General features: G+C 48.3%; 1 protein-coding gene and 2 pseudogenes across 1 annotated transcript in view; 2 read left to right on the forward strand and 1 right to left on the reverse strand.

Moving 5' to 3' along the window:
• Positions 1 to 6,517: 6,517 nt before the first annotated feature.
• LOC149326903 (uncharacterized) lies at positions 6,518 to 10,061 on the reverse strand (annotated as a pseudogene).
• Positions 10,062 to 15,067: 5,006 nt separating this feature from the next.
• Positions 15,068 to 37,904, forward strand: LOC149326904 (histone-lysine N-methyltransferase SETMAR-like; annotated as a pseudogene).
• A 7,457-nt stretch (positions 37,905 to 45,361) lies between these two features.
• The window catches only part of LOC149326905 (uncharacterized), a 209,541-nt gene continuing 182,813 nt past the window's right edge, over positions 45,362 to 72,089 (forward strand). The window contains exon 1 of the mRNA XM_089564722.1: positions 45,362 to 45,510. Within this exon, the coding sequence (XP_089420848.1) occupies positions 45,445 to 45,510 (66 nt within the window). The 5' untranslated portion in view covers positions 45,362 to 45,444. The remainder of the gene's footprint in view (positions 45,511 to 72,089) is intronic.

The following is a 72,089-nucleotide window of genomic DNA, read 5'->3' on the forward strand; positions in this document are numbered from 1 at the left end:
GATGAAAAAGCTTATCTTCAGAAAGATGGCATCTGTATAGCTTCCTGCATTGCACCCATCCTCAGCGATTTGTTTTTAGCCCGTTTGGACAGGTCTTTTGCGGATATTGTAAAAGATACCAATGTAATCAAGATTTTTAGGTACGTTGACGACTTTCTGATTGTTCTTAACAGTAATGACAGTTCCTTTAAGGATGACGTTCTTTATGTTCTCAGCCTTTTTTGTAACCATTTTAGTCCTCTTGAACTAACGTTTGAACTACCTGAAAACAGGGTTATCCAATTTCTTGACATCAGCATTACAATGCATCATGACCGGACGTGCTGGATGTTCAAACCTCGCGGCGAAAAACCATTGTTACCTTTTCATTCAGCCCATTCTAAGCTCGTAAAAAGATCTATTGCTAGCCTTTCATTTTTTAATTCTCTGAAGAAGTCTTGTCCGCACCTCATGCATGAAAGTTTTTTTCTCAGCAGTGCAAGGGGCTTGAGAATGCTGGATACCCTTCCCATGTCCTAGTGTCTGTGGCGGAAGGTGTTTTGAAAAAAGTCTGCAATAAAAAAGGCCAGGATAACCAGGAAGCCATGAGTAAGAAAGAAAAAGTTGCCGTCATTCCTTATTTTCATAAGTTTTCCCATAATCTCAAAAAAATAGCGCAACGTTCGGGAGCTAGAGTGGTTTTTTCGGCGCCTAAGAAGTTGAGTCATCTGTGTACGAAACATTTCAAAAAATCTAAAAAGGGTGTTGGTTGTACGAAAAAACATAGGAAAAAGTTTGTCAATTGTATTGAAAATGTCATTTATCAAATTCCTCTTTCCTGTGGCAAGCAGTATGTAGGGCAAACTGGTAGATGCCTGAATGATAGGCTTCGAGAGCATGGGCGTGACGTAGATGATATGCGTGGAAAAGGATTGTCAGCCCACTGCCGGTCGTGTCACTGCATACCGCTTCTTGAACAATGCTTGGTTTTAAAAGTGCACAATAACCGGTTGACACGAGAAATCATAGAAGCGGAATGGATATCACTTTTGAAAGATGATTGTGTTAGTACCCCCTCTGTATCATTGATGGCGAAAGAGCTCGCATATCTGGCTGATACGCTTTGCTAGCTCATGGTTTGACGGCGTGTTGGTCGTGATGTCGTTATAAAACCACCTTTCTTTCTGAAATAAACCATTGTTGGAAGTTAGCGCCGTGTGTTGTCCGTCTTTCTGTGTCCTCGTCTCTTTGCGCTACGTTTTTCACCTTGCAGTTATGAACCAACAAGCCCAAGCATATACCCTTCTGAGAAATACAGGTTAACGCCTTTGCGTTTCCAAATTATGCCAAGCGCCTTGAACATCCCAGCAACATTTCCGAGGGATGTTTCACCGTTTCCATTTTCTTTAAACATTTCTCACAGTGCCTGACTATGTGAGGACCATGTGTGAGGCTTCGTGCTAGCCTTATTATTTGTCAAGTTGGTTTCTTTGTACTGCCTTTTCGCTTCATCTTCGCTGGCTGCTCCGGTCAGCAAGTCGTCAACATATACCGAATTCTTCTGCATCTTGGCTGCTACTGGGAGTGCTCTTTCCATTGTTCTGTGAGGGTGCTGCAAGGTAGCCGCCAGTAGAAATGAGCTTGTTGTCATTCCAAACGTCAGCCTTGTCATGCGCCATGTTCCCACCTCTGGCACGGGATTATTAGGCTGTGGACGCCTTTTATACCAGAAAAACTGCAGCGCGTCGCGATCCTCTTCACTGACTCCGCCCTAGAGAAAGGCCTTCACTACATCCGCCACCAACGCTATTGGGTGTGCTCTGAAGTTCAGGAGGACGGGACTAGACCTGGATTCAGGTTAGGCCGCTTTATTGGTTATCGTTCAGTGACTTAGAGATACCTCCTTGAGAGGAAGCGTCGAACACGACTCGGAGTTTGGTGGTTACGCTATACTCTCTAATAACAACTTGATGGAGCATATTGTCACAGATGGGTCCTTAATCAAAAAGGCTAGGCACAGGCCGCAAACAGAGAAGCAGAGTCCCAACTCCGAGAGCGCGCGAGTCCCTCACTTCTTCGTCCTCTAGGCGCTGCCCGGGGACACCTGGCGGCATTATTCCCCCTCCCCCCAAAAAAGAAAGCAAAAACATGGGCGCACTTTGTGCGAACGGGAGGAAGTAAGCAAGTGAACAAACGGTCACGTGCCGCTCAACGGCTGCAGCACAAATAAAAAGAAAACGCGGAAGAGGCGATGCCCGTTACTGCGTAAAGTAAGGCTTCATGCGCAGTACGTGCACGACCTCGGGCTGAGGTCGACGGCGCGAGCATGGCAAAGTACCAACGGGGAGGACCTCATACGTCACATCCGTGATGCGGCGCAGCACTGTGTACGGTCCAAAGTAGCGGCTCAGGAGCTTCTCCGACAGTCCTGGGCGACGTACTGGGGTCCATACCCACACTTTGTGGTCGGGGTGGTACTCTACGTGTCCATGTCTTTGGTTGTAGCGTTGTGCATCCGTGGCCTGCAGCCGTCGGATGTGCATACGGGCCAGTTGCCGGGCTTCCTCTGTGTGCTGGGTAAACTCGTCGGTGTCAGACGTGAGTGCTTGGTGGGCAGGGGTGCACGGAAGCATGGCGTCGAGCATTGTTTGCACGTCACGCCCGTAGAGGAGGCGAAACGGCGTAAACCGAGTCGTTTCCTGAATCGCCGTGTTATAGGAAAACGTCACGTATGGGAGGATCTCGTCCCAGGCCCTGTGCTTTACGTCGACTTACATTGCGAGCATGTCCGCTAAGGTTTTGTTGAGGCGCTCTGTGAGCCCGTTTGACTACGGGTGGTATGCAGTAGTCTTGCGGTGGGTCGTGTGACTCAGCTGGAACACCTCGTGCAGGAGTTGCGCTGTAAACGCAGTGCCCCTATCGGTGATGACGGAGGACGGGGCGCCGTGTCGTAAAACGATGTGGTGCATGAAGAAATGCAAAATTTCAGAGGATGTACTGCGCGGCACCGCTTTGGTTTCCGCATAGCGCGTCAAATAATCAGTCGCCACTATGATCCACTTATTACCAGAAGATGATACAGGGAACGGGCCCAGGAGATCAATGCCGACTTGCTCAAAAGGTGCGCGAGGTGGATCAACTGGATGGTGCAAACCTGCAGGCTTTAGCGGTGGCGACTTACGACGCTGGCGCTCACGGCAACCTATGCCGTGGCGGTGGATGGTCGCTGCAAGTTTAGGCCAATAATAGGCCTGACGAACTCGAGTGAGCGTGAGTGCAAATCCCAAGTGGCCAGAGGTGGGCTCATCATGGCACGCGAAAAGAATGTCGGCGCGGAGGTCTGATGGCACGACTAGGAGATAGGTCCGGTCACCGTTGCTTGAGTTTTTCTGGTAGAGTACGCCTTTGCAAATGCAAAAAGAGGACAAGTGGCGGGAAAAAGGTCGAGGTACGCTGGAAGCATGGCCCTCGAGGTGATCCATGACAGACCGCAGGTCAGCGTCAGCACGCTGCCTTGCCACCAAGTCCGAACAGCTGATTACGCCTAGGAAATGATTGTCATCCTATATGCTGTCATCAGCTTGCTCGACGGGTGCGCGCGAGAGTGTATCTGCATCTTCGTGTTTACGTCCGGACTTATAGACAATTGTATAATCAAATTCCTGAAGGCAAAGGCTCCGACGTGCTAGGCGGCCTGATGGGTCTCGGAGACTGGTCAGCCAGCACAAGGAATGGTGGTCTGTGAGAACTTTGAAATGGCGACCGTAGATATAAGGCCGAAATTTCATCGTGGCCCTGATGACAGCGAGGCACTCCTTTTCTGAGGTGGAGTAGTTGATTTCGTTGCGCGAGAGAGTGCGACTCGCCTACGCAATCACACGTTCCACGCCTTCTTGATGTTGAACGAGGACGGCACCAAGCCCAATATCGCTAGAGTAGGTGTGTATCTCGGTAGCAGCCTCCTGATCAAAGTGAGGAAGCACAGGGGCAGTGTGCAGCCGTCGCCGCAGCTCTGTGAAAGCAGCCTGTTGCGCGGCAGTCCAGACGAACAGTGTATCGTCACGCGTTAAACGTGTCAGTGGTTCAGCGATGTTGGAGAAGTCTGCGATGAAACGGCGGTAGTAGGCGCACAAACCCAAGAAGCGCTTGAGCGCTTTCTTTGTAGTAGGACGGGGAAAGTCGGCTACAGCGGCAGTTTTCTCGGGATCGGGTCTTACACCGTCGGCACTCACAACATGGCCGAGAAACTTGAGCTCTTTTAGCCAAAATGGCACTTCTTGGGTTTAAGGGTCAAGTCGGCGGGTCGCAGGGCATCCAGCAAGGTCCGAAGGCGTTTTTGGGGGGAGGGGGAATAATGCCGCCCGGGGACACCTGGCGGAAATACATTACCCCCTCAGTGGTGCTTCCGTTCCTGTTTCATCGTCGACCTTCTCAGCCATTCGACTGTCCTGTTACAGCCGAATTGCTTGATCGTATTTTCGCATGAGCTCTGGGTTTCTGAGTAGTTTCTTTCGTAGGTTATCTAATCTTCGTCGTGAGACATCTTCGTTTGCAGCTAGCTTCACGCTTAGTTTTCACGGTAGACCAACTTCATACCTGCCATTGCATGTAATTATGCTGGTCTCAAACCTTCGTACTACTTCGTTCTCGCTTGGGGTTTCTGCCGGTATGTCGGTAATTCCTGAGCTCTCCAGCTCCAAGAACTGTCTGAGAACCTCTGTGTTATTTTCCTCTACTGTGCCTCGCAGAACAATCGCCTGGGTGCAACAAAGTATCGGGGAGCACAAACTGCACGAGCATCGTCTCTAACGTGGTCAGGCTGCCGTCAGTTTTGGCCCATCACTGATCTCCAGTAATGGTCCGATCTAATCGAACTATTAATTGAGAGTTGTTCTAGCTTGTTCAGGTCGTCGCCTAAACTGCAGCCCAGATTGTTTAACTCTTCCAAGATACTTTCGTCTGGGTTTGCGAGACCCTTTTCACAGATAGTCGGTATTTCGAGTGCGTCAATCTCGTACCTTCTGTTATATCGCCTCCTTCGCAAAGTCAGTTGAACCTTTCTAAAGGTGCGTTCTTATTCACCGCCGCCAAACACGCCGACTGGTAGGATTTCTGTACCGAGCAGCTTGCAGTTCAGCTGCTTTGAAAGCTGTTTGATAATAAAGAGGCGCTGGCTACCAGTGTCAAACAAAATTCTATCCAGTTTTCTCTTCTTCTGACTCTCAGCCAATGCTGTCACAGTTCGGAGCAGAATCACCGGTGTCGCGCCACACTGCGTTGCTTGCAGGCCGACTGGACCAGCGCTTTCGTTTATGCCCCGGTGTCTATTATGCGATCGAGCGTCTCGCCAGTCGGCAATGAAGCTCGGGTTACATATCGTTGAGGCATGCCTGCCCCGACACTTGCTGCAAGACAGCATGCTCTTGCACATCCTTGTCGTATGTTTCGGCCTCGTACATCGGAAATATCAGCCATGCTCCTGTAACATGCGTTTGTTCACCGACAGCTGCCTTGCAGCGATTGCATGCTGTTTTGACTTGCACATGGAGGAAGCATTCCACGTCCTTTATTGCGCCATGTAAGGCTACCGCCGACGAGTGTCGAGGCTTGCCAGGATATTATACACTCTTCACCAGTTGATGCGCCTGATTACGGGACATGGACTTACCAGTTGCGTCGTTTGGTTGCTCCCTGCCCGCCCTCTCTCGGCTTTCAACTTCAATCTGAAAGAGTTCGAGAAGTGCGCGCAGCTCTTTCTTATCTTTCGAGTCTGTTTCTGTCTCGGAGCTAGTCTCACTGATTGAGGTGCTGCCATTGCTGGAACCCTCTGCGTCCTTCAAAGCCATCATCCTGTTGTGCAGCAAGCTCCAGACGGTCGGGAGCACCCGGAGAACAAGAAGGTAGAGCATTGCACCCACACATAATGCCTTAAGGTCTCGCATGTGAGCCTGACGGCTGTCATACCAGCGCCATACAAAGTAGGCACTGCCTCTCGATGACACCTGTGCGGTAGCCATAAGGCCCTTCATCTGGTCCTGGATGAGAATGGCTTGAACAACGAACGCTGCTTTATGATCTCACACACACAAAAGGTTACTCATCATATCCCCAGCGAACGGGAGGGCGAACTTCTCTTCCCGACCTGGTAACCGTGACTGGAGCCGAAGGCACCTGGCGTTCGGCTTTTGCCTCGTCCGGACAGCTATTTACACTGGCAGGCACGTCCCTGACTGACACACCTGGCGCCTCCTGACCATGTTCATTGGGGAACTCATAACTTCCTTTTGGTTTCCTAACAATTGGCAAGCGGTTTAACATTCGTCGATTACGGCGCAACACAGCGCCCTGTTCTGTACGTACTGCGAAGGACCGCGGGGTAGCTGCAGCACAAAGTACAGTGGCCCTGGTTTTCAAGTCTTGAACCCACACTGGATCACCGACCTTCAACGGAATGAGATCCCTAGCACGATGACGTTTGTTGTAGTAACGCGCTTGCAATTTTCGATTTGAATGATCCTTAGCTGTGACATTAGTCATTCTACTCTGTGATGGGCCCCGCAGCTGAGGTGCCATCGGAACGCGAGTCTTTAGGCGTCGACCCATCAGGATTTCTGCAGGACTGTAGCCCAGCACTCCTGGTGTCGCCCTGTATGCGAGAAGTGCGAGGTAGGGGTCTTTCGATTTAAGTACAAGACGCTTGATTGTTTGTACCATTCTTTCCACTTCAACATTAGCTTGCGGGTGGCTTGGGTTTACAGTCACGTGAGTGAAACCATACTCAACAGCAAAAGTTTCAAACTCAGAGAATGAAAATTGCGGTTCATTATCTGTCACTACCGTTTCCGGAATGCCATGACGAGCAAAAATGCTCTTCATACTTTCTATAACTGTTAGAGCTGTAGTTGAAGGCCGAAACGCAATTACCAGGTAGCGAGGCAGATAATCGACCAGCACTAAATAGTGGCGATGATTGATACCGCACAAGTCAACACCAACTCTTTCCCATGCAAAATTCATAGCAGCCGTGGGCATCAACGGCTCTGCATTCTGAGTAGCACATCGCGCTCAAGTTTCACAATCTTTCACCTGCTGCGCAAGTTGTTCGCTAAGGCCTGGCCACCAAACCAACTCTTTAGCCAATGCTCGGCTTCTAGAAATGCCTTGATGCCCGTCGTGCAACTTTTCTAGCACTTCTTTTCTCAGGGACTGAGGCACTGTGAGTCTGGTCCCTTTTAAAAGCAACCCGTTGCCTTCAACTATAATGGCGCGCTCTTGCCAATAAGGGGCGAGGTGAGAAGGCAGCTTCGGTTTTTCTGGCCAGCCTTCGCGACACAACAATCGGAGGGCTTTGCAAACTGCATCGGTTTCTTGAGCCTTTCTCACTCTATTCAGGAAATTATCTCCGGTTTCCAGTCCCTCGATGCACGATTTTGCATAGGAAGAAACTTCAGACACAGTCAATTCTCCGGCTATTCGCTTGTCTCCAGTTATTGGCGCTCGTGAAAGAGCGTCGGCATTGACTAAGTGTTTTCCCGGAACATAGACTACCTCAAAACGATAGCGCATGAGCCGCAATCTGGACCGTTGAATTCTTGGCGGGACCATACAAACGGGCATTTTTCCTAGTAAGGAAACAAGAGGCTTATGGTCCGTTTCGAAGAGTATGTATAGACCTCTGAGGTATTCATCGAATCTTCCGGCAGCCCAAGTCAAGGCTAACGCCTCCTTCTCTATCTGCGCATAGCGTTCCTCAGTTTTTGTGAGGGAACGCGAGGCGAACGCTACTGGGCGTCGCTCACCGTTCCGTTGCGTTTGAGAAAGGACTGCGCCCAGGCCGAAAGACGAAGCGTCTGCCGTCAGAATCGTGGGAAGGCGAGGGTCGTACAAAGACATGCATTTCGCGGAGCAGATGAGAGATTTCACACTTTCGAACGCAGCGTTCTGCGCTGGGCCCCATATCCAGGCCCTATCTTTACGCAAATGTTCGCGCAAAGGAGCTGTAGTGTGAGCAAGGTGCGGCAAGAAGCGCCCCAAATGGTTTGCCATGCCCAGAACGCTGCGCAATTCCGCTATATTGCTCGGTGGCTTCATTTCTTTCACAGCATTTACCTTAGCTAGATCGGGTTGTACGCCTTCCTGACTTAGAACATGACCTAAAAAAGTGAGCCTTTTAACGCCGAAGACACACTTGGATTTGTTTAACGTAACGTTTGATTCTGCCAACCTGGTCATGACCTTTGCAAGTATAGAATCATGTTGTTGCTTATTGTTTCCAAAGACTAAAATATCGTCCATTACGTTAACGACTCCAGGCATGCCTGCCATGATTTCGGACATTCTTTTCTGGAAATACTCAGGTGCTGAAGTAATTCCGAATGGCAATCTGGTGAAACAATACCGCCCGAACGGAGTAATGAAGGTAGTAAATTCCTCCGAAGCCTTGCTTAGGCGTACTTGATAGAAACCAGAATTTCCGTCAAGTTTAGAAAAAAACTTTTGCAGCGGCTATACAACCTAGAGCTTGATCGACTGTGGGGAGGGTGAACTTCTCTCGCAGAACGCACTTATACAGTTGTGTAAGGTCTACACAGATCCTGACATCCCCACTCGGCTTTACCACTGGTACAATGCCGGCACACCACTCCGTAGGCCCGTCAACCTTAAGAATAACGCCAATTTGCTCCATTTTTTCGAGTTCAAGGCGGACGCGTTCCCTGAGCAGAATTGGAATTCTGCGTGGAGCAGTTATAGGATACGGAACCGCGTCTGGGCGAAGCCGAATCTGATACTCCCCTGGCATTGCGCCCAGGTTACTGCAAATTTCGGGGCCTGGAACGCTACCGGTAGAACTCTTCTGCGCTACTGAAGCGAGAAACGTCACGGCTCCTAGTGCTTCCAGAGCGGGCAAACCGAGCAGAACATGTCGTAGCGGGTTGACGACATAACATGTTTGGCGAGAACGTTTCCCCTTCCAAGCGATTTCTGCCTCGAATTTGCCCAAATCATTGAGGCGTGAACCACTCCCGCCTGACAAAACCTCGTTTGCTCTCGTTAATTTAACAGGGAGACCAGGAAAAGATGACGGAAGCACGGTCACTTCGGCCCCAGTATCAACTTTTGCAAACACTGGAACAGAGTTAACACATACTTGAATGAATCGCGCTTTTACACCTGGCGTTCCAATCTCTTCCACAAAAATTTGTCCCGTGTCCACTTGCACAGAAGAAACTCGTACCTTGCGTTCGTTGCCCGTGGAAGTCTTTTTCATAGCGAGTCTTTTTGATGCACGCTTTAGCAAAGTGACCCTTTCCTCCACAGTAATTGCTCTTCACTGTCCTCGCTGGGCAAAAAGTTCGTGGATGCAGGGAGTTACCGCAGTAGAGGAAGCGTCCGTCATGACGCACTGAAGAGCTGGCGTTCACGCGTTGAGGCTTTTTGTAGCGTCTCACAGCGTCGACTGTTGCTGCGGAGCCAACTGCCACATTTTCACAGGGAAGAGGTACCTTCGAGACTTGGTCTGCCGTGGAGTTGCGAAGGAGTTCCTGCTGCTGCTGAACCGTCTCCTTCAGGCGTGCTTTTGCAAGGGCGGACGCAAGAGACAGCCTAGAGTCCATCTGTAGCGACTCCGAGAGTTTTTCGTCTGTCAGTCCGACGACGAACCGGTCTCTGATGAGTCGTTGCTTAGATTCGCCAAAATCGCAGCGGTATGCTAAGACATGCAACGCCGTCATGAACTGGTCTACTGACTCACCGGGCATTTGATGTCGCTTGTGAAAGCAAGCGCTCTCGTACACGACGTTGCCCTCTTTTATGAAATATGTGTCGAACTTCTTCTTGACGACGTCGAACTTCTTCGAGTCCCCGTCTGAGAGACCGAACGTGGCAAAAATATCCCTAGCTTGCCGTCCCATAGAGTAGAGAAGCGTTCGTACCTGTGCTTCTTCTGAGCGTTCGTCGAGGCTCGATGCAACACGTTAGTCATCGAAATGCTGAATCCATGCCGGCCACTCCGATGTATTGTCGAAGTCCAGCGGTGGTGGCTGTTGAAGGCCCGGAGCTGTGATAATTTTGGCTCCGTCCATCTCTCAACGTTTTTTTTTTTTTGCTTATCTCCCGGGTTCCAGCTTATACTTCTGACACCATGTCGTAGCGGCGTCCGGCCGCTATCTGGGTTTGCGTTCCAACCGAGCGGAGACGCACAGAGAAGAAGCGAGGTCCGTGTCAAAGCCCAGAGCGAAAGACGCCCGTCTTTTTATTGCAGCCAAATATATACAGGCAATGACGTCACGGTTCTCACGTGACTCGAACGCAGACGCATGTCAGCACACCGCCTTCAGAAGCCTGTGAATATAGTCGCTTAAAACACGCGCGCTCAAACTTGATGTTTAGATATCAGGTCTGTAAACTATGGTAGAAATTGTGCCTTTTTGAGAAGACTGGGCTCATTTTATGAATCCCTATCGGTTTGACAACACCCACTTTAATACCCTTTATGCAACGAAGTCGCCGCGCTGCAGTGCAAGAGAGGAGAAACCGCATTTTAGTATCAAACGCTGCAGTCTTGTGCAGATCCTCTCTGGGCTGTCATCCATGAGCGCTCTATGTTTGCTTAATATTATAACGAAGAAGAAGAGCAGTGTTCTGAAGCAGTGAGTAAGAAGAAGAAGAAGAAGTGAGTACTGGCCAATCCCCCCACGTGGGTATGTGCCATTATAAAGAGGTGAAGAAGAAGAAGAAGGCCGTGATAGTCGGGCGAACGAAGTACTTATCTAATGCTGCAACACACCGGCGGGTTGGCCCCTGCTCAATCATTCCAACCTACTGCGACAGTGCTGTGAGTGCAGGGTTAGGTGTACGCTTTTTTCTGGTTAGCGGGGCGGCTTCGAGTTTCTCTGGCTCTTAAGTGGTTTGGCACAAACTGGATTTATATTTCCAGTCATGCTAGTGACAGTGGGAAGTAGCGAAAAAAATGGACTCTAGGCATTCAAGTGCAGAGGACGGCCGCGGTTAGCTGCCGTCTAAAAATGGAGTTGAAGAGAGTGTTTCATATCAGAATCGGAGTGATGTGGCTAATCTGTAGCGTGCACTTGCTACGATGTATTTTCGCAGCACCATATGTAATCATGTGTGTATGGGCATTTCACATCCTAAGGCTCGCTCGTTATGGAGCGTTTAATTACTGAAAAGGTAATCTCTCTACGGCCGTTCCTCGCTTTTTCCTCAAGAGGTAATTCATGACTTCCTGCACCCCAGTGTTCGTGTAGTTTTGCTGTCGCGCTGGAGAACGGAGGGCTTCATGTTGCTTCGAGGTCAGTTTGTGCTGGACTTTAACGCCACTCACTTCTGGTAGAGGGCTCATTACGGTCGACATATTGCAATCTGTCTTGCACTTTCTGAAGTAATTCTGTGCATTGGCGCAAAGCGCCAGAGCTGAAAAAACATGTTCAAGGTGTCAAACTCAAATTCTCCAATCACCGCGGTGACTCAGAGGATATGGCGGTCGACTTACGAGGACTTCTGCTTATGGCGGCCTACCACCACGGCGGGATTGATCCCGAAAGACGCGGGTTCGATTTCGGCCGCGTCAGTCGAATTTCGATGGAGGCGAAATTCTAAAGGCCTGTGTTCTGTGCGATGTTAGTGCACGTTAAGGCCGATTCACACGACGGACCGTTCGTCCGCGGCCCGCGCACTACGTGTGCATACGTCAGCACTTTGAGAGGCGCGCTAGATGCATGGATGGATGGCGGCCGACAGCGCGCCTCTCAAAGTGCTGACGTATGCACACGTACTGCGCGGGCCGCGGACGAACGGTCCGTCGTGTGAATCGGCCTTTAAAGAACCCCAGGTGGACGAAATTTCTGCAGACCTTCACTACAGCGTTTCTCGTAGCCTGAGTTACTTTGGGGCGTTAATCCACCATAAACCACATACCGATAAAAACCGCCCTAAATACTCTTTGCTTGAATGCTCATCTGGCTTAGCGTACTGTCAGCCGCAAAAGGTAGCGGGTTCTGCGATGCGTGGCCAAGCGAAGCAAAACTGCGTTGCTGCGTCATCTGATCTGCCGTCCCAGGGCGTGGTGTCGAGGCTCAATGACCGTAACACCACACCAGGCGTGCCATGAGCCTGGTCACCACCCTCTGTGGCGGCAGAGGGCGCAGCAATGCGATTTTGCATGCAATTTTGCTTCACTTCACCAGGCATTGCTGATCCCACTAACTTTTGACGCAGACAGTAGCCATTTGTGCAGACGATCGGACAAAAACGTTTCCCGAGACTAGCAGTGCATACTAGGCGATCACGTGTAATCACCTATGCACTGGAACCTAAAATGTATTAGCAGGCTTTTAAAATCCTTGCAGTGCCACCGGAAACAGTGTACATTTAAAATGTCGATTGTCAAGAATAGGCGACATCGGATGCACTTCGAATATTATGTCAGCCCGTCTGTGCAAACGATTTTTGCCATAATAGGATCTTTTTTTTTCAAATTATGAATGAATATGGTTGCAGCTTCACATGAATTGTTTTAGCAAGCAGTCGCACATCTCTGCATGATAACCATACCTTCTGCGGAATAAGGAAAAGTTTTCATGTTAAACCTAATGCAGTAACATTAGCTGCAGGAGATTAAAATGATATTCCTGCCTTTGATAAAAAACTACCCTGTGGACATTTAAAATATTTATTGTGTCATGTTCTCTTGATGGTATCATGTGAAAAATCATTGCCTTGTAGAATAGACAGGAGGGACTGATCGGCATTTATTGCGGACACTTTTTAGAATGAATAGCCTTTGTCTCCCGAGTTACACCGAGCATTCATTGTAATACAGGGTTTGCAAGATATACGCCGCTCTGCAATTTCACAGCAACCTAATATATTCGCTAACCCCTTGCATATTTTGGGTTGAATATTGAAAATTGCTTCTGAAGAAAGACAATCACAAAATACCTGTCTCACATACATTGATAGACACCCGAACCGCGCGGTAAGAGGAGGGATAAATGAGCTAGTGAAAAGGAATAGAAGAAAGAAGTGCCGTACTGGAGGTCTCCGGAATAACTTCGACCACTTGGGGATATTTAGCGTGTATTGACAACGCACAGCACATGGGCGCTTTGTTTTTCTTTTCGCCACCATCTCATAAATTTACGGACGCCCATCACTGCTCGTCTTCTTAGCTTGTTTTAATGCGCGGGCATTGGAGGCCCCATCGCGAAGAAAACCTGGCGTTCATCGTATATGTTGATGTCTTCATTGGTGAGACCCCTTTTGAATAATTAAATAAAAGCCTCCCACGTTTATACACACGAGTGGGAGCAAATCCTGCACCTGCGCGAAGAGAACAGCTTAGCACGCCGCTGCTTTGCACCACTACCCTGTCGCCGCTTTTTAGAAGGGAAGCACTTGTATATTTCTCGGCTGAAGGCGGGGGATGAGTGAAGCCTACCTACTGGTCCGTCACGGGACTCAATTTGAAGCGGCTGGAGCAACAGCTGTTCAAAAATAGGGCGGTTGACCTGAAGTTAGAGCTGTTATTTTGGCATGCCCAAATATCGCTTCGACCTACCGTAATATGAACTTGAAGTGAACTTCGCCGAATTCGACGAAAATTTAATGGTGCGTTGCTGAGAGGTACTGCCTTGCGTGACGCACGGCCAAATATGATTCAGTCCGCTCTTAAACTGACTTTAGCGCGATTTCGCGTCAAGAAAAGCAATCCTATGCGACGTTCACGTGCTTTAATAGTCGCATCATCATAGCAAAGGAAAGTCTCCCCATTCTCCCTCGCTCAGTGGAAGCCTCAATCGCACTTTGAGGTACATGGTGGTGATGACACAGAGATGCGCGCTACATGCCTTGGCGTTGATGACGTTGTGCTAGAACCGTGGCACTCTACAATTGGCCGCTGGCGTTCACTGGGCTCATCGGCGTTGGCGTTCTAACTTTGTAAACCCGGTTGGTTTTGTGGAAAATAATGGCTCATAACTGGCTTGCCTATTTGAGTAGTCACCCCAGTCGCGCTTTGAGGTGTGAGCCGTAGGTGTCGACCAACAAAAAACCGGTCTTGCTTACAATATTTCCTGCTTAGTAAAGCTACACTGCCAGCCGTTTTTCTGTTTAGTCAGCCGTAGCCGGAATCTCTCATTGCCCGTGATAAACAGCCAGGCTGTAGCGCTATGCTCACACCACACTTGCATAGCTGTGTACATAGGGCGCCACAAAACCGTTGTGGATGCGCAGATTTGCGCCTGTCATTCTGCAGGTGTCCTGAGTGGTTCGCATGTGGTTGCACTACTGCTTTGCCTTATGTGATGTGGTAGTTCGGGACACATTGATCGATGACCTTCTACTATGGAGGCTGTGTGCATAGCAGCAGCAAAAGAGAGGATACAGAAACAAAGGAACGATAATCCTAACGCACTGTCATATCATAACGTTGATTGGGTGACATCATAATGTTTCATCCTGTCCCTCTCAGAGAAACACAAATCTGCTGTGCACCAAGTACTCCGGCGGTTATTATGCTGACTTCGATTGTCAGTAGCAGACTTTTTCTGCAACTTATTTATCCTGATTATGTTACCAATAACTCTTTTTCATCGTCTTTAACCAATATCGCTTTAGAACAGTGAGTTTTTATTTTCTGTCGTGCAGTAGCAAAATTCTTTTCAAAGCATTGTAAACAAGTTCTCAAGATGAGGCCCTGATAGCTTACCGGGCTTACACAGCAAATACTGCTCACTAAAATTTAATTTCAAACTGCCTTACAAGCGTGTCTCGTGCTGAAGAATTCGTGATGTCTTTTCTAACTACTTCTCTGCATATACCTGCAGACTGTCCAACCATATAAAGTATTAAAAAATATCCAGTATACGAGGTCTGTTAGAAAATATCCGACTTTATTTTTTTTTTGGGAACACCTGAGGGATTTGAAACAAGTGCGCTTGCATCAACTGACCTTGAACCTTCGTGCGTATGGACGAATTTTTTCTCGCCTGCCTACAGCGTCAGTCGCTGGGGCGCAGCGTTTGAGTGAGGCAGTGCGGAGTGCTCTCGTCGGTATTTTATTGCAAGAAAAATGGCGGAGGGACAGGAGCAGCGCTACTGCATCAAATTTTGCAAGAAACTGGGCGACAGCCAAGTGGAAACCATTCGTAATATTCAGACGGCTTTCAGTGACGGTGCTATGAGCAGCACACAGATTAAGTAGTGGTACAAATGGTTTAAAGACGGCCGCACATCGGTGGAGAGAGATCCACGCTCCGTTCGGCCATTAACATGCCGAAACAACCAGGTCATTGCCCAAGTGAACGCTGCGGTGATGCGGGACCGTCATGTGAATATCCTAGAAATTGCGGAAGAGGTGGACATCAGCAATTTTTCTGCACATTCCATTATCACCGAAGATTTGGCCATGACGAGAGTTGCGGCGAAATTCGTGCCGAAGCTGCTCACGGTGGAGCAAAAACAGCTTCGTGTTGAAGTCTCACAGGACATGCTGAATTCTACAAACAGTGACCCCGACTTCATCGACACCATAATCACTGGTGACGAGTCTTGGGTGTACGGGTACGTCCCGGAAACCAAATCCCAGTCGTCACAGTGGAAGCATACCACGTCAACAAGACCAAAGAAGGCCAGCCACGTGCGCAGCAATGTCAAAGTGATGCTGACTGCTTTCTTTGACTCCCTCTGTGTGGCACACCACGAGTACGCACCCGACATGGTCAAACAATGACCAAAGAGTACTACAGGGATGTCCTCCGTCGCCTACGTGGTGCTGTGCGGCGCAAGAGACCGGAGTTGAGGCCAACAGGAAATTGGCGCATTCATCACGACAATGTTCCTGCACAATCCACGCACATAATTAAGACTTTTCTGGCGAAAACCCAGACTCCTGTAGTTCAGCAGACTTCTTGCTCTCCTGATATGGCCCCCTGCGACTTCTGGCTGTTTCCCAAAATCAAGAGGCCATTGAAAGGAGCGCGATATCAGACAAGAGAGGACATTATCGCTGCAACGACAGCTGAGCTAAACTCCATTCCGAAAGGGGCCTTTTTGGAATACTTCCAAAAATGGCAGCACTGCTAGGAGAAGTGCGTGTAGTCCCAAGGAGACTACTTTGAAGGTTATTAGGTTTTTAACACTCCAGTTACGCCAGTTTTTTTTCTTCGGCCAATGGTCGAATACTTTTCTAACAGACCTCGTATATGCAGAAAGAATACGCAAAGCGCGCCCGTATGCTACACGATGTATGTGCAGGTTAAAGAACCCCAGTTGGTTGAAATTATTCCGGAGCGCTACATTACGGTCCCTCTTTCTCTCTTTCTTGAATGACTTCCACTTTCCTTCCTTCCCTTTACGGTGGGGTTCGGGGCTTGGCCGAGATGTGAGAGAATTACTGCACCTTATCATTACCATAAAAACCAACCAGTTTGAACAAAGACAATTACCGTCAGCGCTGCCTAATATATGTAACATCTCTGTTACAGGTCTCGAGTCATCAGTTATGAGCACGGGTGAGCGAGAGCACTAGCCACATTTGGCCTGTTTATTTTCTTTTCGTCTCAGTTGTTCACGGAGACAGAAATGCTCCGAGCTACCGATGCTCTCTCCTCGGGTAATATTGTGCAAAAGTGAAAGTTTTCTTGACTGACTAAATGCTTACAATTACATCCTGCATTTAGACAAAATGAGTTGAGGGTTAAGCTAGGGACCTTTGCTGCAGAGCAAAACTTTATTCTCGGTTTTTCAGTGCTCAGCGGGTTTAACCGCATCTAGCAACGAAGCTGCCAGGTACTCTGGCCTCAGACGCTTTATGTGAATCTTAGCGAAGTTTTTCATTAAAGCTATACTTATTGGTACTTGTCGAAGTAAAGTGGAACTTCTAAAATTCATGCTCAACCACTTGAGTGATGAACAGTCAGAGATTACCAAATGGCGTGATCCGTACCTTTGAATGACTGTCGTATGGTAGACAGGTGGGTATTTGGAAACTTTGTGAAGCATTGCTGTTTGGCTCGCGTCTCCACGGTACATTCATTCAGCTTGCTTTTGTACTTGATGGTCCGCAGCTAAGAAGTTGTTCCAGAGCCTATGGCGAAAAAAATAACAGAAATAAGATCAAGAACAGGCCCGGATGTAATTAATAATTTCGGCGCAATAAGTTCCCGAAACCCTTAAAAACTTGATGGCAGGAAAAGTAAAACATTCTGACATTCTAAGCCACTTGCATGCGAAATTCTTTTTTATGTTCTCAAAGATTGAGGAGTCTGGAAAGGCATCCCATATCTTTTCAATCATTTTCGTGTATTGATGGCGTAAGAACATGTAGAATTAGTAATAAGAATAAATACCTTCACTTCGTGCTTTTAAATGCAGTAGTATTCCAGCGGTTTTCCAGCGAAGTCTCCTAAAAACGCTTTTTCGTGCGTAATGTAAAAATTGTGCAGACTCAGACTTCCTGAAATAAATTCCATTCTTTGCTTATGAGCGACATATTACTTTCATATATTTACTTGGACAACCTCGCTTTGCAATTGAAGACTCAAATTGTCGCAAAAAGGAACTTGTCAAAAAGTAAGAGTTTTTTGGACGCTACTTTCATTTTTCTGATCTCTTTAACGTGTTCATCGGCTTGTTTGCCTCTGCACAACATGGTAAAACATTTTGAATGACTACTTTGAGATAAGAAATTTAGTTAAGAATTTCTAATCCCTGCGTTTTGTACCGACGTTCCCCAAAACAACCAAGCAAGATGGTATGATTATTGGCCATTCATTTTCGCCCACTTAAGGTCTATATGTGATTTAAAAAATGAAAGGCTCTTAACCTTCGCGTTTAAAAGTGTAACACGACAGCTTGTTGCAGGTGGTGTTGCTGTAAATGGCCGCATTTTTCATTTTTTATTTGTTTCAATGACTTATATCACCAATTATGCGCTGTAAAGTTTCTTAATTACAATTATAATACACTGACTTTTCTTTGTGAGCATTCTAAAACTTTTGCACCCATTTTTCTAATTTTTGTATTTCACTTCTGCAATTATTCAACTAATTACCATGATATCATTAACTAGTCAAATGTATCACACACCAATCAATCATTTATCACTAGAGCCACAAATTACCATCATAAAATATTTTTTACTCAGGCCCCGATTATTTCCGCCACGTGGTGCCGGCTACTACTACACCGACGGCTCCTCGTCTGAACGAGAGCTATAGGCTATCACGTAACAAGGAAAACTTTTTCCTCATCTCTAGAGACGTTCTGGTTATTAGTGATGCTGTAAGGGTTCGCTATGAGGTTGAGAAACGAACACTGCCTCAATTTGCTTTTGGCGAAATCGGTTCATCTTTCCTAAATTATGTTTAAAGAAATATACAAAAGCTTATTGATTGTTTTATTGGGTTTGTCCCAAAGCGGCTCAAGGCCATGAGAGACGACGTAGTGAAGGGCTCCGGAAATTTCGACCACCTGGAGTTCTTTAACGTGCACTGGCAACGCACAGTACAGGGGCCTATAGAATTTCGCCTACATCGAAATTAGACCGCCGCGGCCGGGATCAAACCCGCGTCTTTCGGGTCAGCAGGCGAGTTCCATAACCACAGAGTCACCGCGGCGACAAAAGATGGATACTTAAACTGGCCTTGTAAGGAAGCGCAATGCGTTTTATTAGCATAAAAAATCTCACGGTCATGTGTGAAATATTTTAGCTGTAAAATTTTTTGTTGGGTATGTTGTGCTGCCGCTTACACATTTGGTGGACTATAGACAACTAATTTTAGCTGGACGTTTTCTTCTTTGAAATTATGCCTCAGGTTCTAAGATACAGTAAAGGTACCCAAGAAGAGACAGTGTGAAAGAATAACGAGTCTGGTTTTTTGGTAACCACAGAAGAGGTTGGAGCTTGCCCCACAGGACAGAGTTTGGTTGTGGAACAGCCAGTGCCTGCATCTGGGATTGAAGAGAGTGAAGATCAGACGATAGTGTCGCTTATTTAGAAAAGTGAAAGTCTAGCTGCAACAGAGGTAGTAGGCACTGAGGGGGTTATCCTGTTTCAGTCAGTGTGCCTTAAGAAGTCGTCTGAAAAAGACAGACGAAGTTGTTCGAACGACAATTTAGTCGCCCACATCTTACATTTGCAACGGTGACCGTGAGAAGGAACAGTCAAATGGCAGATTGTGAATGCATCGCCATAGCCGTTCCCCAGGAGAGCACGCTCAAAAAGAAGAATGTGGAGAGGAGTAAACGAAAGGAGAAGCGAATCCAACATCACCAAAGCAGGTGAAGCCGAACAGGTGAGACCCAGGAGAGAATTAAAGAAGGAACTGGACAGAAAGAGAACGAAGCTGAAGACAACTGAGTGAGGTACAACGGCATCGCAGCAAAGTGAAGAAGCGGAGAGAAACAGGACGGCTTTCAGTGCGGACTCAGTGTGGCAATGCAAGTGTAAAGACCAGCACTCCTCGAGAAGAAAGAAGACACGAAGTGGAACCCTCATGAGCGAACTGGCGTTAGATTGTTCGTAACAGACACGCTAGCCACGGGTAAAGAGGAAGGGGTCGAAGTCGGAGTAGAAAGTCTGCCTGAGTGGAAGAAAGTACATGGAATGTGAAGAAAACACGCATAACCTGGCAAACCATAACTGAAAACTCTCAAAAGCATTTCAAACGCAGATACGATGAATGAGTTGGGATTCAGTTTATCCGCAGACTACACCAGAGAGCGCCTATGATATTTTCATTAGTAAGTTTATAGGCGTATATAAGAAGTATTTCATGTATAAAGAGAGGAAAATGAATAAAAATATCCGAAAACCATGGGTAACCAAAGAGCTTTTAGGAAAAATCAGAAAACGAGACTGCTTGTATGGGAAATTCTTAAAAACTCCAGACCCACAACATCTTAAATCCTTTAAGTCCTTCGGAAACAAATTAACTAAAGAATTAAGATAAGCAAGAAACGCTTATTACGTTCGGGAGTTCATGTCTTGCAGTGGGCAAAGTGATAAACTCTGGAAAGAGATAAATGCCCTTATGGGACGGAAACAAAAGGAAGTCCCACCAAGAGGAATTTTATTAAATGGACGCCTAGTGAAAGACCAAGAATTAGCTGATGCGTTTAACCATTACTTTACAGTGAAAGACTCAGTCTCAAATCCAAGCTTCGCCAATGATATCCTAGTGCCGAGAAATAGCGCTTCAATTTTTTTCGCGCCAAGTGATCTCCCTCAGGTGTGTTCCGTTTACTTCAGCTTTAAAAATTCGCCTAGCTGCGACGTGCATGTCCTGCAAATATGCCCTATTAAGTATGCAGCGCGTGAAATCGCTCCCATTTTGGTGTACATTTACAACTTGTGCATATCTTGTGGTGTTTTACCCAACAAAAAGAAAACTGCAAAAGTAACAGCCATTTTTAAGAAAGGTTACAGGCAGAACATAAAAAAACTACCGCCCAGTATCGACCCTCCCAGGTTTTTCAAAGGGACTAGAGAAAATCATCCTCACTCGGGTGTTATCATTTGGTAGCAAACATCAGCTCTTAACTTAACCACAGTATGGCTATCAAAACAATAAGTCAACAGAACTGGCACTTGCAGCTCAGAAAGAGTACTTATTAAGAAACTTCGAAAATAAATTGCTTATTGTTGGTGTATTTGTTGATTACACGCAGGCTTTTGAAAACATCATTCATAGTATCCTGATCAGTAAACTAGAATGGTATGGTATCAGGGGCACACCTCTTGCGTTACTATCCTCTTATCTACAAGGCCGGCACCAATCTGTCTGAGTAAATGAAGTCAGGTCGCAAACCAGGGAAATAATTTCAGGTGTACCACAGGGAAGTATTCTCGGGCCGTTACTTTTCAATCTTTATATTAATGACTTGGCATACATTTACAAAGAAGCAAAATTTGTAATGTATGCTGAGGAAACTAGTATTTTTCTATCGTCTTCCAGTTACATAGATTTAATTAGAAGGGCAAATTACCTTCTTGAAAGTCTTTCTGTTTGGTCTCAAAACAACTGTCTGCACTTAAACTGGAACAAAACGAAAGGAATAATTTTTCGTACCCAGGGTAGAGAAATCCCAGAGAACCATAGTATAATGTACGAGTCTGTGCATACTGAGGTCGTGAATACATTTAAAATTCTCGGTGTAACCTTCTCTAACCACTTACAATGTGACGACCACACAGAGTTAGTCTTGAAGAAGCTCAGCACTACAGTTGGTATGTTAAATCACAATAGATATATATTTCCTTCTTCTGTTAAACTACTACTCTATAATGCGCTGTTTGCCTCGCACATTAATTATGACTTTTGGGTATAGGGTACAACGGCTCCATCAAATCTTAACAATATTTTCATCATGCAGAAAAGGGCTTTACGCATTATTGCCAATGCATCCCACACTGGATATGCAGTGGGATGTAATGCATCCCACTCTTCCAGAGATATGACGTAAAAAAAATTCGAGATATTTACACATATCAACTCCTGCATGAATTCTATTATGGTATAAAGAAACGTGATTATATAGTACCTGACATCGCTGATTTGCGTTTAAACGTGTCCGGTAATAGTACGCGTCACTCTGAAAAGTGGGAGGTTAAAACACACCGGACAACTTATAGTAAACAAATGTTCGACAACAATTTACCGCACCTATTAAATTCTCTTAATGAAAATGGCATCAGTATTGAAAAAATGAGCCCCTCAAATTTCAAGACTTTCTTGAGTTCGTGTGTTTTTGACCGTATATGTAGTGTGTTGTAAGAGTTCTTTTTCATCTTATTTTCTATGATTGTTTTTCCGGGACAGGTGACCTGTGTATGTTATGTTTTGTATGTTGTGCTTCTCCGCGCTTCCACATGTAAAGGGGGTGAAGGGCCTCTCAAGCTGCACTGTCGAAGCTTTTACCCCGGCCTCCTCCGTTTTGTAAAAATGGACATCAATAAAGGAAAGAAAGAAAGGAAACACAGAGAGGAGTCCGAGTTGAAAGGGGAGCCAGAATCGCCTACCAAAAAAAAAGTCCCAGCAGAAGGCAGAAGAAGAGCAGAGCTCACGACAGGATGAAAGGCGAGAGTCGCTTGCAAGAGGGGATCAAAAGCGCGACAAAATGTTTGTGGGAAACTGTCCCGAGCCCGCCGTGTAAGCCGAATGTGGCAATATAAGTTCAAGCATGCCTTGTATTTGTATGCTCCCTCTTTGGATCATCGTGTCACGGTGTTCAGAGTTGTGTCGTGCATTGAAGTGCATTTTGACAATTACCTTGTGTCATGTACATGTAGACATTGTACTGATTTATGTATCTTGGCAGTCGTCATTTGACCCTGTGTGCGCATGAGTATGCGCGCGATTTTTGCATTTCGTGAACATTGTGGCACAATATCCTTAAGGACAGGCACTGCAGTATCACAGCATTTTGGCACATTCGGTAATATAATTAATCTCGCTAGTGCGCGTAGTAGCGGTTATACAACAGCGGAGAAAGACACCCTGGAGGACGCCTAACCTGGTGTGTGTTGCCGCCCTCTCCACTTCATTGGCCAGCGCGGCGTCAAAGGAAGCATGTGGGCGCGTGCTGTCAGACAATTCAGAAGTTTGTAGTAAATACTGCCCATTACTGGGAGAGGGCACAGCTTTCAGCTTGCTGAGTGACACCCGCTCCTCTTCGCCCCCGAGCAGACGGCTGCGAATTGGAAGGAAGAACTCGAACTTTCTATAAATAGTCTTGACGCTTGACAAATGACAATGCGCACCCGGCGCAAGATTTAGAAGGCAATTGTACAGTTAATGATTGCTTGGCGCCAAGAACGAACTGACGCAGCGCGCACCTAAATATGAAGGGCGTTGAGTGCCATCCGTCGACCCGTGCCGCCGTTTAAGGTTCGGAGAAGCGCGTCCCACGCCTCCCATCTCGATATCAATCCCCCATGCACCAACCAGCGAGGCAGCATGAACCAGGCTGCCGGACTGCTCCGTAGTGATCCTGTGGCAGTGCCCGGTGAACAAATTGCGTTTTGTTTGTTTGTAGCTCTCCTGTGTTAGTTCACTTTCGGTTCAATATTTCTGTTCTGTGACGTCTCTCGAGTATTACTTTGCACGAGTTGCATGGTATTGTAAATAACATTGCATGTACTCGTACCAGTGATTAGAAAATTATCCGTATCGCACCCTTGGTTTGTAATCTTGTTTTATTTGTGAACATTTGGCTCCGACCTCTTCTCTGACTTGCAACTGGTGAAAGCTGGGCACCAAACGACCACACCCCTTGTCACTTGGTAGCCGGTCTATGGCTGAGCTTGCCATTTTGAGTCAAGGGCATCTGCTTTGCGACCAATACTGATACCCCTACACACTCTGAGGTTTTCTGGGAGTGCACGATGAGTGGGCAACAGTCTAAACGTACTCACCCCTTTAACTGCTACATGGAAAATTATGCCGCTCGTTTCGGGAGATGAGCGACTGATGAGGAGTTGCACCGGTTGAGATGGGTTCATTTGTAGAGTTTATCCAGCACGGCCACTGCCTGTGCTGTTGAAGAGGACCGTAAGCACTAGTATATGGTCGCCAGCTATGTACAAAGGTATGCACGAATACTTAAATCGAAATCAGGTGGCTTTGTGTCTTATTCGAGGTAGTGTCTCCTGGTACTCCTTTTCTGGTTCATATAGTACTACATCAATGGTGGTGTTAAGAGCGAGAAATTATTTTCTGCTGCTCTCATTGATTATCGATATACTTTTAACTGAGGTTTGACTCATGACAATAATTGCCTTACAGTGGAGACCGAATAGGGCACGGCCACTGCTCGTAAGACATTTGCATATGATCTCATTCACAAGCGCATGTGTTTCCTATCACCGATATTCATGGTTTTTTTTTCAGCTGAACGCACTTTAATGTAAGGATTTAGACTTATGAAAATATTTCTTTGGTGACTGAAGAATTTACAGCACCATTTAGCGCCAACTGTTACTTTGCAGTTGATTGTTTAGCTACATAAAATTCATATCGTTGTAGCGAGGAGTGATACAGAGGTTGGGGCGGTGTAGCGCTTATGTGAAAATTCTACAACATTCAATAAGGGTTACTTGAAAGGCGTGAAAAGGCGTGGTTGATGCAATCCTTTTACGCATGTTTTATAAGTTGTTTTGTTCTCTAGACGGCATGCGCAGCGCATCAGACAAAGCACACATTGTTAAAGAAACACTGAGGAAAAATTAAAGTTGGCTTGTATCGATAAATTACCAGCTCCTGATTACAAAAACGCCGCTCATACTGACAACAAAGCTCTTTCAACGTAGAAAAGAGCAAAAACGAAAGTACAGGTAGAGCCGCCACAGGCCAAACTCGCAAGTACAAGCGTGATGACGTCATGGGACAAGACAGTGTTGCTAGAACCAATGGTTCTAGCAACACTCGGACATGAGGAGCCACGAATCACTGAGGCTGACAAACGAAGGTTGCGTGGTTGAATACTGAAGTAAGTTTTGTTTTGAAACCAATAGTGCGCTTTTATCACACAAGGAAGACCGACAGAAGGCAACCTGAATGTTGTAAGCGAACAAAATTAATACTTAGCGGCGCCGCAGGCGGCCAAATGAGTTTCGGTATATCATGACTCCTCGCGTCTATGCGCTCTGCATGCCAGCGTTGTTTCATTTATGACGCGCCTCGATTAACAAGCGCGCAACAGCAGAGGAACTACAAGTGCCGCTCCAAATGCTAGTTAACTTTTGAAGGAGCCTTTTAAGGTTGGTCAGATGATCGCCATAGTCGATGAAAAACTATGATGGCACGATTTTTGGTGATCGTACAAGGCAGTTTGCAGTGTAAAGAGCACCTTGAGTCTTCGTACGCTCGCCCGGCAGAACGTTCCCGGTTGTCCCAGTGAACTTCCAACTACTTGACGCTCTTTGGGGCTCAGGTCGCTGAAGTGCAAGCCGGAGTTATTAGACACTTTTAGCATACCGCGCACCGTGTTCCGGTTACCGGTACCCGAGTTCCGGTAGCCCACGCGCAGCCAATGCATGAGCAAATCTCCTTGACGTTGCCAGATGGCGCCACATACCCGGCAGCTACGCGCACACCTGCAGCATCGGGACCAATCGGCGCCTGTTCACCGGCGGTAGGCTGGCTCGCGAACTGCGCTAACGGTAACAAGGTACACGGTATGCTAAAGGTGCCTATTTGCGAGAACTTCGTTGACGACTTCGAGAACGGGATCCTTCGTAACGCTGGCAAAACGCCGGTGCAAACGTAAACGAAGCGACGGTAGCGACGGCCACAATAGCCGATAGATGCCCTCAACGTGTGGCCGGTGGTCGCTTTCATTTCGGCTGCTGCTGATGCCAGAAATCACGGAGTCTGCGTTACATCGTGTGCACGTCATGTTTTACATCATGGTTCACGTCACTTACTCCTGTGTCGTCATAAAAAAGTCCCAAGTTTGAATCAGAGTGGCGGAAAAAACTGTTTCAACTTCGAATCTAAATTTCTTAGAAATAAATCCATCTTTCGCTGCCGGCTAAGTGGCAACAAAGACATGAAATGCCGAACTATCGGATTTTGCCATAAAAAAATATTAATAGAACTCTTGTCACTGTCTCTTTAAGAGAACGCGATAAATCGAGAATTTAGTGTCATGCAATTTTACACAAGAGACAGTGGGTTGAGTGCAGCAAAAAATAAAATAATTTCAGATACGTACAACTGCGAGTTGGTACCCACTTAGCTCTTTACAGGGATCATCAGTTTCTTCCGGCATCAGAGAAAATATGACCCGAAGACATATACATGGGCGCAAGTGTCAATGTGGAAGGTAGGTGACACCACTCCACAACGACATGCAAGAGAATATATGAGGGGAAGCAATGGAAACCAGAGGATCTGTAGTCTGATGCATCGATGTAGCGTTACGTACGGGCGCTGCATCAGATAGCTTTCCGAGAAGCAACTGGCGGAGGCCGAGGAGAACCTACTACGCGGAAGAGGGAACGAGAGCAGCGATATTGAAGCCAAAGTGAGCGGCTGGACCGAGCATCAGACGGAGCGTTCTCGGGACAGCAAAGCTCTCATCGAGCGAAAAACGGCCCTGTCCAGGGCTAGAACTAGTTTCAGCACATTAGAAAAAAAAGCGATGAGATTTTTGTCTTAACGTATTTACACAGAGCGAAAGCTGTTTGGCACAGTTTGACTTCTCACCAGCCGGATGGTGGGCTTAGACAAACACAGACCAGTCTCAGATCCCAATGCTTGAGTCCTACGGACGAAGTCGTCGTCGAAGACACAGGAGCGGCAGGCTCCGCGGCTAATCGTCTAGCCTTTCTCTCCTATACATACTTCCGTTGCTTCGCAAGTATACCTCCTTGTTGCTCCTGGGTTTCAGCGGCTCGTTTAGCCGTCCTTTGCAGTACACCTTCTCGGCGAACTATATCGTCTGGAGGATCGGACGCGGCTTGGCGGCGACGCCGAAGAGATGACACCCTCGGTATCGCGTACGCCTCATCCATGGCGAAACTGAAGGAGAAACCGCCGTTCTAGTGACTACTACACCCTCTCCTAGTCACGCGGTATCAGCATGGCAAAGCCGGCTAACGCGCGCAGCAGTGCCTCTCTCAGCTTTCCCTCTCCAAATCACGTGGTATCACAGCTAGGGAGCCGGCAAGCGAGCACAGGTGCGCCTCTCCTTGGCGAGTCACGTGGTTTGCGTGTTCTCTGCGGACTCAGTGTCAAACGCGTGTTAAGATTTGCCTTGGGAGACATGCAGTAATAGAGCTTTCACTTTGAAAGGCAGGAGAGAATCTCAACGACAGCGGCAGGACGAGAGATGTGACAGGCATGAAAGTACGCGGAAACACATTGGCCGATCGTCAGGGTGATCCCCTCCACAGGATCGCAGTATCAGTAACGTGTCGTGGAGGTTTTAGTAGGGCGTAGCGGTAGCAATCACAGAAGGTAGGGTCTGGAACTTAAGTTTCATAGTGAGCTGTTCGAGGGCATTTCACTGTTTGCAACCTCCGGCAGAAAATCAACTTGAATGAGAGATAGTATCAAGTGTATTGTCCGGCAATGACGGGGTTGAGACAATAGGCTCAGGGACACTAGTTCACGATGCACAATCTCAGCTAAAATTTCAGGGTTTTCAGATTCTCGCACGAGAAGCTGGCAGCAATGATATTTTGACTGTGAAAAAGGCGTAATTATCTATTCAAGTAAAACTCTTGTTTGGGCGAGTTCGTTAATCTTTCAACGGGTACTTGCTTGCACGAAGAAGACGGGACACAACTAAGGAACACGCAGGACATGTACAGAGCGCAACTTCGAACTAATTTATTTTCGCAGAAGGCAGATACATTTATAGCCGCTCAGGGCAAACACAAGATGAACAGGTAAATACATGCACTGTTCATGGCAGCATCCCTCGCCAAGTGTACCACCAGATAGCAATACGTGCAAAAATTGATATTCTTCAATACCATAATCATATAAAAGGTGAACGACGAACATAGCTTAAAAACATCTCTTAGCAAAAGCAGTGTCAAAGTCAATCAAAACAATAAAGCCTTCAATGCCTAAAATATGCTCATCGTAGCAAAAGCAATGTCAATTAAGTAAGAAACAACTAGAAACCGAAAGACCAGTAACAAGGTAGAAACAGTGGAGAAAGGCTGGTTTAAAGAAACGCGAATTGAAGGCTGGGCCAACAGAAAACTACCAAGAAAACCAAGGTAAGGCAAACAAGAAAACGAATTCACACGTGTATATCTAAGATTGTTATCTCTTTGTCCAGCAGTATAACAGAAGAAGTGCTAGAGCATTTGTCACCAGTGTTAGTAGTATGAGGGGCTTCTAATAATTCTCTCCTAAGTTTAGTTTTTGCATGTGCCAGGAACGAGGTACTGCTGACAAAGGCTTCCATTTATGAGTCGCGACATGCTATGGCAGGCGGCGTCTTTCATTGTTTTGTACTGCCCTCTCAATTTCCCGCAGTCTTTCGTTGATGCATTTTCCCGTTTGTCCAATGTATACAAGACCCTAAGTTAGACCACACAACCTTGGTGGCGCCACCGAGACACCTTTTTCATGCTTTTTTTTGCATGACTTATGCTTCCTGGGCAGGACAGGGCAAATACTAGACAGCCATTTGGTACCTGGGAAAAGAACCTTCACGTCAAGTCTCTCGCCTATATTCTTTGAGTTGTGGGAGATTTTATGGAATCACGGAACAACCTTCATGCGTTGTCTGGGGACTGTGGGGCTCGAAGGCTTCTTGTCTCCTTCTTTTGTCTTCTGTAGAAGACTCACAGTAATACTGCTTTTGATGTCGCAGGGGTAACCTTCTTTCTCGAGGTGGGCGACCTGATTTCCGAAGCTGTTTTTCATGATGTGTGGAGAACGTTTGAAGAACGCTGCTCGAAAAAGAGCCGTGACTATGTCACGTTTTGTCAATTTGGAATGAGCACTCTCATACGAAAGGGGACTCTTCTTTGTGCGCGGGTTGTAAAATGGCACCCGGAATCACCAAAGATGATTTGTATATCCTGAAACTGGATGCACTTGCTTTGAGCGAATTTCCAGATAAACTTAAGGCCTTTTGGTGAACAAATTGGCAATCTCGACACCAAATCTTCAACATTGCATCCTTGCAGAGCATCTAGAATAACAAGGAAGTCGTCAGCGTACCTCACAATTTTCAGACCTCCCATCCGTGCCAGGTTATCCTTGATCCGGTTGTCCATGGAAGAATGGTATATGTCACAGAGTGCTGGCGCGACTGCAGAACCAATGCTAATTCCATCTTTCTGCACGTAAGATATTCCATCGAAGGATATCACTGTCGACTGCAGGTATAATTGAAGGCGAGTGATGAAATTGTCTGCGCTGATTCCGGAGGAATTTTGAAAGCATGTTTCATTTGTGCAAACTGTCTTCTCCCGATCTGCTTCTTGAAGGCCTCCATGCGGGACAGAATATTACATACAGGTCCTCGGCGTCTACAGAAAATGCTGCATTGGCAGAGTCAAGCTTCTGAAAAACAGCGATGGCCTCTATTGAATTTTTTACCAGAAAGGAATCCTCTAGTGGCAAGCTCTTGAGTTCTAGGTGTAAAATCTTGCTGACTTTAGCCCGTCAAGTGCCTTTTTCCGAGAATATCGTCCTTAGCGGGCATTCTAGTTTATGGATTTTACCCGAAAAGAAACCTTCAGGATCTCTTTCTTTAATTCTTCTATGTCACTTTTTACTCATTCGAAGGAAAGCTCTCGTAGCATCTGCACTGCAGTCGATTTCTGTTTCTTCTATCAAAACTTCACAGCCTTAAAATTGTTCTTCAATGCTGACTGCGCTTTGTTTTCAAAGTGATTCCGGCATCACAATAAATCCCCCTTCCTTGTCAGCTTGGATTACGGTGACACCGCAGCGCTGAATCGCATTGGCCGTCTTCACAATGGGAGTCTTCTCTTCCACCCGCACGAAGCAGTGGACGCCATCACCAAGGACTCTAACCTTGTTTGTTTCAGAAGCGCGAGCACCCATGTTCCTCACAAGTTCTAAAAGTTGAGGCCTGTTGGTGCTTGCTTCATAGCCGAACTTGAAATCATTTTGCAGGGTTCTCCTGACGTTCTCGGGTAGTGACACATCCCCTAGAACGCTGACCATGCCTGCTGTCTCTCGCCGAGTTTTCCGTCTGGGTTGCAGATTGGAAACTGTGCGGCGCCAGTGAAACTCTGTTGACTGGCAAGCTAACTTCTTCGACTCTGTGAGGCGACGAGCATGTCTTTGTTTAGCAGTGCCTCTATCCTGGCACATGAAACAACTAAACTTGGGAGACAATTAATAGAAGCCCTTCTTCATATTACTAACACTGGTGACAAATGCATTAGCATTGCTTCTGTCGTACTGCATGACAAAGAGAAAACTTTCTTAGGTGGACACGTGTGAATTCCTTTTCTTTTTTGCCTTACGTTGGTTTTCTTGGTAGCTTTCTGTTGGCCCAGTCTTCGATTCGTGTTTCTTTAATTCAGTCTTTCTCCACCGATTTTACCTTGTTACTGGCCTATCGGTTTCTTGTTGTTGCTTACTGTACTGACACTGCTTTTGCTACGATGAGCATATTTTACGCATTGACCGCTTTATTGTTTTTATTTACTTTGACACTGCTTTTGCTAAGGAGTTTTTATGTTCATCGTTCACCATTTATATGATTATGGCATTGAATAATATCAATTTTACACGTATTCCTATCTGGTAGCACACTTGGCAGCGGGATGCTGACATCAACAGTGCGTGTATCTGCCTGTTAACCTTCTGTTAGCCCTGCGTGGGTATAAATGTATCTGCTATCAACGAAAATAAAGTAGTTGGAAGTTGCGCTCAGTGTATGTCGTGTGTGTTCCTTTGTTGTGTCCCGTCTTCTTCGCTCAAGTACGTACCCGTTCAATTATCTATTGTTTGACCGGTTCGAAGAGTCGGCGCAGCGGTAGAACGTTATCAACTTGGTTACATACAGGAACGTTAAAGACGCCATCATAAATGATTTAATATCTGCCCAACATATCTGCGTCCTATTTGTTATTAAATTCACCTCCACAGGGCCAAGACGCCTAAATATCGACCATATAGTAATCCATACATATTTGGGCGCGAGCTGCAAGTTGTTCCTTAGCAGCGAGCTGCCGTCTAACTGGATTCGTAAACACGTCGCGGGGTTCTGTTTCCACGCACCTCAGGGTGTGCGACCCTCTGAGCGGATTTCAAATAATATTCGCGTGGTTCCGGCCAGTTGAGGATGTTCCTAGATATTTTACGAATTGGAAAAACAGCGCAATCAAAGACGAGACACAAGAAGGACAAAAAACCAGCGCTGACTAACAACAAAATGGTTTATTGCTACAGGTGAGGCTGCATATAAATGAAACGGCACGAGTAAAAACACAAAATAAGTATGAGAGAAAGATACCGCACAACCACACAACTTGACTAAAAAAAGGCACGTCACTGATTAAGATACGCAAGTTCCTTTGATAGTAGATTTATCGATGGGCTGCTTATACAGGTGTTACCTAGCATTTTGATATGGCAAGCCTCCGAAATGAGCCTTGTGGTCTCATCTTTATAACGGGCGATGATAGTGGTCCGATTCAAATGCGCTTCGCAATCTTCACAGTCAGCACAGTGCACAGCAAGATGGTTTCTGCGAGGCTTGTTCTCGATTGTTCAGGTGTTCTTCAAACACACATTAGTGACCATTTACCTATATATTTAGTGCTTAGTCAGAAAAAGTTCGAATTAAAAGACGCGAGACCGACTGTAAGTACATTCCGGGAGATAAATGAAGATACCCTGGGGTCTTTTTATAATTTAGTTTTAGGGATATCATGGGAGAGTGTTCTTTCAAGCACTGATGCGGAGGAGGCTTATAACATCTTCATAGACAAATTTATAAATGTATATAATGATTGCTTTCCCTTCAAAACTCGTAAGCGGCCACGTAAAGCACGCAAACCTTGGATTATAGCTGAATGTGTCAAAGCTATAAAGCTGAAAAATGTTCTTTATCAAAAAACGAAAACGATTTAGGTGACTTCAAAAAACACAGAAACAGGACAAACAGCCTATTACGGAGAATTAAAAAAGAGTACTTTGAAAACCTTCTCATGCAGGACACGAAGCAAACTTCGGAAATAATTTGGAAAAGATTAAACACACTCCTAAATCGGCACACTGGTGCAATTGATAGCCCGATGGAGATAAGTATGAATGGCACAACTCTTGCAGGAGAAGAATTAGCTAAAGCTTTTAATGATTTCTTCACATCTGTGGGAAATAGTCATCATGACCCAAGCTGCATGAACTTTATGCACCAACCAACAGAAGAGACTGCATTTTTATTCCCAGTAACTGCAGATGACCTTGTGTCTACAATCTTATCTCTAAACAATACTACCAGTACTGATGTAGATGGTTTGGAGATTCGGCCACTTAAACATGTTGCTACTATTATAGCCCCTGTTTTAGAGTACATCATTAATCAAATATTTTTATGCGGACAATTTCCTCGCCGGCTCCAAGTGGCCAAAGTTACTGCCATATTTAAAGGTGGTGAGAAATGTAACATGTCTAACTACAGGCCAATTTCAATACTCCCTGTATTCTCCAAGGTCGTTGAGAAGCTAATACACGTACGAATGAGCTCATTTTTAACCAAGCATCAGATTATGACACCGTATCAGTTTGGGTTCACCAAAAAACGGTCTACAGAAAGCGCCTTGCTAGTGAAAAAAGAAATCATTCTTAACGCCTTTGAACACCAACTGTATTCACTTGGAATTTTCATAGACTATTCAAAGGCATTTGACAAAATAAATCACGTTACACTATTAACAAAATTGGAATATTATGGTTTCAGAGGCTGTTTCCTTTCTATTATTAAATCCTACCTACAATACCGCCAACAAAGGGTGCACATAAATAACTCTTGCTCCAGCTTCAAACCATTGCTACATGGCGTTCCGCAGGGAAGTATTCTCGGGCCACTACTTTTCAACCTATATATTAATGACCTTGTTAACATAGATTTAAGTACATCATTTATTATTTATGCCGATGACACAAGCTTATTTTTCTCCCATCACAGTTTACCCCTGCTTGTAAAGAAAGCGAATGCAGTGCTTGATGTATTGAACACTTGGTGTCTAAATAATTCCTTAACTATAAACGTCTCGAAGACAAAATCAGTTCTTTTTCGCCCTAAAAATGAACCAGTTAATTCAAATATTGTCCTGCAACTTGGTCTTTCAGTCATAGAGGTAGTACCAGTAATAAAAACCTTAGGTGTCCTTTTTCATGAGAATATGCAGTGGAACGCACATACTGACATCGTTCACTTCAAACTATCCCGAATAGTTGGTATTCTTGCACGTTTTCGTAACTTTCTTCCTAAGCACATTAAATTACTTTTGTATAACTCCCTTTTCACATCCACATTATCGTATTGCTACTTGATATGGGGCACAACAACGTACACAAACTTGTCCAAAATCTATCGACTGCAGAAAAAAGCTGTAAGAATTATTTCAAATGAACCCAATGACGCCCACACAAAACCTCTTTTTGATTACCTTAGATTACAACCATTACCAAACCTGTTCAATGCACTTCTGTTAAAACGTCATCATGCCTTTCATCTAAATAATGACCCTTTCCTTGAAAACCTTGCGACCCTTTCTCCGTTTGCGAAAGCATATAGCACACGAAGCAGTCAGACATGGAAGATTCCTCACACCCGTACTAACTATGGCCGCCAAATGCTGATGTACACACTACCACGTGCTCTTAACCCTTCTGATAACACCTCCAAGTCACCTCCAAGACATTAACACTTACAATTATGAACCCGCAATGTTAGCCCTATGACTTAACATGTTTTTATGATTATGTAAAGCCGTCGCCATATATATATTGCTTTTCTTTATATCGCTATCACTTTTTGTCCACTGCTGTATTGCTTTGTGAACGGGGTGCTAGCCTTTGTCAAGCCGTTACAGGCTTTTTGCTAGCACCCCGTTGCATCACGAGTTCTGTAACATCATTGTTGATGCTAAATAAATTTGAATTTGAATTTGAATTTGAATATCTTTTCCATGTTCACGCTGTCTATCGTTGATGCATCGTCCCGTCTCATCAATGTAGAAACAGCCACAAGAGGTCGGGATCTTGTAAACGACACCAACACGACACTGAACAAACTTCCGCTTATGCTTCTTCTGGCAGCCTTTTTTGCTTCCATCCTCGTTAACACGCTTGCACAATCCGCTAAGTTTATTCCTGGTTGAAAAAAACAGCTTAAAAAACAGCTCTGTGACCGCTCTGTGTAAAAAACAGCTCTGTGACCGCGGAAGTCAGCCTTTGCATCGACCGCTTTGGTGTAACAAAATTCCAAAACGCATGTGGAATGGACGTTGCAGGTTTTTAGAATTGCTAAGATTTTACATGAAATCAACCTTTGTCGCTATCGATAGTAAATTTTTTATCCAAAAACAAGGAGTCTGCATTGGCTCGAGCATCGCTCCTGTACTAAGCGATTTACTTCTAGCAAGTTATGACAGGCGTCTTCGAACTAAGCTCGATGACGTGCCCATTGTTAAGATCGTGCTATATGTTGATGACTTTCTAATTTTATATTGCACTAATGACGCACAGCAAACGGCTGCAGATATTTTTGACGTGTTCTGTTATGAACTTGATGACCTCCAATTGACTTCAGAGCTCCCCTCTAATAATAGGCTCAGGTTTTTAGACATGAAACTGACAATTTCTAACAACCATAATTGTTGGGCATACTCGCCGCGGTCCAGGAAGAGCCTTCTCTCTTTCCGGTCAGCTCACTCGAAGATTGTTAAGCGCGGTATCGCCAAGGCATGCCTAATAGCCGCACTGCAAAGATCATGTCTGCATCAGACAAAAGGCAGTTTATACGCACAGGTGAACAGGCTATCTGCAGCAGGATACCCCACGAAGATGGTGTCAAATGTTGCTTAGTCTCCGCTTGCAGAATGTAGTCTGCGAAAGATCAAGGGCACCGATGCGGGTCTGGCAGAAAGAAAAAGAACAGTGTGCATCCCGTATGTGCACAAAGTTTCGCACAATCTAAAGAAGATAGTTAGCAAAGGAGGCATTAGGCTGGTTTTTTCAGCCAGGAATAAACTTAGCTGATTGTGCATGCGTGTTAACGAGGATGGAAGCAAAAAAGGCTGCCAGAAGAAGCATAAGCGGAAGTTTGTTCAGTGTAGTGTTGGTGTCGTTTACAAGATCTCGACCTCTTGTGGCAGTTTCTACATCGGTGAGACGGGACGATGCATCAACGATAGACTGCGTGAACATGCAAACGATATCGAGAACAAGTCTAGCAGAAACCATCTTGCTGTGCACTGTGCTGAGTGTGAAGATTGCGAAGCGCACCTCAATCGGACCACTATCATCGCCCGTTATAAAGATGAGACCGCAAGGCTCATTTCGGAGGCTTGCCATATCAAAATGCTTGGTAACACCTGTATAAGCAGCCCATCGATAAATCTACTATCAAAGGAACTTGCGTATCTTAATCAGTGACGTGCCTTTTTTTTAGTCAAGTTTTGTGGTTGTGCGGTATCTTTCTCTCATGCTTATTTTGTTTTTTCACTCGTGCCATTTCATTTATATGCTGCCTCACCTGTAGCAATAAACCATTTGGTTGTTAGTCAGCGCTGGTGTTTTGTCCTTCTCTTGTGTCTCGTCTTTGATTGCGCTGTTTTTCCAATTCGTAAAACATGTACCAACCAGCCCGTATTTGCCCTCTTCTGGAATTCCTAGATATCCGTGTCGTCCTCACCGCAGAACGTGCCCGGGCCGTGGGTGCGGGTCACGACGGCAGTTGGTGCTCTAGGTAGCGGGGCAGGTGACGAGGGCACCCCACACCTTCACCAAATATCTCAGGGATGTCTTTACGAAAACCTGCGAACAGCCGGACGCACTCCACAACGTGATGCCTGAAAAGCACACATGTGCACCTACTGTTAACGTCGTCGTTTTTGAGAGAAATGATAGTCGTTTTGTCGTCGACTAGTCACAATGTTTTGTCCGTATGCATAACCATACGTCAGTATGCAAATATTTCAAGCATGTCACGTTACCTTGTTCAATATTTTTGTCTACGCCTCGTGATTTCAAGGATAGTGTGGTAATTTCTAGCCCACAGTGATATTGGCGCGTGCTCATGGGAGCACGCCGACGATGAAGACGAAGTGTGCGTGTGTCGGTGGACGAAGACAAAGCGTGTGTGTATGGTTCGGACAGCCATCTTGTGAGTTCTCTGCTGTGAGCTGAACTTCGCTGAAACTGTGGTCTGTGCCGGTCCTCTCCTCGTTACATTTTTTGGTGGAGGTGCGGGGTACTTTCCAACATCTACGTGCCCCGAAGGCTGTCTATGAACACGGATTTGACTCCGGTTTATCGCAGTGCAAGCCGCCGACTCCAAAGTCAGTCACCAGAGTTCAGCCCGTTATCCCCCAAGACCAGGGCTTCAGCCGCGACGCGCAGGACTGAAGCGGCACCTATGGCTAACAACGGAGACGCGGCAGCTATGGCTGACAACGGAAACTCAGCTGCTCATTTCCTGGTCCTCCAGCCGCGAACGCCGCCGACATTCCATGGCGAAGTGTTTGAGGACGCGGAGGACTGGCTTGACCAGTTCGAGCGCGTTGCCAGGTACAACGGCTGGGATGCGGAGCGGAAGCTGCACAATGTTTACTTCGCTCTTAATGACTCGGTGCGGACGTGGTACGAGAACCGCGAGACAACGTTTCCTTTTTGGGAACGGTTCCGTAGCCAGTTGCTGGCGACCTACGTCAACGCCGACCGTCGGGAACGAGCTCAGTCGGCTCTGCAGTCAAGGAACCAGCGACCCAATGAGAGCGTCGCCATGTATTATGAGGACATGACACGATTGTTCAGAAGGGCGGATCCAAACATGGCCGAGGACAAGAAAGTGCGCCACCTGATGCGCGGCATAAAAGAACTGTTCGCTGGGCTTGTGCGAAACCCACCTAACACCACTTCGGAGTTTCTATCGGAGGCCACTACCGTCGAAAAGACCCTGCAACAACGCGCCCGCTAGTACAATCGCGCCGTGAACACCGTATCTACTGCCGACTATGCGCCAGCCGCCAGCGACTCTGCTGACACCATGCGGGAGCTGGTTCGATCTATCGTCAAAGAAGAGCTTCACAAAATGCACCTCTCTGCCCAGTCGCAGCCGCAGTGTCCGTCGTTAGCACAAATTATCCGAGAGGAAGTGCAGCAGGCGGTCCCTGAACCTGTTGCCCCTGCTGTCCTTACACCGACGCCCCCGCGCCAGACGTACGCGTCGGTACTCCGGCAGAACTGCGACCTCACCCCTTGGAGCGTAAGCCCACCTGCTTTCCAGCTGCGGTCCCCGCCTGTCCTTGTGTTGGCCGAAGCGAGGCTGCGGAAGACGGACGTGTGGCGGGCACCTGACCAGCGGCCCCTTTGTTACCACTGCGGTGAGGCTGGCCATATCTTGCGGTGGTGCCCTTATCGCCAAGCTAGAATTCGTGGATTTCATCCGCGAGTCCCCTCTCCGCTCAATGGCGAACGGCCCCGAGAAATTGAGGAGCACCTCTCAACTCGCCGGGATCACGCTGATTTCCCTCGCCCTGACTACCGCCCACTAACCTCTACCCGCTATCGTTCGCCGAGTCCCTGTCCTTCGACAAGCCGTTTCAGCCGCTCCCCGAGTCCTCGCCGGGGAAACTACATGTAGACCCAGCGGCCTGCGGAGGTAAGGCAGCTGACGAGCGAACAGCCGATCATCCTCCATCGCGTTGCCGACCAGACGACGACTATCAAACGAGGACACGTGACGATCACAAAGGATGTGCAGCTTCGGACTTACCGGTCGATATCGACGATTTAGCAGTTACGGCGTTGGTTGATACGGGAGCGGACTATTCGGTCATGAGGAACGAGCTAGCAAAGGAACTGAGGAAAGTTTTAACCGCGTGGACTGGGCCTCAGATTCGCACAGCTGGTGGGCACCTAATCACCCTTGTTGGCCGGTGTACGGGGAGAGTTAAAATCGACGGATTTGTTTACGTTTGTGACTTTGTTGTTCTACCGCACTGTTCTCGCGATGTCATTCTCGGCCTGAACTTTTTGCAGGCTAACGGCGCCGTTAACAATTTAAAAGAGCCGCGCGTGACGTTTTCGCCGACGCAAGCAATAGAAAGAGCCGACCCAGACGACTCCAGGATGCCCGCCCTGCGTATTGCTGCTGATGACGTGACGGTGCCTCCGCGGTGCAGCATGATGGTCCCCGTGCACAGTGACTCGCCCGGTGATTGAGACGTTATGGCAGACACAAACGGCAGCCTTCTACTCGAGAAAAGAATCTCCGCTGCAAGAGGGCTTGTTCGCTTACGGGATCGCTCTGCGACACTCTTGATCACCAACTTCGGAACCGAGTTCCAGCCCATTGCGAAAGGAACGGCCGTCGCATACGTTACCGACTTCGTTGAGCACGCAGAAATATGTGCTCTGGAGTTACCGTCGCCGGACGGACGCGATGCAGCAGCCGTTCTGTCTACCGTGGACATTAATCCCGGCTTGTCGGTGGGCCAGAAGCAGCGCTTGTTAGAGCTCCTTCACGATTTCGCAGAGTGCTTCGCCACGACATCAAAGGTAGGGCGCACCCCGGTAGCCAAACACCGCACCATCGTCAACGAGGAGACTAGCCCCATATCCCAACACCCGTACAGAGTGTCGCCGATGGAACGGGAGGATATACGATCCCAAGTGCAAGAAATGCTTGCAGACGACGTAGTCCAGCCGTCCACGAGCCCCTGGGCTTCGCGTGTGGTATTGGTGAAGAAAAAAGATAACACCTTGCGATTCTACGTCGATTATCGCAAGTTGAATCGTGTCACGAAACGTGACGTTTACCCCCTTCCACGTATCGACGACGCCTTGGATCGACTGCGTGACGCTAAATATTTTTCTTCACTCGACCTTAAGAATGGCTACTGGCAGATCGAAGTGGACGAAAGGGACAGAGAGAAGACAGCGTTCGTGACACCTGACGGCCTTTATGAATTCAAAGTGCTACCCTTTGGACTCTGTTCTGCGCCAGCAACCTTCCAACGCATGATGGACTCCGTTCTTTCTGGGCTGAAATGGCAGACATGCCTAGTGTACCTTGATGATGTTGTCATTTTTGCTCTTAGCTTCGAGGAACATCTCAACCGGCTGCGAATGGTGTTACAGGCGCTCCGTTCGGCACAGTTGACGATAAAGCCACAAAAGTGTCACTTCGGTTCCGAAGAACTCAGTTTTCTTGATCACGTGATAAGCGCTGACGGAGTCCGTCCTGACCCGGATAAGACTGCCGCTGTGGCACAGTTCCCGCGCCCAACCGACAAAAAGTCCGTTCGTAGGTTTCTGGGCCTCTGTGCCTATTACAGACGTTTCGTTGAAAACTTTTCCACAATTGCCGAGCCCCTTACAATGCTTACTAGAGACAATGTATCTTTTGTGTGGCATGATGATCAGGAAGCTGCCTTCAACGAGCTACGCAGCCGCCTACAAACTGTCCCAATACTCGCCCATTTTGATGAACGAGCTGTCACTGAAATTCATACTGACGCCAGCAATGTTGGCCTCGGCGCTATTCTCGTTCAGTGGCAGGACGGCAACGAGAAAGTCATAGCGTACGCCAGCCGCTCTCTCTCGAAAGCAGAGGCAAACTACTCTACCACAAAGAAGGAATGCCTTGCGGTAGTGTGGGCGATTAGCAAGTTCCGACCATATCTCTATGGTCGCCCGTTTCGAGCTGTAAGTGACCATCATTCGTTATGCTGGCTAGCCAACCTCAAAGACCCTTCGGGACGGCTTGCGAGATGGAGCCTTCAGCTCCAGGAATACGACATCACGGTAGTGTACAAGTCCGGCCGTAAGCACAATGACGCCGATTGTTTGTCACGTGCACCTGCCGACGATGCTCCGGCCGAAACGGAGGACGGCTTCCCGTTTCTTGTTCTCGTCACGTCGTCCGATATGGCCCGGCGTCAACGGGCTGACTCAGAGTTGCGTCCGCTCATCGAGCATCTGGTGGGCCTTAACGTCGCTGTTCCGCGGCTTTTCGTTCGAGGTTTGGGTTCCTACAGTATCCGAGATGGCGTCCTTTACAAGAGGAACTTCGCGCATAACACTGAAACCTTTCTTCTGGTTGTGCCATCCGAACTCCGTCCAGAAATCTTGCACGCCTGCCACGACGAGCCATCGGCTGGTCATTTGGGTGTTACGCGGACGTTTGCCCGCATTGGTGCGAAGTATTAGTGGCCAAAGTTGCTCTCATCAGTCCAGCAATATGTCAGGACCTGCCGTGACTGCCAGCGACGAAAGACACCACCAGTTAAACCCGCAGGGCTTCTTCAGCCCATCTCACCGCCTACAACACCTTTCCATCAAGTGGGCATGGACTTGCTGGGCCCATTTCCATTGTCTTCCTCTGGGAACAAATGGATTGTTGTGGTGACGGACTACTTAACGCGGTACGCCGAGACATAGGCGCTCCCCCACGCTAGTGCTGCAGAAGTGGCTCAGTTTTTTATGACATCCATCGTCTTGCGTCACGGTGCGCCATCAGTCGTCATCACGGACCGTGGAACCGCCTTTACGGCGGCATTAATGCAATCTCTCTTCGAACTTACCCACACCAGTCACCGGAAGACAACAGCCTATCATCCCCAAACAAACGGCTTGACTGAACGCCTCAACCGGACGCTTGCAGATATGCTTGCTATGTATGTCGACGTCGAGCATCGCACGTGGGACGAAGTTCTTCCTTATGGAACCTTCGCCTACAATACGGCAGAACAGGAGACTACCCGTCTTACACCTTTCCAGCTGGTCTACGGACGGTGTGTCACTGCCATGCTGGATGCTATGCTACCCGCTGGTCACAACGACGGAGACATCGGCCCCTACGCTGACGTTGACACATTCATCCAGCGGGCTGAAGAAGCCCGCCAACTCGCAAGGTGCCGGATTCGACATCAGCAACAACTCGACGCTGGTCGCTACAACCTCCGACACCGGTACGTTCGGTACGAACCCGGCGATTCTCTGTGGGTATGGACACCTTTTCGCCGCCGCGGACTCTCCGAAAAGCTCCTCCGACGCTACTTCGGTCCGTACGAGGTGGTTCGTCGTGTAAGTGAAGTCACATACGAAGTTGTTCCGCGGGGCACAACCTCCTTAACACGTCGGCGCCATCCGACCGAGACTGCCCACGTGGTGCGCATGAAGCCCTACCATGACAGGCTACAACCCGCCGCTTTACCAGCTTAACAGCTCTCTGTGTTCTCTGCCCTCCACCATCTATACCGAACATAACCTTTGTCGTCCGTGTTCGTTTCCGGCGTCGGGCCGCCGCTATGATGGAGGGGGTAATGACGCGTGCTCATGGGAGCGCGCCGACGATGAGGACGAAATGTGCGTGTGTCGGTGGACGAAGACGAAGCGTGTGTGTGTGGTTCGGACCGCCATCTTGTGAGTTCTCTGCTGTGAGCTCAACTTCGCTGAAACTGTGGTTTGTGCCGGTCCTGTCCTCGTAACAATGTAACAATATCAATGATAGTTTCAAGCAGTGATCCTTTTAGCTTGATAAAATTTCTCGCGTGAGACTCATTCGACAACCCCCGCAGCACCGTTCAAATATCTCTAAGGAGTTCCTGATAGCGAAGCATTTTGCGTCTTACTCTGCTATCGGACCTTGTAACTTAAATAAAACATTACTTGTTTTTCTTATTTGATAAAGCGACGAGATTCCTCCTACACTTTCGACGGACGATTGCCGGGAGGGCAGATATTTAGAATACTTAAGCTGGTAAATGAAATCAAAGGACAGTGTAACCACTCACTGCCCAGTATTATTTCATGAAATTTAATAAAGTATAGAGGAGCAAGGACCAAAAACAGGCAAGGGGTCTCGATATCGCCTTTGGTAGCAGACCTTCAGATGGTAAGGATGAGTTACTCGCTGCAGCAGCCATCACTTGACACTGCAAAGGTGGCACAGGTATTAGCTATAGCTCCTCTTGAACTGCTAATAATAGGGGCTGAAAATGTTTTCACTGTAAAAGGACATTCTGCAGATATTTAGCCAAATGCTGTTTTCCAACCGAATAATGAAAGAGCCAAGCTTCCGGCGACGATCGCTTTACCGCCGTTGCTGCCCTCTAATCTCATAAATGCGAAGGGAGGTTGTGCTTTCGTTTAATATAGAACCAAGGTAGAAACTTCTCTGTAAAGTCTAAAAGGCTGAATCATTTCCTCACAAATGCATTGCATTCGTAGTTATGCCATTTTATTCATAATTGTTCTCATAACGGTATTGAAAGAAAACAGACTGATTATGTCCCTGATGTGCATATTTCTTGTATGTATATATATGGTGATTTTTTAGGCAGAAAAAAACATAAATATATACTGGCTGCACAGCCACCATATGTTTCATAGACAAGGTGATAGACAGAGCAATACTAACTTCAAAGCCCTATCGATAACCTAGGTAATGAAAGTAGAACAATATATCCTCAAATTTGTGCAAAAAATATAAAAGTAAAGTTAAATCGCAGCACAACACCGCAGCAACTTATGGTATGCAGTAATGCATTGCAAGTGATAAGGTTTGGTTTGGTTTATGGGGTTTAACGTCCCAAAGCGACTCAGGCTATTAGAGACGCCGTAGTGAAGGGCTCCGGAAATTTCGACCACCTGGAGTTCTTTAACGTGCACTGACATCGCACAGTACACTGGCCTCTAGAATTTCTCCTCCAAACAAATTCTAGCCGCCGCGGCCGGGATCGAGCCCGCGTCTTTTGGGTGAGCAGCCGGGCACCATAACCACTGAGCCACCGCGGCGGCTTGCAAGTGACAAGGAAACACCAGGTGTTTCATTTGCAAAGTAGACTTTTTGGCGCAAAAATGTGGCTTTTGTGGCATAGTATTTGCAGTTTTGGCGGACTCCGGAATGCCGTTGAATTGTCTTTAGTAGTTAGCTAGTTAACTGTTTTCTGATAGCGCATAATTATCACAGATAAGCAACTGGCTGCAATCAGACGTTTTTAGTTGGTCGTTATTAATAGCCATATCGGTCTTTAGAGTTTCGAAAACGCGATTACCCTAGCCGCAGTGGCTCAAGAAAATTTGGTTGCATCTTGCGAAAGTACATGCGCTTTTGAAAGCAAGCTGTAGCAACCCCTTCAGTGCTCGTAACTAGTAAAAAAATCTAAATTTTGTCGATCCACACAGCCAAGCGCAATCGCGTTTTCGAAATTATAAAAACTGATATGGCTATTCCTAACGAGCGGCTACAAATGTGTAATTGCAACTAGGCACCTAACTGTGTTAGTTAAAAATTTGATTACTAGATATTATTTAACGAGCTTGCTTGTTAAGACGATTCATGGGTTTTCTGGTGTCTATCAGCAACGGTTATACAATGCCGAAAAAGCCATATTTTCGCTCGAAAAAGACTGTGTTTGAAATTTTTTAAGCTGGTCGCTGAAATACACGGTATACCTTTTCAGAGTGGACTGACAGTTGAATAAGATTGGCGTAGTGTGCATTCTTGAAATTCTGTAATGTTGTAAGGCAACTTACCAAGTTCATAGGAGAAAGAATAGAACTGCTCAATTTTTCCATTACTTACCCGTTGTACAGAAATGCGTAAGCTAAGCAAAAAACTCGAAACTTGGTAGACGACAATGCAGCGAGCTTTCAAAAAGTAAATTCTAGGTGCAATGTCAGAATACAGAAAGAGATCGCAGTGGGTCTATATAAAACGCATGCTGTTGGCCTAATAAAAATAAGGAACAAATTCTCATGGGTGGGGCATATAACGCGAAAGTAATCTAAGCGATGGTTCATAATTGTAACGAGCGGATCCCGACAGATAAAAAGCGTAGCATGCTTAGGGAGTTTGTAGGAATTATATGGCGCGTCTGGGAAAGGAGAGGAAAAAAGGCCGGGATACGGCATATGGCTTAGTTCTGCAATGGATATAGTTACGTTAATGGTGAATAATTTTTTCAAACTGCTCTGTTGATTGCAAAAGGTTCAAGTATATTACAGATGCCATTCTTAAACAACCAGCAAGATAGCTGCTGTACAACTACGCATTTCAAATGTAAATATTTTCGTTTGGCATTTTTAGCTACTTCAAAAATATTCCAATTTCGTTTCGATCGAGTTCTCAGCTCTTTTCTTTTTTGCGTCAAGATAAGCTCTGCAGTAGATTTTTTCACAAATACAGGTTCAGTTGAACTGTGTTTGAGCCAGCTCCCAAGAACTAAACTTTTATCATTGATACATTTCATTAAATACTGAAATTGAAGTTCATGCAGCCGTTCACGCTGCACATGGGAGCAGTGATGGAAGCAGGCATTCTTCGCCGACAGCAGTTTTACAAAGCCCACTCGGAGTCGAGCTACACTTTCTTTCTACGACAAAGCAGGTGCTACACCCGTGCGTTCGTGAAGTCGTACTGGTAGTACGCAGGAGTAGGAGGTGGTTAAGATAAACATGAACCAGCAGCAGCAGATGGTTAGAGGCAAACATGGCACACGGTCAGAACGTTCGCTGATCTCTACACTATAGCGGTCACGAGGCTTTCAGCTTGACGGGAGTAACAGTTCGCATGGTGGCATAACATTCGCACGGCATCAGAGATAAAAAAGGGCTCTACTTATGCTGGGGCTATGGCGGACGAAGAAGCTGCCACACGCTACCTGGTTCAGGACGGCTACAATCGTCGTCAGCACAGCGGAGCCTTTGCTTCGCGCGAAAGAATTAAAGGAATGGCCAAAAAAACCGCGGCAACGCGGGAAAAGAAGCACAAAGCAAAAAGTTTGTGCGCAAAAAGCAAAAGCACAAAAAAAAACCTTGAAATTAAAGGCTTACATGAAAAAAATTCAGGGGGCACTTCGACTGTCTAAAGTGCGTAGAGGCGAAAGCCTTTTCCGCACGACTTTGACTACTTCTGTGGCACTGGTGGCGTCACATGTAATTGAGTACTAATTACTAAGTGATGACAAATCACTAATTAATGGTTAATTAGTGATTAATGCCTGAATACTAATTAACTGCTAATTAAAACGCTTAAGCTTCGCCTTTAGGAGTGGAATGCGACAGCGTGTTGTAGCTCTGCCAGGAAGTCCACGGAACGCCTCCACCCGTTCAGCGCGATGCCTTGCCCCTTGAAAGCAACGCTTTTTTGAGGAAAGGAAATGGCGCAGTAATCCTATGTGATCTCGGTGGACACCTGAACAGCACCGTAGAGGAAGGGAGGAAGTGGGAGTGAAAGAAGAAAGACAAAGATGGCCCGTAATGAAGAAAATGAAAATTGTATTTGAGGAAAGGAAATTACGCAGTAACTGTGTCACATATCTCGGTGGACACCCCTCAAAACTCAGGGGGGCACTTTTTTGACCTAAAGTGCGGTCACTGATGTCTGGTTAAGATGTTAAGCTTCGCCTCTGAGTGGAACGCGACAGCGTCTTGCAACGCTGCCAGGGAGTCCACAGAACACCATAACCTTTTCGGTTCTACGCCTCGCTCGTCGGTAAATTGGTTTTTGAGGAAAGGAAAGGAAATGTATCTGTCTCTCATATCTCGGTGGACACCTAAACTTCGCCGGAAGGGAAGGGAGGAGGATGGGAGTAGGATGGGAGTGAGCGAAGACACAGTATTCACTAGACGCACCTTTGTTCATTCCAAACCATCGAGGTGGCATGGCGGGAAGTCTGCTTCTGGCTGCCCTGCTAGACGGACGCAGAAATGGCTCGCTCCGGGCGAGGTGTCGCAACGGCCTTTGTTGGTCAGGATGAATCGGTGTCTGGACCACCTCCTGGTTATCGCTTTCTGCTACCGTCACTGCCGGCTGACGAAGGTATGCGTTTGTGTGTTTTCTTGCACGGTGATACCTCGAAGCGTCCGGCCGCCGCGGTGGCTCAGCGGTTATGGTGCTCGGCTGCTGACCCGAAAGACGCGGGTTCGATCCCGGCCGCGGCGGCTGGAATTTCTTTGGAGGAGAAATTCTAGAGGCCCGTGTACTGTGCGATGTCAGTGCACGTTAAAGAACCCCAGGTGGTCGAAATTTCCGGAGCCCTCCACTACGGCGTCTCTCATAGCCTTAGTCGCTTTGGGACGTTAAACCCCATAAACCAAACCAAACCTCGAAGCGTCCGTATCGAATAGAGGACTTTCGTCAACCATTAGAATATTCCGGCGTCCTTAAGGATGTGAGCGGCATTGGCGCTTACCAGATGAGCCATCTCTGGCTAGTGAGGTTCCGCACCCAGGAGGCGAAGGACACTGTACTTGCGGCCGGGGCCTGAGGGTAAAAGGCGGTTACTGTGCCATTATTGACCCCTGTCGAAAGGAGATCAAGGTGAAGATTCACTGGGTGCCATTTCACATACCCAGTGAGACCATTCGGAAGGCTCTGAGCGAGTTTGGGGAAGTGATGGAAATTCGGCATGAGGAATGGAGTGTTCCAGGATTTGAATCGGTGGAATCGACAACACGTGTCGCACGAATGGTGCTTAAAGAAGGAGTCACGGCGGAGGAGCTACCGCATCTTTTCAAATTCTACGGGGGCTCCGTCCTTGTGGCTGGGCCCGGTAGGGCGCCTGTTTGTCTCCGGTGTCGCAGACGCGGGCATATCCGCCGCGACTGCCAGACGCCGCGCTGCACTAAGTGTCGAGCTTTTGGTCATGTCCTTGAGGACTGCATACGTACGTACGCCAATGTGATAGGGGCGGCCTCAGAGGACTGTGACGATAAAGAGGATATCATGGACATCGAGGAAGCTGAAACGACGGCCTCTGATGACTGTCGAAAGAAGAGTGCGTCTGGGGAACAGGGAAGCGTCCTCGACGCAAACATGGAAACTTCAAGCAAGACGCTGAACGAGCAACGAGCTTTGAGCAACGCGACTGGAACGCAGCCGATGAGTTATCAGGCGTCTGCCATGAACGCCGAAGTGGAGCCAGTCGAGGACGCAAGAGCATCACAAAATGACATCTTCGGTCCGGCTAAGCGTGCCAAGACGGTGTTGCCATCCCCTTCAGAACCTTCCACCGAGGTCAGGTTGCAACGCCTTGAGCGCCAGTGGCTCAGAGCCACCGGGACCAAGGGGAAGTATGTGCCTGAGTGTCGTTCTTCGTCCGCGTCTCCCGTGGCAGCGCAAGGAGCGCTGATTAATCGCCCCTTCTCGGAGGGTAAGGCGTACGCCTGGTAAGGGACCTGTACCTTTTTTGTGCTCAGGATTTTGAGCATGGCTTGTCTTCCGTCAAATTTAAAATTCGGCACTTTAAACGTGCGTGGACTAGCAGCTAGACGTAAGCAATGTCAACTAAAGCGTCTGCTCTATGAGAAAGACCTGGACATTCTTGCAGTACAAGAAACGATGGTAGAGAGTGTGAGCGCGACAGACGCTATGGTTGCGCAGTTTAAGCCGCGATATAACGTGCGTGCTAGTCATGCAGTGGGTACATCAGCGGGTTGTGTTCTGTTAATTAAGAACAGTCTTGGTATCGAGGAACAAGCAGTGGTGTGTTGCACGAGGGGAAGGTTTGTGCTCTGTGATCTGTTGTGCGGGGAGGAATATTTGAGAGTTATCTGTGTGTATGCTCCCACAAAACCCCGTGAACGTCTTTTGTTTTTCCAGGAACTATGTGCGTACCTCGAATGCAATAGACTTGTCATTCTTTTGGGGGATTTCAATTGTGTTCTCAGTGCAGATGACCTATCAGGCTGAACAGTCACCGAAAGCGAAAGTGCTGTTTTCTTGAAAGAAAACATTGAAAAGTATTCACTTCAAGACGTAGCCCAGTTTGCAAAGGGCGGAATGAGGCGTCATTATACACATTTTCAAGGGCGTAGTCATGCTAGGCTAGATAAAGCTTACGTTTCCCTTGAGCTGGCGGCAATTTGCGATAACTACATCGTCGAACCGGTCACGTTTAGCGGTCACTGTTGTGTCATATTCACCATGGGAAGGAACGTGACACCTCAAGCGAAATTCAGCTGGGACTTGTGGAAGCTCAATGCAAAATTACTAAATGACGATACGTTTCTTTTAGAAACAAAGAACGTTTAGAAGTTCGGTTGAATTATGGAAAAAGTTGGGCAGAAAAGTGGGAGGAATTCGAAGTTGATGTCAAAATGAAGACTATTGAAAGGTCCGTAGTAATCAAGCACGCTGAAAAAGCGGAACAGCAGAACCTAAAACAGATGTTGAAAGAAATAATTATAGAGGAAAATAGAGCTCCGGGACTATACACTGACCTTATCAGCGAAGTTAAAGCAAAGCTTGAGGTTACCGATCTGACATTGTTTCGGAGAGCTGCAATTCGTGCACGAACAGATCGCTTGCTGGCAGATGATATGCCCAGTAGCCGAAATTTGACCACAGAAAAAAGATGCGCTAGAAGAAAAGATTCGTAGAAATTGAAAACAAAGGCATTCTGACAGACAATCTCAAGGCGTTAAGGGAGGCTTTCAGTGAGCATTACCGTGATTTGTTCGCTTCCCAATCGGCGGATGTCCAGGCCTTTCAGGATGAATTTTAAGTCTATTACCCCGACTGACCAGTGAAGGCAATGACATCCTGTCTGCCGACTTATCAACAGCGGAACTAGAATACGGTATTGATGAGCTTCACGTGGGGAAATCGCCAGGTCCTGACGGGATAACAGCAGAATTTTATAAGGCGTTCAAACGTGAAACTGCTCTCATTTTACAACGCGTTTATGAAGAGTCATTTAGAATTGGTATTTTACCACCGTCGTTTTCCCGTGCACATACAGTACTTATACCGAAAACTGACAATCCTGCTCAGCTTAAGCAAGTTACTGGTTATCGGCCGATAACGCTTACTAATGTTGATTATAAAATTTTTATGAAAGTATTAGACAAACGTTTACAATCAGTTATGGACATCTTGGTTGGCCCCCACCAGACGTGTGGAATTCAAGGGCGGACCATCTTCACCAATGTTCATGTCACTCGGAGTATACTGGAATGCTGTGACGCTGACTTTAGGCGAGTCGCAATGTTGCAAATTGATTTAGAGAATGCCTTTGACCGTGTATGTCACGACATTCTTTTTAAAATCCTCGAACATGTCTGTGTTGGAGAACTTATTTTAAAAGGGGTTAAAATGGCCTATAGTAACTGTACCATAAATCTGGTTGTTAACCGAGAGCTCACCGACAGAATTGCCGTTAGAGCATCCGTGCGGCAAGGCTGCCCAATGTCAGCGCTACTTTTCGCTCTGTACCTGGAGCCACTTTGCCGAAATGTAATAAATAACAGATGTATTCGCGGTTTCGAACTGGAAGGATGTGAAATTAAAGTATTGGCTTATGCCGATGATGTGGCAGTTTTCTGTAGTGGCCACAGCAGCATAGAACATGCGATGTGGGTTGTTCGTAGGTTTTGTGATGTAACCAATAGCGTTGTTAACCTGGACAAGTGTGCGGGCCTTTGTCATGAGAATTGGGCATCAGCGCCTTTGTTTCATGCAAGTGTAAAATGGTCACATGTTCCTTCCAAATACCTAGGTGCACCTCTTTACAAGTATCGAGATAACGACGACTTTTGGAAGGAGAAAATTCAAGAACTCTCCACGCGTGCACAGAAATGGTCGGGAAAGGAACTGTCTGTATTAACGCGCGCAAACATATGCAATGTATATCTGGTTTCAAAAGTGTGCTATTTGTTGCAGGTCCTTTCATGCTCTAGACTTAGCATTCAAAAGTTTCATCGTCTCTTCGCAGTTTTTGTTTGGCAGTCCTCATGCGAGAGGACTAACCGCGATAATTTATTTCTGCGCTTGAGAAAAAGGGGGTCTTTCCTTGCCACACTTGTACCTGAGACAGGTGGTGTCAAGATTTCTGTTTCTTCGAGATCAACGCGACCCGTTTCTGCGGACGTTTATTCAAGTGAGGCTTTCTTCGGCTTTGCCAAACTATGTTATTTCCAGTGTGGACGGGATGAGATACAGTGCAAGTAGGTTTTTGCAAGAAGTGGTCTTTGCTTTCCGGTTTCTTAATGCGCGCTTCTGTTTGGAATATCATTCTAATGTCACGGGTAAGAAATTGTTAAAAGATTTGCTGGACTCTGTCTTCCCGGAGCCAATCTATCGATCTCTGTATAGTGGAGGCCAAGCAGGAAATGTTTTAAAAAGAGTACGAAAAATGGTGGTGCCAGCGGGTGTGAAGACGTTTTTCTTCAAGTTACACACTGGGATGTTGCCGGTTAAAACATGGATGGAGGAGAAGGGATTGTTTCAACCATGGGGTGCTGACTGCTTGTGTCGCAAACCAGAGTCAATAGAACACGTCTTTATTGATTGCTGGGATGCGCTGCTCTTTTGGGACGTGCTCCAGCGTACAATAAAGAAAGATTTACCCTTGACGCCGTATTGGTTACGATTCCTGGACGTTGAGCCGGATCTTTATAAATATTGTCACGACGAGAGGGGCCGTGGAGATAGGCGTCGGGAAGAACCCAAGACTGGGAGCCTTCTTTTAATTACAGCAGCAGGTTCCAGGACACCGAACAGAACAAGCGCGCCTCGAGAGCCCACCGCCGCTTCGTCGTCGTCTTCGACTCAGCGCGGAGGCCGCGCGGCGCGTTAGGCGCGTGGCATTATTCCCCCCCCCCCCCCCCCCCCCCCCCCCCGCGAAAGCAAACATCGTCTCGATGTGGAATGGGATATGTACAGGGAGAGGAGGAGGAGCCAAGAAAAGAAGAAAAATAGGGGTGAGGTGAACTATACAATGCGCGCTAGATGACATGCGGGGAGAGTCAAGTACACACGTTGGCTAAGGGAAGAAAGGTACGAAACGAAGCGTGAATACAGCGCTCAGTCACGCGCAAAGTACGGTTTTGAGCGCACTACATGCACGATTTCCGGCCGGTGACGCTGAGGGCCGGCGATCACAGTTCCATGGGGGACAACTTCATAGTTGACGCTGTTCAGGCGGCGCAGGACTCTGTACGGGCCAAAATACCTATTTAAAAGCTTTTCGCACAATCCCTTGCGGCGCACGGGTGTCCACACCCACACGTGGTCGCCCGGCTCGTAGTGCACGTCCCTGTGCCGAAGGTTATAGTGTCGGGCATCGGCGGATTGCTGGTCCTTGATGTGCAAGCGGGCCAGCTGACGGGCCTTCTCTGCTTGTTCCACGAAGTGGCCTGCTTCAGGGGGGAGCTCTGCGTCGCCGTACGGCAGCATGGCATCTAGCATCATACGGACCTCTCTGCCATACACGAGACGGAACGGGGTGAACTGGGTGGTTTCCTGCGTCGCAGTATTATATGCGAAGGTGACGTACGGCAAGACCTCATCCCAGGTTTTGTGTTCAACGTCGACGTACATCGAGATCATGTCCGCCAATGTTTTGTTGAGCCGTTCCGTTAGACCATTGGTTTGGGGATGATACGCTGTTGTTGGTCGATGAGCTGTATGGCTAAGCGCTAAGATGTCACGTAGGAGTCGAGCTGTAAACGCCTTGCCTCGGTCAGTAATGATGGCCGATGGGGCGCCGTGTCTAAGCACGATGTTGTGCATAAAGAAGTGGGCAACTTCGGCGGCAGTACCTCGCGCCAGGGCCTTCGGTTCAGCGTATCGGGTCAAGTAGTCTGTGGCGACTACGATCCACTTGTGGCCGGTCGACGAGAGGGGAAATGGCCCCAGAAGGTCCATGCCGACTTTGGCGAATGGTACTTGGGGCGGCTCGATGCACTGAAGCAGTCCAGGAGGCTTGAGCGCGGGTTTTTTCCGCCGCTGGCATTGCCGGCATGTCCGGACATAATGCCTCACACTTGAAGTAAGGTTGGGCCAGTAATAGTTCTGCCGGATTCGGGACAAGGTGCGTGTAACTCCAAGGTGGCCGGAAGTTGGTTCATCATGGCAGGCAAGGAGGACTTCATCCCGTAGATCAGACGGTATGACGAGCAGGTAAGTTGTCGGACTTGAGGCAGAGTTCTTTTATAAGGCACTCCTCTCCGCAGGCAGAACGAAGAAACTCCACGAGCGAGGTATCGTGGTATTTCAGGGCACCCACCTTCGAGATGTTCGATGAGCAGACGGAGCTCGGCGTCGGCACGCTGTCTGGAAACGAGCTCAGACGTGCTGACCTCTCCAAGGAAGCTATCATCGTCGGTGGTGTCTTGTGGAGGAGGCTCGACGGGAGCGCGGGACAAGCTGTCAGCGTCGGTGTGTTTCCGGCCTGACTTGTAGGTGACGGTGAAATCGAATTCCTGCAGGCGTAATGCCCAACGTGCTAGGCGGCCGCAAGGGTCATTTAAATTTTTCAGCCAGCACAGCGAGTGGTGGTCGGTGACGATACAAAACGGTCTGCCATACAGGTATGGGCGGAACTTAGCGGCGGCCCAGACTACCGCTAAACATTCTTTCTCCGTGGTAGAGTAGTTCAACTCAGCGCGTGACAGTGCGCGGCTGGCGTAGGCAATTACTTTGTCGACACCGCTTTGCCGCTGAACTAAAACAGCGCCGATGCCGACGTTGCTCGCATCCGTGTGCACCTCTGTGTCGGCATCTTCGTCGAAATGTGCCAAGATTGGCGATGATTGGAGTCGGCGTCGTAACTCGTCGAAGGCAGCATGCTGTTCGTTGCCCCAGGAAAATGACGTGTCATCACGGGTTAGGAGCGTCAGAGGGCTGGCGAGCTGGGCGAAGTTTCTAATGAAGCGGCGATAATAGGAGCACAGGCCCAGAAAGCGTCGGACTGCTTTTTTGTGCACGGGGACCGGAAAGGAAGCAACGGCAGCAAGCTTCTCTGGGTCAGCTCGGATTCCGTCAGCACTAATGACGTGCCCGAGGAACTTCAATTCGGTGAACCAAAAGTGGCATTTTTCTGGTTTGAGGGAGAGGTTGGCGGATCGAACGGCTTCGAGGACAGTCCTGAGGCGGTGTAGATGTTCCGTGAACGTTGCGGAAAAAATGATGACATCATCAAGATAAACAAGGCAGGTCTGCCACTTCAAACCTGTTAGAACGGTGTCCATCATTCTTTGGAACGTGGCAGGAGCACAGAAGAGCCCGAATGGGAGGACGCGAAATTCATACAGCCCGTCCGGTGTGATGAAGGCGGTTTTCTAACGGTCCCTCTCATCAACTTCTATCTGCCAATAACCACTTCTGAGGTCGACCGAAGAGAAGTACTTGGCTTGACGAAGTCGATCGAGGGAGTCGTCGATACGCGGGAGCGGATAAACGTCTTTCTTGGTCACACTGTTCAGCTTCCTGTAGTCGGCACAGAATCGTCGTGTCCCGTCTTTCTTTTTCGCGAGGACGACAGGAGACGACCACGGACTGCTTGACGGCTGGATGGCGCCGTCTGTGAGCATCTCTTCGACCTGTGTTTGGATAGCATCTCGCTCACGAGGGGACACACGATAGGGCTGCTGATGGATGGGTCGTGCTCCTTCATGCGTGATAATGCGGTGTTTAACTATCGACGTTTGTCGCTGTGCTGTCCCGAGTCCAGTTTGAATTTCCCGCCCGAGCGCCAACTTCATCTGCGAACACTGGACTTCTCTCCTCCCCGCTCTTTCTCTTCCTTCTCCCCGTGCGCCTTCCCTCTCGCCCGCGTGCTTTCTCCCTCTTTACACCTCCCTTCGGAGGTGTCATGTTACGTAACTCGTGACTCTTTCCTTCCTTCTACCGCGCTGCACGACTGCGGCAGCACCGCGTTTTTACAAGTTGTAAATGCCTGGATAAATATTCGATTTTCCTTGTGTTTGCGACCTGTCATCTATCTGAGGAGTGGCCGCAGCCCAAGCGCGTGCCACGGACTCAGAATAGTAAAAACGCGATGAACGTCGAGTCGGTGTCTCGCGCGCTCTTCGAAAGCACCTAGGCTCCGTTGGCTGGCTCCGCTCTTCAGAAGTTCCGTTTTCGCATCGCAGCCACGGACGACATGGCGTCACAGGACCGCAAGTCGCCCGCTGCTCAAGTGAGTCCGGACCAGTCTCATTTTGCATGCTCTGAGAATACAGCAAGCTATGTGCAGTCACGGCATTCGTCGCGCTCAGCTCGTTCGGAGCGTTCGGCCGTCTCGACAACGCCAAGCATGCTGGCCGCCAGAGCAAGAGCGGAGGCCGCCGCGGCGCGAGTACAGGCTTCTCTCAAGAGGAAAGAAGCCGCGGTGAAACTGGAAAAGGCCAGACTGGAAGAACAAGAGAAAAGTGCGGCTGCGGCAATCGAACGCAAGAAAGCCGAGCTAGACACAGAGTTACAAGTCATGCAGTTGGAAAGAGAAGCGGCCGCCGCGGAAGCGCAAGCGGACGTCCTGGAGGCTGCCGTAGATCAGCACGCCGGGGAGCATCACATCTGTCGGACTGTCTCCGAGGCATCCGAAGACCGCGCTCAACGTACCTTTGACTACGTGCTTGACCAGGCTCACGTGCGCATCGGCTCGCGCCAGCAATCGCAGCAGCATGACGGCGGGGAGCACTACGTCTGTCAGAACGCTAATGAAGCACCTGAATAACGCGCTCCATGCACACCAAGCGCTCGCAGCCAAGGCATCACGCAGAACATTGCTCGTCATCCGGGAGATGAAGCTAACGCCCCTGAACTGACCGCCATGGCAAAGTATCTGATTCGGCGCGACCTTGTGAGTACCTCCCTTACGAAGTTTGACGACTGCCCTGTAAACTACCGGTCGTGGAAATCTACGTTCAAGGGAATGACTCAGACTCTCGAAGTCACGGCAAGCGAGGAACTTGACCTTCTCGTGAAATGGCTTGGGACCGAATCGTCAACCTACGCGAAGAGGCTGCGTTCCGTGCACGTCGACAGCCCAGAGGCCGGGTTAAAGGTAGTTTGGGAAAGACTTGAGGAATGCTATGGTCGCCCAGAAATTATAAAAGAGGCCATCTTTCGAAGAATTTCGAACTTCCCCAGACTGACCGACAAAAACACCCAGAAATTGAGAGAGCTGGGAGACCTCCTTCTTGAAGTTGAGGCAGCAAAATGTGACCCTCACCTGACTGAGCTCTCCTATCTCGACACCGCAAGAGGGGTAAACCCCATTGTAGAAAAGCTGCCCCAGCGCTTGCAAGACATGTGGATCGCGAAAGGCTCCAAGTACAAACAGAATCATCAGGTCGCCTTTCCCCCTTTCTCGTTCTTTGCCAGCTTTATCAGGGACCAAGCGAAAACGAGAAACGATCCTAGCTTCAAACTCAGCTCCGCAAGCAGCACCCCTTCAAGGCTCACGAGAGCAGACAGATGGGCAACGGATGGAAGCCCGAGAAGAGCACCCATCTCAGTGCAAATGACCGACGTGGAAGCAAGCACTGACCATCCGCCCTCAAACGCATTAAAGTGGCATGATGCAACCAAGTATTGTCCTCTGCACAGGAAGCCTCACCCCCTCCGGAAGTGTCGCGCATTCAGGGAAAAGCCGCTGGATGAACGAAAATCTTTGCTGAAAAAATTTGGGATATGCTACAGGTGCTGCGCTTCGACAGACCACTTTGCAAGAGACTGCAAACCAGTTCTCAAATGTGATGATTGTGGTAGCGATCGGCATTCCACGCGCTTCATGCTGGAAATGTCAGCCACAGGCCTCCTGTCGCTCAGAACGATGCTGGAGATGCAATTCTAGACAAGGATTTTGCACTTGAGGTGTCATCCAAGTGCACACAGGTCTGCGGTCAAAGCAACTGTGTCAAATCCTGCTCTAAGATCTGCTTGGTGAAAGTCAGTCATCCGACTCAGCCTCACAAGACTGCAGAAATGTATGCCATCTTAGACGACCAGAATAACAGGTTCCTTGCAAGAACAGAGTTCTTCGATATTTTCGGACTCAATGGTCACAGTTCCCCCTACACACTAAAGACATGTGCTGGAACTAAGGAGGCAATAGGAAGAAGAGCGTCTGGCTTTCTCATAGAAGACATACATGGCTCCGTGAAGCTTCCGTTGCCAACGCTTATCGAATGCAACGAAATGCCTAACAACAGGACCGAGATCCCAACACCGGAAGTGGCATTGCATCACCCTCATCTCAGAGCTGTTGCTAAATTCATTCCTTGTTTGGACCCTGAGGCCAAGATTCTACTTCTCCTCGGGAGAGACATCCTCAGAATACACAAGGTTCGACAACAGCGCAACTGACCGGCTGATGCGCCATTTGCTCAGAAACTGGATTTGGGATGGGTCATCGTAGGAAATGTCTGCATAAGTCGAAGTCGCACACCGGACTGTGTCAGCAACCTCAAAACAAACGTCTTCGAAAATGGACGTCCCTCCCTTTTCGAGCCATGTGAGAACCATTTCTTGGTCAAGGAGAAGCTCACTGCCATGCAGCGGTCGACACAATGCTTCCAACCAGCTCAGCACGCTGCTAGGAAACACAGCTATGACGATGAGATCGCTGAAACGCTGTTCCAGACAACGGAGGATGACAACAGACCTTCCCTTTCTGTCGAGGACAGGAAGTTCTTGAAGCTGATGGACGACGAGTTCTCAAAGGACGAATCCAACAGTTGGATAGCGCCTCTCCCCTTTCGTTCTCCAAGGCCATGGCTTCCGAATAACAAGTGCTTGGCCGAGTCACGCCTCACTGCTGTCCAACGGACCTTGAAGAGAAAACCAGAACTGATGGAACAGTTCACGGCCTTCATGGACAAGATGTTCAAAAACGGCCATGCCGAGGAAGCTCCACCAGTTCGAGAAGGAGAAGAGTGTTCGTACCTCCCCATCTTTGGTTTTTGCCACCCACGAAAACCCGGCGAAACACGAGTTGTATTCGACTCCAGTGCACAGTTCAAAGGCGTGTCTTTAAACAGTGTGCTGCTTACCGGTCCAGACTTGATCAACAGCCTGCTCGGAGTGCTCATCCGATTCCGGAAGGAACCCGTGGCCATAACTGTGGACATAAAGCACATGTTCTACTGCTTCCTGGTACGAGACGACCACCGAAATTATCTGAGATTTCTGTGGTTCCGCAACAACAACATCTACAGTGACGTGGTGGAGTATCGAATGAAGGTTCATGTGTTTGGAAATAGTCCTTCACCAGCAGTTGCCAACCTATGGGCTGCGGAGAACAGCACGAGAAGGAGAGGAAGAATTTGGCAGCGACGTCACGCAGTTCATCGAGAGGGATTTCTATGTGGACGATGGGTTGAAGTCTCTTTCTACAGACAAGGAAGCCATCAGCCTGATACGCCGCACACAGCAGATGTTGGCCGCGTCAAACCTCAAGCTCCACAAAATAGCCTCTAACTGCCCTACAGTGTTGGAAGCATTTCCAGAAAAAGACCGTGCCAAGGATTTGAAGGATCTTGACTTGTGCAATGGCACGCCGCCAATCCAACGCAGTCTGGGAGTTTCTTGGAACCTGAAGAAGGATGTCTTCACATTTACGACTCCAATCCAAGAGAAGCCATTCACTCGACGCGGTGTCTTGTCAGTGGTGAATAGCCTGTACGACCCACTTGGGTTTGTTGCTCCAGTCATCGTTCAAGGGAAGTCCCTCCTCCGAGAGCTGCTCGTTGGGACATGCGACTGGGACTGTCCACTTCCTGAAGACAAGAGGGCCGCGTGGGAGACGTGGAAAGACTCCTTGCAAATGCTCGAGCAGCTGGACATACCTCGCACCTATTCCCCTGCCTCACTCACTACCGCACAGCACAAGGAACTGCACATATTCTCCGACGCATCAACCAAGGCTGTGGCTGCTGTGGCTTACCTCAGAGTGACATATCTAGATGGTGCGTGTCATGTTGGGTTCGTCTTAGGAAAGGCTAAGCTAGCATCACATCCGGAACACACCATCCCAAGGCTTGAACTGTGCGGCGCGGTGTTGGCAGTGGAGCTAGCAGAGCTCGTCAGTCGTGAAATTGATATGGAGCTTGATGCTGTAAATTTCTACACTGACAGCAAGGTGGTTCTAGGTTACATACATAATGAGACTCGGAGGTTTTATGTGTATGTCAGTAACAGGGTCGAACGCATCAGGAGCTCTACACGGCCAGAGCAGTGGCCCTACATTCCTTCAGACGTGAACCCTGCGGACCTCGGAACAAGGTCTGTGCCAGCAGGCCAAATGGCAGGATCGGCCTGGCTGACAGGCCCGGAGTTTTTGTATCATCAAGAACACTGCTCGCGGGTATTGAAGGGCAAGTTCGACTTGGTCGATGCTGATTCTGACACGGAGGTGCGGCCCCAGGCAAACGTTCTCGCAACCAGTGTAGACGTGCAAGAACTCGGCAGCAGGCGGTTCGAGCGCTTCTCGAGTTGGATTAAGCTGACTCGCGCAGTTGCAATGCTCGTGCGGCTGGTGAGCAAATTTCGGGGCACCTCTCACAACGTGTCAGACTGCCCGCATAACAGCTCATCTCGACAACTAGGACCTTCTACAGAACACCTAGCCCGAGCGAAGGCAGTCATTATTCTGTCTGTCCAGAAAGAAGCCTTTTCAGAAGAGTTGAAAAGCTTGCAACGAGGAAAGCGACTTCCGAAGTCAAGCCCTCTGTGGAGACTGGACTCATGGGTTGATTCCGGCGGTCTTTTGAGAATTGGTGGCCGACTAGACAGAGCAAACCATTTCGACCAGCTAGAGCGGAAGCCCATCATCTTGCCAGGACGACATCACGTCACCACCCTGATTGTGCGGCATTACCACGAGCTGGTAAAACATCAACGCCGCCATTTCACTGAGGGAGCAGTCAGGGCAGCTGGGTTCTGGATCGTCGGAGCTAAGCGTAGCATCGCCTCATACATACACAGTTGTGTTACGTGTTGCAAGCTCAGAGGAAGGCAGCTGCAGCAGAAGATGGCAGACCTGCCTGCAGAAAGGCTAAGCACCGAGCCGCCTATGTCGGATTAGATGTATTTGGCCCGTGGCAAGTCGCTTCTCGTCGGACCAGAGGCGGTGAGGCCAACAGCAAAAGGTGGGCCGTGCTCTTCACTTGCATGAGTATCCGCGCTGTTCACATCGAAGTGATCGAGAGCATGGACACCTCAAGTTTTATTAATGCTCTCCGGAGATTCTTCGCCATAAGGGGCCCGGCAAAGCAGCTGAGGTCCGATTGTGGTACGAACTTTGTTGGAGCGTGCTCAGAACTAAAACTGGACACCAGTGGCCCAGACCACGAGAAGCTAGGAACATTCCTGTCAGACCAAGGATGCACTTGGGTATTCAACCCCCCTCATGCTTCTCACATGGGAGGAGTGTGGGAAAGAATGATAGGAGTCACACGGCGAATTTTGGACTCCATGCTTCTTGAGAGTACCTCTCGTCGCCTTACTCACGAATTATTGGTAACCTTCTTGGCGGAAGTCTCGGGGATCATAAATTCCCGACCCCTCCTTCCTGTCTCAACGGACCCCGAGTGCTGGGAAGTGCTGACTCCTTCAACACTCCTGACCCAGAAAGTCGGCGGCAACACAGTGCCACCAGCCTTCGGTGAAAAGAATGTGTATCGGCGACAGTGGCGGCAGGTTCAGTGGCTGGCCGACACCTTTTGGTGCCGTTGGCGACGCGAGTTCCTTACCACCCTGCAGAGTCGTCGGAAGTGGCAGGGGACAACTCGGAATCTCAAGGCAGGTGACCTCGTGCTCCTGAGAGACAGCCAGATTCATCGCAACGAGTGGCCCATGGGACTCATTGTGAACGCCATCGCGAGCGCGGACGGCAGGGTGCGAAAGGTCGAGATCAAGACGGCGACACGGGGAGTGATTAAGACGTTTCTCCGTCCTGTGACTGAGACAGTCCTGCTTATTCCGTGTGAGGACTGAACACATCACATAGTGGTTATATGTATAACCAGACGGGGAGTGTGCTGTCCCGAGTCCAGTTTGAATTTCCCGCCCGGGCGCCAACTTCATCTGCGAACACTGGACTTCTCTCCTCCCCGCTCTTTCTCTTCCTTCTCCGCGTGCGCCTTCCCTCTCGCCCGCGTGCTTTCTCCCTCTTTACACCTCCCTCCGGAGGTGTCATGTTACGTAACTCGTGACTCTTTCCTTCCTTCTACCGTGCTGCACGACTGCGGCAGCACCGCGTTTTTACAAGTTGTAAATGCCTGGATAAATATTCGATTTTCCTTGTGTTTGCGACCTGTCATCTATCTGAGGAGTGGCCGCAGCCCCAACGCGTGCCACGGGCTCAGAATAGTCGCACTTTAGACGACGACGTGAAACACGAACCAAACTCCCGCAAGAGGTCCTGGAGTTGCCTCTTTTCAGCGGGTGCAAGACCTGGATTGATGTCTACGTTGGTGACCGCTTCGGTGTCAGCTCCAGGTGTGCCCTCCTCGCAAGCAAAGCATTCGGCCACTTCCTGAACATAGTCGACGTAAGCGATGGCTATGCCACGAAACAGATGTCGATGCTCATTGCAGAAGTTGGTGACAAGGACCTCTGTACAACCGTCACGAAGGGATCCAAGGCCCCGTGCAACCGCAACTCCCTTAGTGAGTACGAGGGAGACATTAGGCTCGACAACCCGCAGTCCCCTATGTGGCTCGTCACAGGTAACTCTTGCGAGAATGCTGGCACGTGGTGGCACCGTAACGGTATCGTCGGCAACTCGCAGGGCGGACCGAGAACCCTGGTGCGCAGGTTCTTCTGTGGCCATTGCGGTAGAAAATGTCACCAAGCGATTCGGGAGGTCTATGATAGCACCGTGCTAGCGAAGAAAGTCGATGCCAAGGATGACATCGCGAGAACATTCGCGCAGAACGAGAAAAGTGGCAACGAATGTGCAGCCTCGGACCGTAACCCGGGCCGCACACATACCGAGTGGTGCGACAAGATGTCCGCCGGCCGTACGTATGTCGGGGCCGTCCCAGGGTGTCGTCACTTTTTTCAGGGCCGTCGCCAGCCGTCCGCTAAGGATAGAGTAATCTGCGCCCGTATCGACCAACGCGCTGACCTCCTTTGTGTCGACGAGTACAGGGATATCCAAAGAGACCCTTCCTTCAGCGCGGCCCGTCGATGGCTGTTGTGGATGACTCAGTCGGTGCGGCGGCGGGAACTGGTCGGCGACTGGGGTTGCGTCGTCGGGGCGATTCAAGCGGCGGGTTGGGGAAAACTCTTCGGCGATGCGGTGTTCGGCGTCGGGGCGATCGGGTCGGTGCGGCGGCGGAAGCGGGTCGGCGATTGGGGTTACGGCATCGCGGCGAGTCGGAAGGCGCGTCGGGGAAAACTGTGCAGCGTTGCGGCATCCGACGTCGGGGCTGTTCGGTTGCTGCGGCGGTGAAAGCTTTGCGGCGGATCGGCGTTCGGCGGCCTCGCCTCCAAAGGCCGCCGGAGCTAGTTTTACCGACGAGGGCTCGAGGAACCGCGTTGTCCTGAGGCGAAACGGAGCCCAGAGGGGGAAGACCGACGTGGAGAAGGCGATCGCGACTCGCGGCGCGGAGGAGGCGGTGAACTACGCTGGCGGGTGACATAATCGGCGATGTCTTGAGGGCGCTCTCCAGGCCGTGGACGGGGGCTGTCGATAGGAATTTCGCGTAGTCCCATTTCGCGATAGGGGCACCGCCGGTAGAGATGGGCGGCCTCACCACAGTGGTAGCAGAGCGGTCGTTGATCTGGGGTGCGCCAGAGGTCAGTCTTCCGCGGTGCCTGGCGCCGATCCGCCCAGAAAGGAGTAGGCTGAGCAGAGTGCACCGCGACCAATGGTGCGGTGTAAGGCAAATGCCCAGGAGATGGGGCCGCGCGGCGGATAACGTCCGCGTACGTGACTGGCTGGACCGGAGTCGGATACGGCGCGGGATCGTATGGAGTCGGTTGCGGCGCCGGCAAAACTGCAGCGTCTTGTGCTCTGAGGGCCTGCCGGACTTCCTCGCGGATGACGATGGTGACGGAATCGACGCGAGGGGCAAAGTTTCCTTGAAGGTGCTGCAGCTCCTCGCGGACCACTGAACGGATGAGTTCGCGAAGGGAGTCCGGATTCGGCCTGGGATCATGGTCGAACCGGTCCAACGTTGACAGTGTCGACGACGGACGCAGTTGCCGGGCGTACTCTTGGGATCTCTGCTGCAGCAATTTCTCCGTGTGCACGGCCTCGGCCAGAAACTCTGCGACGGTGTTGGGCGGGTTCCGCACAAGGCCGGAAAAGAGTTGGTCTTTTACGGCGCGCATGAGGTGCCGCAGCTTTTTTTCTTCAGGCATTGCCGGATCGGCGCGATGACAAAGACGCGTCACATCCTCGACGTACATGGCAACACCCTCATTGGGGAGCTGAATTCTAGATAACAGGGTACGCTTCGCGCTCTCCCGGCGGTCGCTGTTGGCGTACGTACTCAGGAGCTGACGTCGAAAGTCCGGCCACGTCGAGAAAGTAGCCTCATGGTTTTCGAACCACGTGCGTGCAGAGTCATCAAGGCTAAAATACACGTTACGCAGCTTTGTAGCGGCGTCCCAGCAGTTGAAGGTCGCAACCCGTTCGTAGTGCGCGAACCAATCTTCGGCATCTTCAAAGAGGTCACCGTGAAAGGGCTTAGGCGTTCGTGGGGTCTGAAGAGTGAAGTAGGTGGGGTGTGCTGCAGGCAGGGCGGGTATTGGCGTCGCCATGAGTGTAGGGGTAGTCGAGGGCACACCGACGAAAGGGAGGGCCTCGGGGGACAGGCCTCGGATCCTCCGGCTGGCACGATGGACAGGGGTGGTCACAAGAGGCGGTCGCGTCGAGTCGTCCTCAGGAGTAGGGAGCATCGGCCGCACCTCCACCAGTGCCACGACCAGAGGGGCCGTGGAGATAGGCCTCGCGAAGAACCCAAGACTGGGAGCCTTCTTTTAATTACAGCAGCAGGTTCCAGGACACCGAACAGAACAAGCGCGCCTCGAGAGCCCACCGCCGCTTCGTCGTCGTCTTCGACTCAGCGCGGAGGCCGCGCGGCGCGTTAGGCGCGTGGCAATATGATGTAATTTTCCTGCTTGGCCTGCACAGTATTTGGCGAAGCAGGATGGCTGTACGACAATGTGATGAAGATGCGCGTTCTGTCCGCGATTACTTCAAAGAAAACATATTTAAGCTACGTGAAGTGTACAAGGAGCTATGTTTTGGAGATGAAGTTATCGAGTTGATGGGAGAGTTGTGTTCTCTGAAACAGTTTTGATTTTCTCACGCGAGTGAAACACATGTCCCACTTGATGTTTGAGAGTGCAGCGCAGAACATCTGTTTATGATCTGTTGTAATCTGTCAAAACAGGCAATAAAGACAAAAAAAAGCTGGCATGGCGGAGTGGATAGCATGCTCGTCTCGCACTCCGAAGACCGGGATTCAATTCCCAAGCTCGACAAATTTCCTACTCGGTTTTATTTATTCATATGGCCTGGCTAAAAAAAATGGCTGAGGCTCAACTTGGTTAAGCCTGGAGAATGCGAAGCATCATCGTGTCGCGTAATTTGGAGGCGCACAACCACAGCGACGGCGCGAGGTGGGCCCCCGTTTCTCCACTGTCGTGACGTCATGTATCACGTGATTTGGAGGCGCCCAACCACAGCGACAGCGCGAGGTGGGCCCCCGTTTCTCCACTGCCGTGACGTCATCGTGTCACGTGGTGTGACGTCATGTATCACGTGATTTGGAGGCGCACAACCACAGCGACAGCGCGAGGTGGGCCCCCGTTTCTCCACTGCCGTGACGTCATCGTGTCACGTGGTGTGACGTCATGTATCACGTGATTTGGAGGCGCATAACCACGGTGAAGGGCTGAAGTGGTAGCTAAAGTAGTATGCTTCGCATAAAACGTTAATTAGGCTAATTGGGTAATTCAGCAATTAACTAAGCTCAGTCCCACTTACTTGGAGCATCACTATACGATCCCTTCAATTGGTTGCATGGTTGAAATTGGTTGAAATTCGCGCACTGTGACGTCACGACCATTTCGAACAATTGAAAAGCGTGACATTTCTGTCGACAACTGGTGCTTACAACGATTAGACATTAAAGGCTTCCGCCTGACAACCCGACGAGGACGTCACCAGCATTGTTTGTGATATTGGTGCGCTTACTGGTGTGGCCATTGCCTCTGAGGCTTGTCATCGCGTCCCGTCCAAGAATAAGCCCAGTTGCATTGTTGTTCAGTTCAGTCAGCGCCAAAAGAGGGATTCCTTACTCTAAAAATAGAAAGCTGCGCCTTAAGAATTTCGACCTTGGCAACACTTCAGAATCCCCTGTGTTTGTTAATGAACACCTGTGCCCTACTCTCGAGCTTCTTTTCGGAATGGCTGCTGCCAAAAAGCAGGGTTGCCAGATTGGGCTATTAATAGCCAAATTGGGCTACTTGTTGTCCGAGTTGGCGTCAGAAATTTCGTTTTGGCTATGTGGCTACTTTTGGGCTACATCTTTTTCATGGGTGAAAAAAAAAAGTTAAAGTAGTTATGTGCTCGGTTACAATTATACAGTGACAGAAATAAAAGGCATGCTGGAATAAAGAAATTGAGCGCGTCTGCTACAAAATGACAATTTGTAAACGCTGTGTTCGAGAAAACTTGTGTTACAGGCGGTCAAGGATCATGGCTTTTCGATTTCTTTTATAAAGAGTTGACACTACGTGAAAGTTGCCCCCGCGGAAGCACTTCACGGCATGGAGGACACACTTCACGGCCTATAAATTCCACTTAATCCACGCCACCCGCGCGCGCGCGCGCCATTGAATATAGACTGTTGCCGTCTGCACATGTGAGCGTTCTCCCATTGACGGTGCACCTCGGGTGGCCATGAAAACCATGGTACCAGAATAGAAAGAAAACATTAAGAGAACTTAAGTCTCCCTGCGTGGTTTTTTGTTTTGTTTATGGGATTTAACGTCCCAAAGCGACTAAGGCTATGAGAGACGCCGTAGTGGAGGGCTCCGGAAATTTTGACCGCCTGGGGTTCTTTAACGTGCACTGACATCGCACAGTACACGGGCCTCTAGAATTTCTCCTCCAAAGAAATTCAACCGCCGCGACCGGGATCTAACCCGCGTCTTTCGGGTCAGCAGGCGAGCACCATAACCACTGAGCCACCGCGGCGCTCCCTACGTGGTGCGAATGCGTAAGCATTAAATGCTACTATTTCGCTTCTGTTGCCTGGTTTCGTGATCCTCACGTGTTAACCGTTAACCATAGACGTGGCCTAGTGGTTTGGGCGTCCGCTTCGGCTGCGGTTTGGAAACCCACCGCCAGGCATGTTCTTTTCTTTTATTGTTCATTCTGGTTCTGCGGACACATTCTGCTCTAGATTCGCGCATGAGGCAAGAAATGCTTACGCATTAATAAGGTCTTTTTCTGTTTCTACCTATTCTCGTGCTGGACACGGCAAGCGCGCCACTCGTTAGAGCGTACGCTTTTTCTGCAGCCTCAAACGGCACACGTGCAGCCCTCGAGATTCATTGCAAGCGACGCGAGAGCGCCGTGTCCGTTGCGTAATCTGCGTGCACTCATGCGGAGCCGTGGAGCCATCCTTCGGCGCGGAACGCACTGTAACTAACGAAGGCGGCGGAAGTTAGTGGCATGACATGGCATTAGATCCGTCGCTACGAGAACTTTCAGAATGGGCAAGTGGGCGATGTACATCCGGAACTACAAAAAGAAATCTAAAAAGGAGCCGGAATTCAAGGGTAATTGTTTTTCTCATTATTGCGAAGGTGCTGTTAGACTGAAGATAAAATGGACATAGATTATCATCTAATAGCATATATCCTTGATTTATTCTGAGCTCATGCATATCGTAGAATGTAGCTTCCAGCAGGCGCATGCTCAATGCTATGAGGTGACGCTCTCAGTGAGAACCTTCCTCTTAAAGCATGCAATTGAAAGTGAGGCTGCGTATGTATACAGTAAGGTATTTTCACTGTCGACGTGTCTAATCTGCGCGCGAACATTTAAAAGGTGAAATATTCCTGAACTAGATATAGCGCCGCCGTTCTTTTCCGCGTGCAGACTGGCTGGCGTCACCCGCCTCAGGTGATATGGCCTACTGCCGCGCCTGCAAAGTGGAACTGCGGCCCCATCTATAGGACCTGGTTAGCGCACCTGTTAGCCGTAGTTAGCCGCACTGGTTAGCGCGCATGACGGATGCGAAACGTAACAACGGACTGAACACGCCGTGCGCACCGCCTCAGACATTATCTGCGGGAAAGAAATCTAATATGTAAATATTCTTGCCGAAAATTAATTCAATGTGCTTAAGAAATGTCGTCAAAAAAGCAAATTTTTTTGGCTACTTTGGGCTACGCAAAAATTTCGCTGTTGGCTACGTTTGGGCTACTACGGAGGCCAATTTGGCTACCTGAGGTCGCGCTGTACCCCTTAAGTTAATTTCATCCTACCTTGAACACTGATCACAGTGTGCTGTGATAGCAGGGCATTCTTCCACCGTAAAACCGGTTAAACTAGGCGTTCCGCAAGGAAGCATTCTAGGTCATTTTCTATTTGTTTTATATATAAATGACATAGTGAACACTCACCCAACGGCCAAGTACATAATTTATGCAGACGATACAAGGTTATTCTTTTCCGGCTCTTCCGGTGCAGATTTGTCCCGTCGTGCTAATCGTGCACATCGTATAGTTAGTACCTGAGCAGCAAAAAATGAGTTAAAGTTAAATATTGGAAAAACCAAGGTTATGTTTCATCCAAAAATTAAACTTTATGTACTACCGCCAATTCTAAATGACGGTATAGAGATAGAGGTTGTGCAGAGTTTCAAGTCACTCGGTGTTATTCTTTCTGCAAATTTGTCCTGGGATCAGCCCATAAATGACCTCATAAAAAAACTTTCGAAAACTGTTGGTCTCATGCGGCGTCATTGTTTTACTTTTCCAAGAGCAGTTAATATTCTGCTTTACAACTCTTTATTCTCATCCACGCTCAACTACGGCGCACTTGTGTGGGGAACCACAAGGAAAAATAATATTAATGATCTTCAGCTGCTACAGAAACGTGCCGTCCGCATAATTTGTAAAGCACCCTATTTAAGCCATACGAAGGACATGTACAGGCAGCTGAACATTGTTAGTGTAGAATCTATGTACACCTATAGAATGTCTAAACAATATAAATTAGAAGAATCTAAAAATATAAATGCATTAAAATTGCTGGCCGGACTGGAAAAACACACTCCTACCTACCCAACGCGCAAGCCCGAACAATGGAATGTGAGTAAATGCCGTACGGGTTATGGAAATCAAATGTTGAAATTCCAACTGCCGACAATGTTAAATGAATTTCCGGAGCCCTCCACTACGGCGTCTCTCATAGCCTTAGTCGCTTTGGGACGTTGAACCCCATAAACCAAACCAAACCATTTCTCGGAGGACGAGAACACAGATATACAATCTACTTCATTGAAAAACCTACAAAAGAAATTTTTATGGAATTAGAATGTTAACATGCTTTTCTTATTCTTTGGAACCCTTTGTTTTTTGCATTTACTTCTGTATCTCTATTTTTTACCAGATATATTCCAACTATCTTATACGGGAGTCTAGATTCGTGCACGCTTCTATATGTTATGTAATAATTTCATTACCTGCATGTCTTATTGATGTGTGCACAACTTGGACTGGCGTATGCTTCACTGTCACTTATTAGTCTGCTTTATGCACTTACATATATATATATATATATATATATATATATATATATATATATATATATATATATATATATATATATATTTTATCATTGCAGCAGTAGCTGCAGATATATATATTTTTTATCATTGCAGCAGTAGCTGCAGATTGCGTTGCGAAAATCCAAATGCTGCGTTTTCTTTTCTTTTTTTTCTCTTTTTATTTTTACCTTGCGCTGCCTCTGTTTACCATGTATTGGGGTGTGGGCCTAGTCAAGCCTTTATCAGGCTTTTTGTCTGTACTCCAAATATCCTTGAGATGTTGAATAAAGATTGTATTGTATTGTAACGGCAAACAAAGAGCGCTTTGTGTGTCCCACTTTATTTATTTATTTATTCAACACACTCCTAAAGGCTCTCATTCGAGGGTATTACATGGTGGGGGGATCACATGTAACAGGAACACTGTTAACAATCAAATGAACAATAATTAGGTGAAATATAACATTTGAAAATAATTAAGCACAAGAGAATAAAGAAACAGGCTAATAGAAAGCAATATAATAATAGGTTTAGGAAAAAAATAAGGCATAACAGAACGCAATCACATACATTTCAATCAACCGCATATTTCAGATGCCAACGTCGCTGCGGATGAGATCGAGAAATGTGGAGGCGTTAGATTCAGTGGCTATGTGAGCTGGTAGATTGTTCCACTCTATGATAGTGCGTGGTATGAATGACTTCGCAAATGCAGATGAGCGACACGCGATGCGCTTAACTTTGTGCGGATGGTCGAGCCGTGGAAAGAAGGCTGATGGTGATAGGAAAAAATCGTGGTGGAGCGATGGATGGTGATACAGTTTATGGAAAACAGCTAGTCATGATAATTTGCGGCGGAAAGACGTCTTCTAATTCGGCACGATTTTTTAGGGCAGTGACACTGGTAGTATGTGAGTAGTCTGAAAAAATATAACGCACAGCGCGGTTTTCCAAGGACTCAATGTTTGCTATGAGATAGGCTGTTCAGGATCCCAGATGGCTGATGCATATTCAATCTTCGGACGAATGAGTGTGAGGAACGCAAGTTTCTTCAGTGGGGGGGAGCCTGTCTGAGGTTGTGCTTTAGTAGGCCGAGTGAGCGGTTGGCGGATGCTAAAGTTATATTAATGTGGTTATTCCATGTTAAGTCAGATTGCAGATGAACTCCAAGGTACTTGTAGGTAGTAGGAACTTCGACAGAGTTGTTATTTAGAAAATAAGTTGTGGGAATGCGAGCGCTGCGAGTGAAAGACAAAAACTTAGTTTTGGAAGTATTAAGTGGCATAAGCCAAGCCGTGCACCATGCGGTTACTGCACCATGCGGTTGTGCCTCTTGTCCGTTTGCTGGCATTCACCGTGAACCGACTAGCCAACATCATTTTTTACTTCAGTTAAAAGAAACCGAAAAATTTCAAAACATGGCTTCTCTCCACGTAGTTTGCATAACGTACCACATCATTGTTTAGCTTCTGTAAGCTATACTGGAGCGGTGTGATACGCACAAAAACAAAGCAGCACAACACGCAGTAAAACTGGGACCGCAGGGAATTTGTGCGCTAACAGGGAAGTTTAGCAATCGGTGTATATTTTTTTACTAAGGATGGCAGCGATGTATTGTTGCGGCCGTTCGTTCATAGTGTTCAGAGAGATAATCGACTTTCACTATAGTAAGGCATTTGTTGCAGTGAAGACGATTCATATTACCGCTTGAAATTCCTCCGCTGCATGAAAAAATATACTAATGCTTCTCCTAAAGCACTGCATGGAAGACCCTGGAAACTGTTCTCGAGCACATTCAGAGATAAGGGCTTTGCACTGAGAAATTGGCCACGCTAGAGCTTGTCGCATGATGGCATGATGGCCTTAGCTGCCTTTGTGCCATAAAGCCCAAGACAACTCAACTCTTTAGCTGCGCTTGTTGCCGTGTTTATGCGTCGCCCTAGTGGAAATTAGCTTACTGGGGAGCCGCCTAATTTTAAAAGTGTGATTTTCAAAGATATAAAGAGTCCATCTATAAGCAACTCAATTGTGTAGAAAAAATTTTGCTCTTTTTGACTGGAGCACTTGTGATGATAATTGCATTGAGGTCTTTGTACGAAATTGCAAGGCAGGCCGGACCAAGTATGTATTTGTTCTCGATATTTAGCACTTTGCTCATCTTCCACGTGCAGTGATACTCGACAGCAGGAGTTCTGCGCCATCATCTCTTGTTGTGTCCTCGCTGTCGGATTCCTCATCTCTGCAATCGTCGCAATCGCCCTGCTGACAGAAGGTGGGGCGGAGATACTTCTCATTTTGTATTGGAGAAGTCGACTAGCACATAATCAAGTCTCGCTATAAACCTGTTTGAAGGCTTCTGCCGTCATTTTAAGCTGCCTTTAGCATCCAGACATTTGAAAATTACCACTCATTACTTATCCCGCGAAATCGCAAGGGTTTCCAGAAGAAACATTCCTTCTCTCGGCCTCACGAAGTATCATTAGAGGTCGCAGGTTGAAATCCCTGAAAGTTTAACTGATGTTTTATTCAAACTAATTATTGTGAAAACTTGAAGATGGCTTGCCATGGGTGAGGTTATATACCGCTGGTTCTTTTGCAGTACCCTGCTTATGCCAGGTTCCAGCTACAATGCTATGTCTGCGCTATGTGCGCTGTGAAGACTGAAGTTTTATATTAGGAATTGAATCGACTGAGCTGCCATGTGCTGTTATTCTCCCACTGTCGCTTTGCTATATAAACCGTAGTGTAGAAACAGATGTGACTTTATGCATAACAGCTGTTCTTCTGCGGATTCTAAGAGACATCTTGCTCACTGACGTATTTGTATAAGCCTGATGCCCAGCCGCTTGGTTACTGATGGTAACTGCTAAAGCTTGCAGCTGCGGTACCAACTGTAGCAGCTACGAAGTGGCATAGTTACTGAAAGAGACCCAGATAAATTCAAAAACGCATTAACAGCGGATTTCATCAAATAACTTGACTTTTGTGAGTGCATAAAGTTATTTTTCAGCCCTTCTGAGCGTTCTCTCTTTTTATGCGTGCGCGTACTCGGCAATGCGCTTTTATTATTGCTTCGTTGTATTTTTGTCGCTTTTGCGGTCGTTGCTTTCTATACCAAGTGCACATTACGATGGTAATCTGTTTCTATTGCTTGAATTGCAACATCGTGCACTCATTTATTTTCTTTCTGCTTGCTGGTTCTGTAAAAACATTCCTCCGTTTTCTGCTGCCCTCGTGCCGCTCTCCTGTGTCGGCGTCCCTCATTCAACTGTTTTCTTCACGCCTTCCGAAACCGCTTCCCGCCATCCCTGCCTCCTGCTTCCCTTTGCTGTTCTGACGATCGACCATGGACAAAGTGCAATTTACGTCTCGAATCCATCTTCGTGCCCGTCAGCAGTGCTCCGAGGTGAATGCCTCGGGCGTATTGAAGAACTTGATTCCTGCCTTCCCTACCCTATTCTTGATACCACCGCTTTCTTCGATGTCGATGTGCTCAGCTCTTGTGATGTTAAGAATGATCCACCGCCCTCAGACGTCTTCCACCGTGCCATTGACGCCGACCTTCCATTCGCGCTACCTGATCAACTCGTCACCCTCCTCCAGCGCTTCAGTTCTTCTTTCGATCTTCCTCAGACTGCCTTGGGCAGTACGTCTGTCGTTGCGCACACCATCGACACCGGTACACACGCCCCTCTTCGCCAGCGCCCCTATCGTGTCTCGGCTTCTGAGCGCCGCGTAATTTCTGATCACGTGGACGACATGCTCCGTCGGGGTGTCATACAACCCTCCCACAGTCCCTGGGCGTCTCCTGTTGTGTTGGTAAAAAAGAAAGATGGTTCCATCAGGTTCTGTGTTGATTACCGCCGGCTCAACAACATCACACGCAAGGACGTCTATCCCCTGCCACGAATCGATGACGCCCTGGACTGCTTGCAGGGAGCTGATTGGTTTGGTTTATGGGGTTTAACGTCCCAAAGCAACTAAGGCTATGAGAGACGCCGTAGTGGAGGGCTCCGGAAATTTCGACCACCTGGGGTTCTTTAACGTGCACTGACAACGCACAGTACACGGGCCTCTAGAATTTCTCCTCCAAAAAAATTCTAGCCGCCGCGGCCGGGATCGAACCCGCGTCTTTCGGGTTAGCAGCCGAGCACCATAACCGCTTAGCCACCGCGGCGGCTTTGCAGGGAGCTGAGTATTTCTCCTCGCTGGATTGAGGTCAGGCTACTGGCAGGTGCCCATGGTTGACGCTGATCGCTCAAAAACTGCCTTCATAACACCTGACGGCTTATATGAGTTCAACGTCATGCCGTTTGGACTTTGCAACGCCCCAGCAACTTTCGAACGCCTGATGGACACTATCCTTAGTGGACTCAAGTGGGAGAGTTGTCTTTGCTATCTCGATGACATCGTCGTCTTTTCTGCGGACTTTTCTTCTCATCTCATCCGCCTCGAGCGCGTTCTGACTTGTCTTACTGACGCTGGGCTCCAGATGAATTTGAAAAAGTGCCGCTTTGCTGCCCGACAACTCACCATTTTAGGACATGTAGTCTCTAAAGACGGCATTCTTCCGGACCCCGCCAAACTTCGTGCAGTTGCCGAATTTCCGAAGCCCACCTCACTGAAGCAGCTCCGTAGCTTCGTTGGCCTTTGCTCTTACTTCCGTCGCTTCATCTTGAATTTCGCCACAATCATCGCTCCTCTGACCCAGCTACTCGCAGGCAGCTCCAACCTCTCCGCTTGGACGCCTGCTTGCGATGACGCCTTCGACACCTTGCGCCGCCTTTTGGTTTCGCCTCCCATCCTGCGCCACTTTGACCCGACTGCGCCTACTGAGATCCACACTGACGCCAGCGGTATTGGACT

This window comes from Amblyomma mixtum, chromosome 10 (assembly GCF_055824585.1).
Source record: "Amblyomma mixtum isolate Tamu chromosome 10, ASM5582458v1, whole genome shotgun sequence".
Lineage (NCBI taxonomy): Eukaryota > Metazoa > Arthropoda > Arachnida > Ixodida > Ixodidae > Amblyomma > Amblyomma mixtum.